The 66,755-nt window shown below is 43.9% G+C and overlaps 2 protein-coding genes across 3 annotated transcripts; both read right to left on the reverse strand.

The window, feature by feature from the left end:
• Positions 1-2,789: 2,789 nt before the first annotated feature.
• YEATS4 (YEATS domain containing 4) lies at positions 2,790-36,411 on the reverse strand. 2 transcript variants are annotated; one of them, XM_056130804.1, is made up of 7 exons: positions 36,181-36,411; positions 29,090-29,209; positions 20,780-20,846; positions 20,573-20,667; positions 16,111-16,203; positions 15,931-16,018; positions 2,790-3,440 (listed from the first exon to the last, which is right to left on the reverse strand). In XM_056130804.1, the coding sequence occupies exons 1-7, from the start codon at positions 36,229-36,231 to the stop codon at positions 3,271-3,273; spliced, it is 684 nt and encodes a 227-aa protein (XP_055986779.1). In that variant the 5' UTR covers positions 36,232-36,411; the 3' UTR covers positions 2,790-3,270. The 2 variants fall into 2 exon arrangements, with proteins under 2 accessions (XP_055986779.1, XP_055986780.1); XM_056130805.1 differs by lacking the exon at positions 29,090-29,209.
• Positions 36,412-50,355: 13,944 nt separating this feature from the next.
• LYZ (lysozyme) lies at positions 50,356-55,592 on the reverse strand. The gene is made up of 5 exons (XM_056130807.1): positions 55,181-55,592; positions 54,007-54,171; positions 52,306-52,384; positions 50,973-51,465; positions 50,356-50,771 (listed from the first exon to the last, which is right to left on the reverse strand). The coding sequence occupies exons 1-4, from the start codon at positions 55,314-55,316 to the stop codon at positions 51,399-51,401; spliced, it is 447 nt and encodes a 148-aa protein (XP_055986782.1). The 5' UTR covers positions 55,317-55,592; the 3' UTR covers positions 50,356-50,771; positions 50,973-51,398.
• Between the last annotated feature and the right edge of the window lie 11,163 nt (positions 55,593-66,755).

Here is a 66,755-nt window from a genome sequence, read left to right on the forward strand (position 1 = left end):
CCCCTGAACAGTGCCAGGAGTGATCCCAGAGCACAAAAACAGAAGTAGGTCCATGAGGTGGTTCCCCACCCCCCACCCCTCACCCCCATTTAAAAAATATATATATATATATCCTAATAAATGTGGAATGATATTTTGATGCTGACTGCATTTTCTTAATAACTCATGATACATAACATCTCACATTTTTATTGGTCATCTGGATATTTTTCCTTTGGAAAATGTCTATTTAATCCTTTGACTCTTCATTATTTATTTATTTGCTTTTTGGGTCACACCCAGCCAATGCTCAGGGGTTACTCCTGGCTCTGCACTCAGGAATCACTCCTAGCGATGCTTGGGGGACCATATGGGATGCTGGGAATCGAACTGGGTCAGCCACGTGCAAGGCAAATACCCTACCCACTAAGCATAGCATACCATTGCTCCAGCCCCTCCTTTGACTCTTTAAAAAATGGATTTTTTTTTAAAGTGTTAAGTATGAATGGGGTGATCTAACTAAAGTTAAAGATTAAAGACAGGGGCCAGGGAGACAGAACAGCAGGGAGAACGCTTGTCCTGAACACAGTCAGCATAGGTTTGATCCTCAGCGTCTGATGTCTCCCGAGCACTGCCAGGATTAATTCCTGAGCAAAGTCAGAAGCCCTGAGAACCACTGGGTGTGACCCCAACAACTACAAAATTAAAACTTAAAGACAACACAGAAATAACACCTGCCGGAGGACAACTGAGCCATTCAATATGTGAACCCTTGTGCTGATCCATGTACGATGTCCAACTTAATTCCATGAACTTGGATTCTGTGAAACAATACATTCGAGGGGACTCCTCTGAAGGACTACCTCCTACTCAGTACCCCTCCTGTGGAACGGGACTTTACTCCCATCAGCTGATCTATCCCTTAAGCCCTACTGTCAACTGTGGGCATTGGGATATGAGGGACAACTAGAAAGGCCATCCCCAACTCCAGAGAGCCCCAGTCAGAAATTTCAGACTACAGGGATATTACAACCCCCCCTCCCCAAACTATAAATGTCACAATGTAAAAAATAAAGCACTGTCCTCCTGTTGTTCATCGATTTGCTCCGATTTACCCAAGCAGGCCCAGTAACGTCACCATTGTGAGACTTGTTACTGTGTTTGGCATATCGAATACGCCATGGGTAGCTTGCCAGGCTTTGCCGTGTGGGCAAGATACTCTCGGTAGCTTGCTGGGCTCTCCGAGAGGGGCGGAGGAATCGAACCTGGGTCGGCCCAGTTGGCTGTGTGCAAGGCAAACGCCCTACCACTGTGCTATCTTCCAAAGCAACGAATTAAAAAGTAACCAATCTACTGGGACAGAGAGATAACAAGTATCTTTATGTGCCTAGTTATGACTCTGTTGAGAGTGAGATCCCTGTATTAGGCACAGGCATGGGTGCCAGTTTTAAGTGCTATGCAATTTATGTTAGTGCTACGTACTGTACAATTTATGTTAGTGCTACTAGAGTGCTATACATACGTCTCAAAATACTTTATTTTTTTGGTATTAGTCTTCCTAGGTGGAACGATAGCACAGCGGGTAGGGTGTATGCCTTGCACGTGTCTGACCCGGGTTCAATTCCTCCCCCTCTTGAAGAGCCCGGCAAGCTACCCAGAGTATCCTGCCCGCACAGCAGAGCCTGGCAAGCTCCCCGTGGCGTATTCGATATGCCAAAAAACAGCAACAACAAGTCTCACAATGGAGACGTTACTGGTGCCTGCTCAAGCAAATCAATAAACAACGGGAGGATAGTGCTATAGATTTCCAAGATAATTCAATAAACACTGCATTAAAGACTAAGAATTACAAGGGTCAGGGAGATGGCTCAAAAGATGTCGGAAATAGCCCCCAACAAATTTATCGGCTGGAGGGGGTTAAAGTACTTCCTTTACAGGTGTCCAGTCCTGGGTCAATCCTCAGTACTAGGAGTGAGTGATCCCTGAGCACACAGCCAGGAGTAGCCCCTGAGTACCACTAGGGTGGCCCCAAAACAACAAGCAAAACACTTTGAGGTAATCACCGTGTAAATTTGAACATGTGTAAATTTGAAAGGAGTAACTAAGGAGGAAACAGCAATCAGCAGTGGGCCATGAAGCCTATGTATATTTGCTTCCCCTGTGTCTTTTGAACATGCATGAATGATTAAAGAGTTTTCTATGTAAAAACTAATGATACTATGCTAGTTAAACAGAACAACAAGAGTTTCTGTGTGCGACCTAGAAGTACTGCACCCATTTGTAGAACATGAAATAACATAATATGAGACTGACAGCCTAGGACAGTAGATACAAGGGTCAAGAATACTGCCCCATAGTTGGAAGCCTGCCTCATGAGCTGCGGGAGAAGGCAGGTGGGTTAGAAAAGGGATCACTAAGTCAATGATGGTTGGAGGAATCGTTCGGGATGGGAGAGGTGTGTTGAAAGTAGATAAAAGACCAAACATGGTAACTTCTCAGTATGTGTATTGCAGACCATAATACCTGAAAGTAGAGAGTATTGGGAAAATTGTCTGCCATGGAGGCAGGGGGAGGGTTGGAAAGGGGGGTTATACAAGGAACATTGGTGGTGGAGAATGCGCACTGGTGTAGGGATGGGTGTTTGATCATTATATGATTGAAACTCAAACATGAAAGCTTTGTAACTGTATCTCATGGTGATTCAATAAAAAAGAGTTTCTGTATGCTAAAATGGCTGGGAGACATGGTCACAATACTATGACGATGATATATCCATTGTAATTCAGGTGTTTCCAAAAGGAAGAAATACATCAGGAACAGAATCCATAAAACACATTTATTGAGTACTAATTGAGTACCTCAGATACAAAACTGTTAGGACAGGGCAAGACAAGAACTTAAGAAATTAAATATACACATTAATTTTATCATTAATTCTAACTACAAGGGTAGTATACAAAAAAATCATCAAATCAGACTTTATAATGAATTCTGAGGCCTGTCAAAAAGATAAAAATACATACAAGGCATTATAAAATTTTACATTGTGCTTAGCATCAGGAAATTACCCAAAAATGGGTTGATAAATGCCTATACAACATTCATTATTATACACATACATTTCACATTAAAGAGTACTTAAAAATTACAGTTTACCGACTGCTGAGAAATCTACGGTCAACAACTATGTGCAGTTTTTTAAAGTAACATTATACCCCTGAATGTCCATTTCCCCTTTAAAATTCACCTTATTTTCCTTTCACCTTATAATCAACTTCTCTTCAGAACTGTTTATATCTCTTTTGTCTGATCATCTTCTTCAAGTTTTCTAATTTCATTTTTTAAGCAATTTATAGTTTCCCGACTTGCTTTTAATCTCTCCTTAAGTTCAGCAATTTCAAAGCTTGTCTTTTTTTTCGCAGCTTCTAATTTTTCTCTGGTTTTCACTTCCAATTCTGCAACTAAGGAAAATACGTTTAATGAATGATTTCACTTTTCTCACATGTCCAACTTATGTCACAGAGTAATAAGTATGCCATTCCTTTCGGCTACTTTTCCATGATGAAATGTGAGTAACTTAAGAAACATAACATTAACCACAGGCGGCATTTACTGTAAGAAAGACCCCAAGAGAGGATCAAAGGATCAAAACGGTAAGAAATAAACTCTAACCACCAATATTTTAAGATTTAACTAACATTCTCACTTTTATCCACATACTTAGTAAGTTAGAAATAAGGAGGTACACAACCCACAGACATTCAGCTATCTCTAACATTCTTAAATTTATGTACGGATAAAACTAACATAAACAAAAGCAAACTTTGAAAATAAAGTTTTCACTTATTTTGTGTGTTTGTTTGAGGGTCACACCTGGCAATGCTTAGGGCTTACGCCTTACTCTGTACTCTTCACTCTGGGATCTCCTTGTGGGCTGGGGGACCACATGTAGGACTGGACCCTGGGTGGCCACATACAAGGCAAAAGCCCTACCCACTCTACTATCTCTCTGGCCCATCGATCTTTAAAAAAGAAAAAAAAGCAATAACTGTCTAGATTTTAATTCCAGCTCTGCTATTTACTGGCAGTGACATTTAAGTTACTTATTATCTCTATGCTCATATATTTGTTTCTAAAATGGAAATGATTGTAGAAACATCTCATAATATTTATTATTTGTTGAGAAGATTTTTAAGTGACTTAACGTGCATTAAGTATACACTGCCTGGTACATCAAGAACCTATTAACTTATGATGATAGAACATCAAACAAAAATTAAAACACTGCTATAAAAACAACTGGCTATGTGGCAAACTGCTAAAGAAAATATCATTGTTGCAAAATAGAATACATCTGTAAAGATTCCATTTGGATAGAGCAGCACTGCATTTCACAAAGAAAAAAAGTGCCCTCTCTCTTCCAACAGTGCCATCTAGTGGACATTCAGTTAAGCATCATTTCCTTTTGTTAAGATGACCATCAATCGGAGCATACATATCATGTATCACTGTCCTCCAGTACATCGATTTGCTACAGCAAGCCTAGTAACGTCTCCATTGTGAGACTGTGTTTGGCATATCGAATACGTCACGGGTAGCTTGCCAGGCTTTGTCATGCGGGCAAGATACTCTCGGTAGTTTGCCAGGCTCTCCGAAAGGGGTGGAGGAATAGAACCGACCGCATGCAAAACGCTGTGCTATCGCTCCAGTCCCCCAAAAATATGGAACGCTTCATGAATTTGCGTGTCATACGTAGTTTGTTATAAAAACAAAAACTCCAAATCTTAAACATCAGAAAGACTTGACTAAATTAAAATACATTCTAGCACTTTTACTAGTTGAATGTTTATCTCTACATCTCCTTCAATCTCTTCTTCTGAATGATGTAATTAAAACTATTTCTCAGAATTTAGTAATACAAGTAGCACTGAGCACACCAAAAACATGCAGTAAGTTTAATGAGTACTTCCCTTAAGCTTTTCATTGCTGATAACTTTTTCTGATATATTTTGTAAAACAAGTAAATGTTTATATTGTCAAAACAATCCTATTTTTCTTTGTATTTTTTCATTGCTTTGATTAAAAAAAAATAGACATTACATACACGATACAAAATTTAAAGGCTGAAAAGCATATAGTGAAAAATTACACCTGAACTACCAACAAATCATTCTTCACAGGGACTACCACCAATAAGTTCCCTTGGCATCTTTTCAGACATATCTGTTCATAGAAAAATGTATACCTAAATCAGGTTTTCCTCCTCCTACCCCCAAAACAACTGATGTCATATTACACCTGTTGTTCTGAGCCTTACTATTAGACTTAATTTTAAAATTAACGTAATGATGTATCTGAGGGGCCAGATAGTACAGGAGGTAGGGCTCTTGCCTTTCTTGGGACTGATTCTTTTTGATCCCCTGAGCACTGAGCCAGGAATATCACCTGATCATTGCTAGGGTATGCCGCCACCTCTAATTATATCTGAAAACTCATTCCGTTTTGGAACCGTCTCCTGACAGCTGCAGAGGATCTCACTGAATTAATGTGCATCGTTCATTTCTCCCTTGATATAACGTTTGTACTATTTCCATTTTTTTCTATGATAAAACAATACTATAATGAGTATGCTGTATATACATCTCGGTATATTAGTAGGGTAAACTTCTCTAAGTGCAATTTGTTGTTTTTTGCTTTTGTTATGAGGTCACATCTGGCAGTGCTCAGGAGACCATATGGGATGCGGGGATTAAACCCACATTGGCTGTGTGCAAGACAAGCACCCTATCTGCTGTTCTATCATGCCGGACCCTATAAGGGGAAATGTTAAGGCAGAGGAAAGTAGCACTTTTAATTTTGGAAAAGCGTCATGTGACTCTGAAATTCTAATTTATAGTCCCACTAGTATTGTCTGTTCCCTACTGCATCAACTTTTTTGCTCTAGTCTGACATGTTAAAAATGATACTTAAGGGGCTGGAGCAATAGCACAGCAGGTAGGGCATTTGCCTTGCATGCGGCCAACCCAGGTTCGATTCCCAGCATCCCATATGGTCCCCTGAGCACTGCCAGGAGCAATTCCTGAGTGCATGAACCAGGAGAAACTCCTGTGCATCACCAGGTGTGACCCCCCCAAAAAAAAAAGATACTTAAAACTAGCTTTATGTACATTTTTCCTATAACTGCTGGAACTGGATATTCTTTTGATGTTTATGAGACATTTCTCTTTTTCCTTTCTTGTTTTCAGCAATATCCGGGGGCTGTCAGGGACTACTTCCTGTGCACTGCTCAGGGGTCACTCCCAGGTATGCTAAGGAACCACGCAATGCTTGGGGATTGAACCCAGGCTTCCTGAATGCAAAGCATGTGCTCCCACCCATTGGGTGATCTCTCGACCCAACAATTCTCTCTGCTCATTTTCTTATTGTGTTATTAGCTATTCTTACTTATATTTAACATATTAAAGAAGCCAGTCATTTGTGATAAAAGTTTTCATGGCTTACATTTTAGTTTTTATGGCATATGTGTAAAGTTACTTTGCAGAGGCAGGGGGAAAGGAACTCCCTCATGGTGCGGGGGACCACCAAGGCTATATCCAGCAGCCATACAGAGGACTTTTAATATGGTTTTGGTTGGGGGATGTTGGGAGGTATGTAGAAACTTTTACTCCTTTATTCCCTCACTTTCCATAACAATCCCAAAACATAGCTAATGATTGGCACTTCATCAGACACTGAGGAATGGAGGTAGGAAATAACAAGAAACAAGAAACACAAAGGTGCCACGAGATAATCAGAGGGAGCTCACACGGAGGGGAAGGAATGGCTGTGTTGGTCCTGAGCCTAGACCCTGTGCCTCAGTCTTCTTTTCTACCCCGACTATCTAAAAAAGTTCTTGAGAATTGAAATAAGTTCATGCAACTAGAGTTAAAAGAGTACAAACAGTAAGCACTCAACAAATTTCCTATTTTTTGTATTTTTGTTTTTGGGCCACCCCTGGCTCTGTACTCAGGAATTACTCCTGACAGTGCTCAGGGGGCCATATGGGATGCTGGTGAAGATCAAACCCAGGTGGGCCGCGTGAAAGGCAAGTGGCCTACCTGCTGTACTATTGCTCTAGCCCCCAAATTTCCTATTTTGTGAATACCAAATACTAAATACAATACTCAATTTAGTAAAAGCATACTATCTTTTTTAGGACTGGGATTAAAACCCCAAATTGCTTTACTTAAAGCAGTATATGTTCACACCAACAATGCACAAGGATGCAAGGTTCACCACATCCAGTGACACTTATGTACTCCTATAGCTGATTTGCTACAAACAGGGGTACTCACAACAATATAAACTTGGTTCATATTTTTTAAATTGCTGTTGGGAGATGTTACTCCCATTTTATTAGTCATGTCTTCTTCGGACTCTTTGACCTTACATTTAAGGTTTTCAAAGTACATTAATGCTTTCCCTTATTTTTTTTAATTTTTATTTTTTTACAGCTGAGGTTTTTTTTTTTAACCAGATGGTGATTTTACTCCAGAGACATTTCTGCAGTGTGTTTCTCTGTGTCTCTCTCTTCTGAGAGATTTATTTGTGAGTCTCTAGAACATGGCCATTAATGAGCTTACATGGTGCGAGAAGCAGTTTGTGATTGTGACTGCCAGGCTACCAGAAGCACAGGGAGACGGGGAAAGGTCTCCCATTCCCAACTCCATGCGAGCCTGACTTTACCTTTTTCTAGAAAATTTTTTTTGTCGTTTTGAAATGCAGAAATTGGCAGTTTTTCTAACATTTAAAGTAATTTCTCAGAAAAAAAAAAGTAATTTCTCGGGGGTATGATGCCACCAATAGATCAACCTGTACCTGCATCACCAGCCTGATGGTGCCTTCAGGCTACCTGACAACCCCAAATTGCCATTCTGCCTTTGGCTGGACCCCAACAACTTGGGACCAAGTTTACCAAGAAATTAAATGGCCAAGTTTACCAAGAAATTAAATGGCCAAAAGATAGGTATGTGGGAGCCACACCCACAAATCACCTCTGGCTCAGCTATACAAGCTCATTTATTGGCCTTATCTCAGAGACCCATAGGTAAATCTCCAAAAAGACCAAAAGTCACAGTTAATCTTGGACCCACACATGGTTGAACAGATTGGAGTAAATTGGAGGGGGGCAGGTTGGCCTGTGCCTGCCCAAGCAGAACCCCCAGCAGGCACTTGCTTCCACAATCCAAAATTGCTGCAGTACCCCTGGCCTGACTCCACCGCCCTGGGACAGACCTCACCAAGATATAATCTGCTGAAAATTCACGTATGCGGGTTTTGTGTCTGAAATCTCCAGGCTTTCACTGAGTTGGGGAAGGCTACCTCCCCCAATTCCCAATACACATGGAGGCACTGGCAGTCACCCCCATGAACTCCAGCACCACCCTGTAAACTCTATTACTGGCCTTGCTTCAGAGACCCATAAATAAATCTTGAAAGAGATCAAAAGCCAGAGACACAGCAGCGAGTCCCGGAAGACAACACAGAACTGGAGATTTCTCTGGGCCCCATACCAACCCAATTTCCCTGGGGCACCACAGATGGAGCAGGTGCAGTCTCCCCACCTACTCCAGATGGAATCCCGGCGACCAAGAGCTTCCACAAGCAAGGCCCAAGTATGCGGGTTCCAGGACTAAATCTTCATGCCACGTGGTGGCAGAGGTGCGGCTGTCCTTCCCCGGCTCCCTGCCCACTTGTCAGCCTGGCTGTCACCCTCACAAAGCACCTCTGGGTGCCATCTTAGCACACCAACAGCCCTGGTCCAGAGACACAGCAACAAGTCCTGGAAGACATCACAGAGCCAGAGATCTCTCTGGGCCCCATACCGAGCCAATTTCACTGGGGCACCCAGATGGAGCAGATGCAGTCTCCCCGCCTACTCCAGATGGAATCCCGGCAACCAAGAGCTTCCACAGCAGGCCCAAGTATGCAGGTTCGAGGATTAAATCTCCATGCTGTATGGCAGCAGAAGTGCTGGGCTGTCCCTCCCCAGCTCCCCACCCATGGCCTGGCTGTCACCAGCACAAAGTGCCTCTGGGTGCCGTCTTAGAGCACCAACAGCCCTGGTCCAGAGACACACAAGTGAATCCCAAAATGGATTAGTGCCCTACATTTAGATTAGTGCCGGAACCCAACCATTTACAATCTAGGATCCCAGAAGCACGGGGCCAAAGCACCCATGATATTCGAAATTAGCAATGGACAATAAATGATCTAGCATCTGCCCCTGGCAAACAGGCTTGAATGGTGGTGGGAAAATTCGAGAAAAACATAATGCTCAAAAGTAGAGAGAGAGTAATGGGGAAATTACCTGCCATGAAGGCAGGGTGAGAACTGGGATGGGGGGGCATACTGGGGACACTGGTGGTGGAAAGTGTGCACTGGTGGAGGGATGGGTGTTCAATCACTGTACGGCTGAATCGCGAACATGAAAGCTTTGTATCTATAGCTCATGGTGATTCAAAAAGAAAGAAAAAGTAATGTGGAGTTCATGCCCTATTCAATCAGCTTAATCAATGGCTGAATAAATAGCAGTACTCCTACATTTTAAAAAAAGTAATTTCTGCCAACATCTTAGATGTTATTCTCCAACAACAGCTTTTCTTAATATTCTCCCAGTGATTTTATTCATGCTTCCTACTGATCTGCCGTGTTATCGAGCCAACGTATTCTTCATCTCATTTCTTCAACTGGAGAAGGTTTCTTTTCTACAATTTCAATTTCTTTGATAAAGAATTCATTGCATTCACTGCTTTCATTATGAACTAAATTTTCTTAAAGGTCAATGAATTTCTTTATTAACAGCTATTTTAAATTCATGATCTGATAGCAGTATTTTGGCCTTTGAATTTGCTGCTAGATTATCGCCCGTTTTTGTGTTACCTTAATTTTTTGTAATATCAGACGCTGTGTGCCAATTTTTGCCTTTGGAGCAGCAAACATTCCTTTACTGGTTCGACAGGCTAGCACTTAGAAACTTTTCTTTCTTTTGTATCCAGAAGGTGGCACTAGCACCAAGTTGCTGTCAGAAATGAGAAAAAAGAGCTGGCAGCAGAATGGGGGAAGGTGTGTTCCTGGCACGTGGCATTCTGGAAAGTGCCCAGAGCCAGGATGAGAAGTCGGGAATGCCAAGAAGTCAGTGGGCAGCCCAGACCTCTGCTGAAACCTCTTTTAAAAAGACATGTGTTCCTTTGATGTTCCTGCTAGTCTTGCCACCCCCCTGGCCACATGGGGTCCTTCTTAGACACCCGAGAGCCTCTGAAGAGAAACTGGCTGCCTCCCGCTCAGCCTGGAGGGAGTGGGTACAGAGGGAGTGGGTGCCACCGAAGCAGCCCAGCAGGGCAAAGTCCTCCTGGGGGGTCTCCGGCCCCCCTCTCTGGCGCCCTGATGGGCGGGGGCTAGGCACAGCCTCTATGACAGGACGCTCACATCTGGACTCGCTAGAGTCCCCGTTCCTGGCACCTGATTTCACTGCAGGATGTCCATCCACTTAGCTCTAAATCAAAGAGAAGAGCAAAGGACCGACTCACACCCAGGATGCTGACATCACTCCTAACATCTTAAATTTGTTTTTTCTTTTTTTTGTTTTTTTTTTTGGGGGGGGGTCACACCTGGTGATGCACAGGAGTTACTACTGACTCTGCACTCAGGAATTACTCCTGGCAGTGCTCAGGGGACCACATGGATGCTGGGAATCAAACCCGGGTCAGCCGCGTGCAAGGAAAATGCCCTACCCTCTGTGCTATTGCTCCAGCTCCAACATCTTAAACTTGGAAAGGTGTCCCGAGTCGGGGCAGTTTTCATTTAAAAAGCAAATAACCCCCCCCTCCCCAAAAAATAACTAAAAAAAAAAAAAATGAAAGGTTGATTTAAAACTTAAAAAAAATACTTTTTTACGGTCATAAATTTTGGGGGGTGGGGGACTCCTTAGCAATGCTAAGGGGGGGGGAACCCCTCCCAGTGATTCTCAGGTCAGCAGGCTGGCAATTCAGGCCCAAGGACGTACAGCTGCCCAGGCCCTGTGGTGCCAGGGAGCCTCCAGGGCTACAGCTGGGCACCATGTGGGGCCAAGAGTCAGAAGGAACGAGGCTCTGCTGTATACCAGGCTCGAACGTTTGATTTCAAAGGTATGAATCGTAACTCCTGCACTCTGGCCCAGGCCCTCATCTATGCCTACTACCTTTAAACTGAAATTTATTGTGGTAAGTGCTAGGAGTACACTAAATTAACTTTTCTTCAAAAGCCTATCAATTGGGTTAGTAACACCATTTATGGAATTATCTTTTTTTTCCTTACTGATGTTAGAAAATAAAATGAATACAAACCAAGTGATTTATTGATAAGAACTTACTTAATACATAATTTAACACATCAAATAGATTTAAAAAGAAGTCCATTTTATGAAAACACATTGTTTGCATTTATTTATATCTTCCCCAGAAAATACTGGTGTTGGGGCTGGAGCAATAGCACAGCAGGTAGAGAGTTTGCCTTGCACGCGGCCAACCCGGGTTCGATTTTCAGCTCCCCACATGGTCCCCCAAGCACCACCAAGAGTAATTCTTGAGTGCATGAGCCAGGAGTAAGTAACCCCTGAGCATCGCCAGGTGTGACCCAAAAAGAAAAAAAAAAAAGAAAGAAAGAAAGACAAATACTGGTCTTGACCCCATATTCTGCCTTCTGGCAGGTACCACTTCAATGGCTACTTAGCAGGCAAGCTCCAAAAGACTTGTTCATAGCACTCATCTCTGATTCCTCTCCTCTCCCTCTTGATTCACTTAAACAATTTTCTGTCCTCACTGTTCTTTTCTATCTGCTACTGTTACTGTAGGTCACCTCTACCTTGCTATAGACGACTGTTCAACTTCTCACACTTGCAGATCAGCACCTCTCATGCACACTGTTCCACAGACTAGCAATTATAACCTAAGTGGTAGACCAAGAGTTCTCAACCTGTCCACACCTGCAGATCTGCACTGGTCTGGGGAACAGTGTTACAGACCATTGCCTTGCTTTCTCCTTACCTGAACTATCAAAGGTATCACACACACAGGTAATAACTATTTCTTGAGAAACTTTCTTGAGTTTGTTTTAGGACGTGGAACGTACCTAACTTTCTCTCTCTCCTCACTGTGCTTTCTTCATTTCTTCTGATCACAACTGAGACACACTGCAGCCCCCAGAGCCAGTCATTTCTACCTTCACATTTACTCTTTAGTAATTCCACGTAGTATCGTAATTTATAAATCCATCTCTATATTAACTTCCAAATATCTATCTTCATCCGAGACCTTTCCTGGTGCAACAAATTTCTGGTGCAACAAATTTTCTTCTCAATAACTTCATTGAGTTTTAGGGATATCCCACATCCAGTATGTTTAAAGTTGTACTCCTAATACTTTCCCCCAGACCCGTACCTCCCAATTTTCTTACCTCTATTAAAAGTAGTATTTTTTTTTCAGGCCTAAATCCTAAGAGCCAATCTCTGTTCATCTTCTTCTTTCACATAATTATTCTAGCAAACCCCATTAAATATGTCTCCAAAATATATTCAGAATCCAACTTCTCATTGTCCCCATGACTACAATTTTAGTCACCGTCTATTCTGTCATTATCTGAATTCCTGAAAGAGCTGCTTATTTGATCTGCTTCTACCTCTTCTGCTTTACAGTCTCTTCTCCACACAGAAGCCAGGACATGATCTTTTAAAAATGTTATTCTTACAGTATTACAAAATCTACAAGTGACTGCATATCTCCTTCAGTTTAATAAGCTGAAGTCTTCACTGTTACCCACAATTCCTCATATGATCTCTCCCTGGGACATGGCAATTGGACAGCGGTAAGGCAGGCATGGTCCCTGAGCATAGCTGGTGCTGCCCAAAAAAGAAAGATCTATCCCTCATTATCTTCTCTGTCCCTCACCTCCCAGTGCCCTGTTCACTCTACTTTAGTCTCTACTACCTATTCAGCACACCATGCCCCTCCTGGAGGACTCTTCCTCCAGGTACCCTTTCCCTCAGGTAGGCACTGAGTCACTTACTTCTTTAAGCATTTTAATGAAGGCACTACTTTTATGGGGGCAGTGCAGGGTTTGGGGCCACATCCTGTGGTACTCAGGAGGTATTGCTGGATTTGTGCTGAGTGAATCCTGGCTGTGCCTGAGAGGCCATAAGTGGTGCCATGGACTTGAACCAGTGTAACCGACATGCAAAACAAGTAGTATCACGATTTATAAATCTATCTTAACCTCTGTACTATTATCCCCGGCCCCGAAGTAGGACTGTCTGATTTGAACACTCAGAAACTATAACGACGCCTGGCACATAACTGGTGAATGAGATATGTGAATGAGTGATTAAAGAACTACTAAAGATGATTAGCTGGCTAGTGACCTAAACAGTAGTCAAATGCAGGTGGCTGGAGTAGCTGCATGGGTTGGTAAGAAGGGAATACTGAGATCATGTCAATTAGAGGGAACTATACCCTGATTATCAGTCTGTCACTTTGGTATCCATCACCTCTGCAATAATGTGAAATTATTTAAAATAACATTAGAGGGGCGGGAGCGATAGCACAGTGGGTAGGGCATTTGCCTTGCACGTGGCCAACCCTGGTTCGATTTCCAGCATCCCATATGGTCCCTTGAGCACCGCCAGGAGTAATTCCTGAGTGAAGAGCCAGGAGTAATCCCTGTGCATTGTCAGGTGTGACCCAAAAAGCAAAAATAATAATAACAATAATAACATTAGATTGGGGCAGGAGCAATAGCATAGCGGGTAAGATGCTTTCATGGGACAGGGCTGACCCAGGTCTGATCCCTATCATCCCATATGGTCACCTGAGTAATGCTAGGAGTGACTTCTGTGTGCAGAGTCACTAGAAATCCCTGACCATCACTGGATGTGGTTAGAAACTGAAATAATAAAATAACAGCAGTTAAAAGCAAAACAAAAAAGGATAACCTTGCTCACTATGGGCCAGAGTGATAGCACAGCAGGCAGGGCATTTGCCTTGCATGCGGCTGACCCGGGTTTGATTCCTCCATCCCTCTCGGAGAGCCCGGCAAGCTACTGAGAGTATCCCACCCGCAGGGCAAAGCCTAGCAAGCACCTGTGACCTGTATTCGACATGCCAAAAACAGTAATAAGTCTCACAATGAAGATGTTACTAGTGCTTGCTTGAGCAAATCGATGAACGAAAGGACAGTACAGTGCTACAGTGCTTGCTCACTATACAGAAATATTACCGTATTCTAAAAATTCTTCACCAAAGCTTTGTTAACAAAGACTAGTAAATAGAAAATGACTTAAAAAGATTAATAACTATGGGGGCTGGTGTGATAGCACAGCAGGTAGGACGTTTGCCTTGCACACAGCCGACCCAGGTTCGATTCCCAGCATCCCATATGGTCCCCCGAGCACCGTCAGGAGTAATTCCTGAGTGAAGAGCCAGGTGTAACCTCTGTGCATCGCCGGGTATGACCGTGTGATCCAAAAAGAAAAAAAAAAAGAAAAAAAGATCAATAACTATGATGAACAAAAGATTAATAACTATGATGAACAAAAATCATGTTTAAATATAATTAAGGAGGCGCCAGAGAGACAACAGAGTGGGCTAGGCACTTGCCTTGGAAGCATCCAACCTGGGTCAGGTCCCCAGCATCCCCTACAGTCCCCACACACTGACAGGAGTGACTCCTGAGTGCAAAGCCAGGAGTAACCCCTAAACATCACCAGGTGCGACCCCCTCAAAAAAAAAGTTAAAATAAACGTAATTATGGAATAAAATAAACAGTATCTTAGAGAATGTGAGAGGCTGGCTATCTTTCACCTTTTTGAAATTAGGCTGACTTTGAAAGCAATTTAAAATATCCTTCCTGCTTCACGCCTGACCAAGGCCACGAGTCCCCCCCCCCCCGCCCCCCCCACGAGTGGCTCTCCGACACAGCCATGGCAGTAGAAGCACAAGGACTTAATCCAGAGCCCAGCAGCTTGCGGCAGAAATGTGAATGGACTATGTGTTAAACTAAGGCGCCATGCCACCCCCCCCCCCCAAAGGGCATCTGTCTCTTCCTCCTTTTTCTCTCCAGGCAGCGTGGTGGCCGCCACCTCAGAGCTTATTAGAAAGCCAGGTATGAGCCGGTGGTGATGGGGCAACTGTAGCCACATGGGAAGGTGGGCAAAACCAACCGGCTCGTCCTTCACACCTGACCAAGGTCACGAGTTGCCCCACACGAGCAGCTCTCTGGCACAGCCATGGCACCAGACGCACAGAAACCAATCTCGTAATTATCTGGCTCTTGGCAAAAATCCCTCCAGATTTAATTATTAAAATATCAGAAATCCAAAATCTGATAAATCACGCGATAGCAGCTGCATGACTATGGCTTTCATAACCAGCAATAGAAAATAAATTATTTCACAATGCCTTTTCAGCAGTTCTGATTGTTGGGAGGAAATTCCAAACAATAATGGTGCACCTTTTGTCAAAATAATGAATGTAATCAAAGTAGAGAGAGAGTTAAGTAGAAATCATTTGTCTCACAGGCATCGGGAGGGGTGGGAGGGGGGTATATTGGGGTTCTTGGTGGTGAAAAATAATTACTGGTGAAGGGAAGGGTGTTTGATCATTGTATGACTGAGACTTAAACTTGAAAGCTATGCAACTTTTCTTACGGTGATTCAATAAATAAATTTAAAAAAAAAAGCACAACTATCAAAATAAATAAATAAATAAATAAAATATCCTTCTTGCATATTTTAAAATGCATGTACTGATTTTAAGCTCCAAAAAAAAAATTACCTAAATATATTATCAAAAAAAGTAATAATCACTAAACATATAATTCTCATGCATATTTTCACTACAGAATACGGTTTTTCAGGAGTAACTATCAACTCATGCGACTTACATTCTGTTTCATGTTTATAAGCACCTAATGTTAGCTGGCGAGATGTTGTTAATAACTGCTGCATCATTGCTGTTGGATCTTGAAATATCTAAAAGAACAGAATAAAAACAAAAATAATCCAGAAACTTCAGAGTTCCATAACAAAATATTTTCAAAATCTTTATTACAGTACCTACTTACCATTTCATCATAGAATTCTGAAACCACTGTCTTTTTCCCCAGCATTGCATTGGTATCTGATTGAAACAGCTTCAACAAATGATACAGGGTTACCTGTGAAGTGAAAACAGAAGTCACATTTGTGAAATGGCTTTCATTATCATTTCAAAACACCATATTTCTATAACTGAATTTAAAAAAAAATCAAAATCAGTATCTTATCTCAAAAATACAATTGTGACAAATCTCCCAAACTCAGTACTTTACTTTCTTATTAGATATCATCATCCATTCACATCTACTCAACATGTTTTGAAAATAGTAACTTCCAAACATTTCTAGAAGATAGCATAAGAATAACACATGATACAGCTATGGAACTCAAACTGGGAAATCATTAAGACATTAATTCTTTTACTTACACAGATAGAACTAGATTGTGATAATTATTCATTAAGATAAAGTTTAAAGACTGCAGAAAAAGATTTGATATTTACATTTAAAAAAGTTACTAAAATGTTCAATGAAACAACTCAACTTTTGTTTGTTTTTGGAACACATCCTGCTGTGCTCAGGGCTCACTCCTGGCTCTGCACTAAGGGATCACTACTGGCAGGGCTTATATGGGGTGCCAGGTATGGGATTAAGAACTAACTCCCATAAAAAGGATTTAAAAAGGATTAAATCCGAGGTTCAGGGATCGATCAAACTGGGTCTGCCACTGTGCAAGGTAAGTGCCCTACCCACTGTACTGTCCCTCTAGTTAGCATAACTTCTTTAATAATCTCACTATATTATTATAATAAACAGGAACAGAATTATAAGTTATATACGGTGGGAAAATAGCTTCAATATTTATGTAAGTCTGTTTTTATGCTTACATTTATTTATATCATAGTTTTAATTATTAATAACATTATCTTACAGATCACAAGCAACATGTATATCAGCAAAACCTTTGCAACAAAATAATTAAGTGATTGAAATAAAACTTAGCTGGTAGGCTAGAGCAATAACACAATGGGTAGGGTACTTGCTTTATACATAGTCAACTAGGGTTCAATCCCTGGCACTCCCTATGGTCACCGAGTCAGCTGGAAGTGATACCTGAACACAGACCCAAGAATAAGCCCTGAGCACCACCAGGTGCACCCCCCCCCCAAAAAAAAACCCAAACACATCAAAAAACAAAAACAAAATTTTGCTGGCAGAACAGAAGACTTTCTATGTTGAAGCTATAGAAACTAATACAGAGGCCTCACAATTCACAAAAATTAACTAAATTTATTGTAAGGAGAAGGCAGTATGTGTCATACTCAAAGCAGGTAATTTGACAAATTTCTGAAATAGAAGGCAAATGAGACTACACAGGTAAGCCAAAACAGGAACATCTACAACTGACTGTAAGAAAGAAAACTGCATGAGGGCTGGCTGCCAGCAGATCAGGCAGCGTCCAGAGAGGCTCGATGCTCAGAGTTGGCAAGTACAGAAATCAAGAATGCTGGGTAGCTGGACCCAGTGACTTCCTTTGATCTTCCTTCCTTTTTAGACAACAAAGTATACCCTCTGGTGGAACTGGGATTTCCTTTTCATTGTCTTTTCGGTACTATGAGTTATAATGCTATTGATAATACAGTTTCAGGCAGACAACGTTGACCCAAATCCCCACTGATGTCAGTGTCCCTCCACCGATGTCCTCAGGTTCCCTCCCACATACCCACACACTACCTTAGCAGTCTCACTGTTCAAATATTTACTATATTGTTGGCTCTAAAACGTTGGTTAGGGATTGGGGAGATAGTACAGAAGTTAAAGAGTTAAAACATATGTCTTACATGCAGCTAACCCTGGACTGATCCCTGGCACCCCCATGTGGTCCCCTAAGCCTTTCCAGGAGTGATCCCTGAAAAAAAGAGCCAGGAGTAAGCCCTGAGCATCACAGGGTGCGTAGCGTGGGCACAAAAACCAACACCAAAACAAACCAAAAAATTCAGACCTAAATAAATCTATTGGCAATCTACTCAATAAATCAAACAATGAAAAAGTGCTAAGGATCACATTCTCTTCACTTTTTTAAAAAGAGGGCTTTTGAGAATTGCCTTGAAGTGAGACTAAAACATTTCTTTTAGAAATGTGTTTTTTAAGTATGAGCAGGAGATCAGGCAATAGATGAGCTGATGGACATGAAGGCAGCACATTCTCAAAATAAAAACAAATCCAAAGTTATCTCACTTAAAAAGGAGCTTCTGCTTCAGGAACATCAGCAGCCTCCCTCCCATTGCTCATGTCTAATGAATTCCCTCCACCATTCGCTACAATTGACTCTTCTCATTTAGGCAAGAGCAAGCTTTTCAACTTTGTATCCTACCTCTTGAACAGTATCTTGCAAATAATGAATATATAGCAACTGCTTGCCAAATAAAACATACTGTCTGCTAGAGTATTCCAGGACAATAAAAGGGCAAAAGATCCTTACCATCCTGAAAATACACAGATCATCTCCAATTTATTCGGTGGAAAACTCACGTGCAAATAGCTATCAGTAAGTCCAAGGAGCCTTACCATAAAATAAAGATGTCTTAAAACCAGAACTACCCAAATCTGAACAGGATGCTTCACGTAATGATGTAAGTCAGTACTCTACATGCTTAGAAATATGCAAGTCCAAGTTCTCATCTGAAACACTGAAGGAATCGCTCCGTACATAGAACAAGGCTTTCATGAGTGCAGGTGTGTGCACCCAATCCCCCAGAATGCTGACATCTCTTCACACCTTACTGAATCATTCTTTGGGCTATGGGGCCAAGGCGTTTAGATTTTTAAAAATACCTCAGATACTGCTGATATTGGGCTGAAGCGATAGCACAGCGGGTAGGGCATTTGCCTTGCATGCGGTCAACCCGGCTGACCCGGGTTCGATTCCTCCGCCCCTCTTGGAGAGCCTGGCAAACTACCGAGAGTATCTCGCTGGCACGGCAAAGCCTGGCAAGCTACCAGTGACATGTTTGGTATGCCAAACACAGTAACAACAAATCTCACAATGGAGACATTACTGGGCCCACTCAAGCTAATCGATGAACAATGGGAGGACAGTGCTCCAGTGCAGTGCTACTGCTGATACTACCAGTGCAAAGCTCGTTATCAGAACTACCAGACCACATAATAATCAGTGCCTTTGAAAAATACGGAATGAGAGGGCCATCACTAAGTGGTGACCCTATAATAAGGCATAGCAGTTTTAGTCAAAAAAAAAAAAAGCAAGAGAAAGAGTATAAATTCTGAACACAAATATTTCAATTAAAAAATTAGTTCAGAGTTGAGAGCGCCGGGGATTGAATCCAAGGCCTCACCCACGAAGACAAGTATTCTACTACTGAGCTACAGCCTTAGTCCACTACAGTGAGTGGTTCTGAGCGCATGATTGATCTCTGAGCACTAGAAATCTCTTAAAAGAGAGTTACACCAGCAGTACAAAATTTGTAAAGGATCAAAGTGAGAGCTCTGAGGAACTTTTTGTATTAAAAAAAAAAAAGTTCTGACAAAAAAAAAAAAAGACCGAAAGATGAAAAATCAGTGGTTCTAAATAAGGTTTCATGAATAAGAAAACAAAATAAAGCAGTTAGTAACAATGGCAGTTTGAAAAAGTCAAAGGCTTTTTTTTTTTAAACTAGAAAAGGCTTTTATAACTTTTAAAATTTTGGTGCCAGGATTAAACCCATGGTGTCATACATGATGAGAGACTGCTCTACCACTGAGCTCCATACCAAGTCCCTAGAAAATGTTTTTAACTACAAAAAACTGGATCCTTTCAGGGCTACAGCAATAGTACAGGAGGTACAGCACTTCCCTTACACATGCCAACCCAGGCCCCATCACTGGCTCCACATGTAGCCCTCTGACTCCGCCAGAAGTGATCCCTGAGAGCAGATCAGGAATAGGCCTGAGCACTGCCAAGTATTTCCCACAACCCAAGAAAATAAAAATAAAATTGGATACTCTGGGCTAGCCTGATAGCTCAAAGGGCTGGAGGACATGCTTTACACAGGAAGGTTTGGGTCATTCCCCTGCACTACATGAATCCCGAGCACCAGTCAGGAGCAGCCCCTGAGCACTGCTAGGTACGACACAAAAAGCAACCAAGCACAACTGCACACTGTCACAGAAGAGAGCATGCAGGTGCAACTCATCAGAAGAAACCAAACGGTACTAATGAATTTTTAACATTCTTCGCTGTCATAAATTTCTATGTCTTCCTTGCAATAAGTATCTCTACTGTATCTCTTTTTTCTGTACATGAAGTTATGAAAAGCACTTCACCTAATAATGAACAATCTTACTCATTCATGGCAAGACACATTATGCCATTACTTTACATAAAATATATCTGAGTAAAAATGTCAACATGTACCAGGCTATGAATTACTGTTACATTTTCCTAAGAACTAAAAAATTATCGATTTTTTAAAGTATTAACATTACTCACAGGTCTTTCATTAGGATCAATGAAAAATATTTTGATGATTATTTCAAATTCACCCCATCCTGTTTCAGTAATTTCATATGGAGGTTTAGTAACGACTGGAGAGAGAGTTGAGAAATAAAGCAAGTGTAAATGTTCACTTTAGTTTCCAAGATCTTTTAAAAATATTATTAAAAAAAACACACACACACACAAAACACTGTACTTTACCTCTTAAAGGATTGCCATAACTTTCATGCAATTTAAATTGGATTTTCTTCACATAAGCTGACATATCCTAATAGAGAGAGAAATTAGTTCTGTCATCTACATATAAAAACTTGAAAAAAGAAAATATACTGAACATAGTTATTTAATTTTACATAATATACTTCTCTTCAATTTTGTAGCATTTCTAAAAAAGAAATACAGGAAGCCTTAAAATGATTTGATAATTCATAATGAATTAATATATACATATTCAAAATTCCCTTATTTTTGCATTATCTTTTATTCTATACATAATACTCTATCTGAATTTTGTCTTTCCCATAGACAGTAGATCTCCAATAATTTTTAAACCAAAAAAAAAAAATTCACGGTCAACTTTATTTATTTATTTTGAAGTAAAACAGATTTTATATGGAAGTTTTGAAGGGAAGGAGGGAAAAAGTGGGAGAGAGTGGAGAGTAACGTGCTCACGAGAGAGCCCCTACACACGTGTCAGCATTAGGCATGAAAGTATGAAAGTCCACATCTCAAGACGGGAGATGCAGGCACCACATATTCTTGGGCATCACATGTGCTCGGCCACGTGGGCACAAGCAGCACATGGGCTCAGGGAGCTTATGCATCCACAGTCAACTTTAAAGAACAAACGATATAAAATTAAGTCAATTAAACTAAGCAACCTAGAATGTTGGGAATAACATTCTTTTTATTTATTGAAGCACAGGAAGATACTTGTTCTGTGACATAAAAAGGCTTTCTTGTGTTAACATAGTTTAAAAATATATAGAAAAATAAAACATGCAAAACTGTAAATTACATTAAATTACATAAAACAGTAATGTTTATTAATATATACTATTTGCTTATAGGAATGTTCATGTGCTAATTAAATCCATTTTTAACTGGGATCATACTATAGTATCTTAATAACTGCTTCTATATCTAAACATTATATTATGAAAATTTTTTATGAAACAAAATTTCACAAGCATCTTTAAAGATTCTTTTGGGAATACTTTCATTTTTCCCCCACAATAAGTTACTACCAACATTGAGGAACCATATCATATGCTAAGCTGTCAAATAATAGGATCTTCCTGTGGAGTGGGAAGTAGAAAGAAAATGAGCATTTAAATGTAATCTGTATTATGAATACATTAGGTAAAATGCTAAAAGAGGCGCCCAACATAGTCTTTGGAGGTTAAAAAAAATAGTAGTAGAGAAACTGACCTCTGAACTAAGACCAAAGGGAACATTAGGAATAGGGAAGGAATGAATGAAAAAGTTTATGAGTATTCCTCTGGAAAAATGAGAGTTATTAATTAGTAGTAAAATGCAGATTATGTTGAAATGAAACAAATGCATAGATAAGGCTGCAGAAATAGGTAGGGAAAAGGTCATGGCAAGAGCATCAAAAATGACTTTAACTTCTCTCATGAAGATACTAAATAGTCATTGAAGGTGTCTTTAAAAAGAAAATAAAGAGCTGCTTCTTTGAAAAAATAAACAAGATTGATACACTACTAGCAAGACTCACAAAGACAGAGAGAGAACCCTAATAAACTGAATCAAAAACAGGACATCACAACAGAAACCACAGAAATTCAAAGGACCATCAGAGGTTACTTTGAGAATCTTTATGCCATGAAACAGGTGAACCTAGAAGAAAGAGGTAATTCCTGGATTCCTATAATCCCCCAAAACTGACCCAAGAAGATTTGGAATACTGAACAGACCTATCAATATCAAGAAAAATGAAATGGTAATCAAAAGTCTTCCCCAAAACAAAAGCTCTTTAAAGGTTTGAAAGAATTCACTAGTGAAGGGGACCTACTACCAGTCCTTTTCAAGCTTTCCTTATTGCTTAAATAAGGAAACTGAAGAAACAGAAACACAAAGAGTTTTTATGAGGCAGGGCTGAAGTGATAGTACAGTGGGTAGGGCCTTCTGCCTTGCACACGGCTGACCTAGGTTCGATCCCCAGCATCCATGTGGTCCCCCAAAGAAGCGCCAGGAGTAATTCCTGAGTGCAAAGCCAGGAGGAACCCTTGAGCATTGCTGGTATAACCCCAAAAAAGAAAAAAAAAGTTTCTATGAGGCAAATATCACCCTGATACCAATAGCAGACAGAGACACCACGTGCACACGCGCGCGCGCACACACACACACACAAATTACAGGTCAATATCCCTGATGAACACAGATGCAAAAATTGTCAACAAAATTCTAGCAAACAGAATCCAGTAACTCGTCAAAAATATCATACACCAAGATGGAGTTGGATTCATCCTAGGGATGCAAGGGTGGTTAAACATTCACAATTCAATCAACATACTACACCATATCAACAAAAGAAAAATAAGAACCATATGATCATAACAATAGATGCAGAGAAAACAATTGACACGATACAGCACTGATTTATAATAAAAGCTCCCAACAAAGTGGGAATTTAAGAACATCCCTGAGAGTAGCCAAAGCCATCTACCAAAAGCCCACAGCAAATTTATTTTCAATAAGGAAAAAACTAAAAGCTTTCCCTCTAGGATCAGGCACAACAAGGTTGCCCACTCTCACCATTCCAATTAAATACAGTACTGGAAGTACTTGCCATAGCAGTTATGCAAGAAAATTATTATCAAGGGCATCCAGGCAGGAAAGGAAGAAGTCAAGCTTTCATTATTTGCAGGTGACATGATACAATACTTAGAAAATCCTAAAAACTACAAGAAAACTCCTAGAAAACAATAGATTTGCATAGTAAAGTGACAGGTTAGAAATCAATACCCAAAAGTCCATGGCTTTCCTATACACAAGTAATGAAAGAGAAGAAAGAGACATTAAAAAAAAAAAACCCATTCACAATTGTGCCTCAGAAAATCAAGTATCTTGGAATCAGCTTAACTAAAGAGGTCAAAGAAAACTACAAAATGCTAATTCAAGAAATAAAAGAGTTCATGAAAAAATTGAGACACATCCCCTGTTCATGAATTGGGAGAATGTGGTCAAAATGGCAATACTCCCCAAAGTACTATACAGATTCAATGCAGTCCCTATAGGGATCCCCATGACATTTTTCAAAGAAATAGAACCAAACATTCCTGAAATTCATCGATTCGCTAGAGCGGGCCCAGTAACATCTCCATTTTGAGACTTGTTGTTACTTTGTTTGGCATATCGAATACATCACGGTAAGCTTGCCAGGCTTTGCCATGCGGGCGAGATACTCTCAGTAGCTTGCTGGGCTCTCCAAGAGGGGCGGAGGAATCAAATCCGGCTCTGCCAGGTTGGCTGCATGCAAGGCAAATACCCTACCACTGTGCTATCGCTCCAGCCCTGAAATTCATATTGAACAATAACCCTCCAAGTACAGCAAGAGTAATCCTTGAGAAAAAGACGATGGGAGGCACCACCTTCCACAACTTCAAACTGTATTATAAAGCAGTAGCACTGTAACACTGTCCTCCAGTTGTTCATCGATTTGCTTGAGCAGGCACCAGTAACGTCTCCATTGTGAGACTTGTTACTGTTTTTGGCATACTGAATATTCACGCCACAGGAAGCTTGCCAGGATCTACCATGCTGGCGGGATACTCTCGGTAGCTTGCCAGGCTCTCCGAGACGGGCGGTGGAATCGAACCTGGGTCAGCCGTGTGCAAGGCAAATGCTCTACCCGCTGTGCTACCGCTCCAGCCCACTACAAAGCAGTAGTAATTAAAACATCATGATACTGAAATAAAGACAGACCCGCAGATCAATGGCATAGAGTTGAATATCTTGACACAGTTCCTGAAATAGATGATCATTTAATTGTTGATAAGGGAGCAAGAAATATGAAGTTGAGCAAGGAAGGCCTCTTCAACAAGTGATGCTGGGAAAACTGGGCAGCTACATTAAAAAAAGAGAAAAAGAAAGAAAGAACTCAGATCTCTATCTAAGCCACATCAAAGGTCAGATCAAAATGGATTAAAGACGTAAACATCAGACCTGAATCCATAATGCACATGGAGGAAAATGTAGGTAAAACCCTCCATGACACTGAAGCTAAAGGCATCTTCACAGATGACCAAGCAAGAGGAAGCAAAGATAAACAAATGGGATTACATGAAACATCTGCACCTCAAAAGAAATGGTGACCAAGATACAAAGACAGCCCAGGAATGGGGAGAAAAATTATTAACCCAATACCCATCTGACAAAGGGTTAATATTAAAGATATATAAGGCATTGGTAGAATTTTACAAGGAAAAAAATTCAACCTTGGGGCTGGAGTGATAGCACAGTGGGTAGGGTGTTTGCCTTGCATGCGGTCAACCCGGGTTCGATTCCCAACATCCCATGTGGTCCCCCGAGCACCGCCAGGAGTGATTCCTGAGTGCAGAACCAGGAGTAACCCCTAAGCATCGCCGGCTGTGACCCAAAAAGAAAAAAAAAAGAAATTTAACCTCATCAAAAAATGGGGAGAGGGGACTGGAGCAATAACACACTAGGTAAGGCATTTGCTTTGCACGCAGCCGACCTGGGTTTGATTCCCAGCATCCCATATGGTCCCCTGAGCACCGCCAGGAGTGATTCCTGAGTGCAGAGCCAGAAGTTTCCCCTGTGCATTGCCTGGTGTGACCCAAAAAGAAAAAAAAAAGGGGAGGGGGAGAAGAAATGAACAGAAACTTTCTCAAAGAAGAAATACAAATGGACAAAAGGCACATGAAAAAGTGTTCTACATCATTAATCAACAGGGACATGCAAACCAAAACAACAATGAGACATCACCTCACACCATAGAGACTGGGACACATCTTAAAGAAGAACAAGCAATGCTGGCACGGATGTGGGGAGAAAGGGACTTTCATTCATTGTTTGGGGAATGTCAACTGGTTCAGCTTTCTTGGAAAATAATATGGACAATCCTCAAAAAACTAGAAATTGAGCTCCCACTTGACTCAGCAATACCACTTCTGGGTATATACCCTGGGGGCCCAAAAACACAGCAGAAATATCACCTGCATTCCGTGTTCACTACAGCACTATTCAGAATAGACAAAATCTGGAAACAACCTATTGAGTGTCCCAGAACAAACGACTGGATAAATAAACTATATTGCACTCAACAGGAATGGAATACTATGCAGCTGTAAGGGAAAATTAAATCATGAAATTTGCTTATAAGTGGATAGATATGGAGAGTATCATGCTGAGTAAAATGAGTCAGAAGGAAAGGAATAGACACAGAATGATTGCACTCACCTGTAGGAGATTTAAAAAAAACAGTATGAGACGAATACCCAAGGCCAGGAAAAACAGGGGCCAGGAGGACTGGTCACTGGTTGGAAGCTTGCCATAAGTGTGTGGTGGGAAAAGGACAGCTAAGATAGAGAAGGGACCAGTATGATAATAATAGTTAGAAATGATCACTCTGAACAAGAACTGAATGTGGAAAGTAGACAAAGAGATACACAGTATAACCTTTCAGTATCTGTATTGCAAACCATGATGCCCAAAGGGGGGAGGGGGAGAGGGAGGAAGATGGAGAGGGAGAAGGGAGGAAAGAGAGAGAAAGAGGGAGAGTGAGGGAGAGAGAAAGAGAGAGAAGAGAAGTGCTTGCTAGAGACAGACATGGGGTGTGGGAGCGGGAGGGAAACTGCACTGGTGGTGAGAAATGTACACAGATGAAGGGATGAATGTTGGAACATATGACTGAAACCCAATCATAAACAACCTTGAAACGGTTATTACAGTGATTAAAGATATTACAGTGATTCAGTTAAAAAACAAATAAAAAAATAAAAGCAAAGGGCCTACACAGACAGAACGGGGGTTAAGGCACGTAGCTTCGCCAGTTCACGTAGCCTATCCCAATCGAATCCCTGGCATAATATGGTCCTCCTGGCACCACAAAGTACCCCAAGTATAATTGGGAGTAGCCCCGAACACCACTAGGTATGACCCCCCAAAAATAAAATTTTAAATTAAAAATAAAAAGTTTAAGATAATTTATTTATCATACAATTTACCCAGAATGTAACATTCAATGACTTTCACTATATCTGGAATTGTGAAACAATGACCAATCACTATCAATTTTTATTACACACAAAGAAAATCCATTAGTGAAGTTTCTCCCAAATCTTTCTCCTACTCACTGGCAAATACAATCTATTTCAGTATAATCATATTATATGTGGTCTTTTGTATCTGTCTTTCACTTACCATGTTTCTAATTATCTTTCATCAGTGCAGCAGGTATTATTTTCTTTTATAATATCCTATTACATAGATATACCATATTTTATACATTCATCCATAAGTAGTCATTTGGGTTTCCCCTCCACTTTTTTGGGGGGGGGCTACTCTGCAATAATAAAGTGTAAACACTCTGGGCTGGAGTGACAGCACAGTGGGAAAGGCATTTGCCTTGCACGCAGCCGACCCGGGTTCTATTCCCAGGATCCCATATGGTCCCCTGAGCACCGCCAGGGGTGATTCCTGAGTGCAGAGTCAGGAGAAACCCCTGAGCATCACCCAAAAATAAAAAATAAATAACATAAATAAAATAAAGTGTAAACACTCAAATACAAGTTTTTGTGTGGTTTTTATAAAGTTTTACGTATAGTATAGTTTACTCATTCAATAAGTACCTATTAAATATGTACTATGTATCAGTTGTACTTCAGGTACCAGAATTCAGCAGCAGAATAAAATTAACAGCAGAATTATTATAAAATTATTTATAATTATAGTTCAGGGGTCAGTTTCTCTACTATTTATAAAATTATAATCTAATATTTATAAAATTACCTATAATTTTATAATCAACTGTATCATTGTATCACTGTCATCCTGTTGGTCATCGATTAGCTCAAGCAGGCTCCAGTAACATCTCCTTCATCCTAGCCCTGGGATTTTAAAAGTGCCATGTTCAAGGCTCTTTCAGGGTCAGGAGAATGAGACTCATCATTGTTACTGATTTTTGGCATATTGAATACGCTTGGGGTAAAAACAGATAATAGCTCAGAAAATCTGAGTAGTGGTCAGGGGTGTAAAATCACACTTTATGGGAACTCCTATGGGATTCTATGGGTGTTCAGGGACATCACTAATGAGCTTGTGTTGGGCCAAAGAGGAAAGTGATAGTAACACTCTTGCTAGTACTACCTACCCACTCTGTTGCACTTTATATTTCTCTTGCATTTGTGTATATATAGGAAGAGGTGTAAGCATAACATGCAGAAACCATAATGTTGTTTAACATGGGCAACAAGAGACCTATTGAACCCTAAGATTGTGAATTGTTTTATTTTTGTTAAGGTTTATAAAGAATTTAACTTTTTAAAAATAAACTTATTTTTCCAGTGGGTAAGGCGTTTGCCTTGCATGCGGTCAACCTGGTAGACCCAGGTTCAATTCCTCTGCCCCTCTCAGAGAGCCTGGCAAACTACCAAGAGTATCTCGCCCGCATGGCAGAGCCTGGCAAGCTACTCGTGGCATATTCGATATGCCAAATACAGTAACAAGTGTCACAATGGAGACGTTACTGGGCTGCTTGAGCAAATCGATGACCAACGGGAGGACAGTGACAGTTCACCAAAATTCAGTAATTTTTGATATGTAAGTTTTAACATATTGATATATTTTATATCACCTCTCTGTTCTCCTAGCATATTCTAAAATCATCTCTGTTTAATCAATGTTATTTACTCTCCCTTCTGTGGGAATTATTAACAGGCAGATATTCTGTGGGTTCCAAATATGTTATGACTACTTCTGTTCATGCAAGTAGGTTTCAAGTCTATAACATTTTCTACATATTATTTCAGCACTCTAAATTTTTTTTAAAAAGAAGAAAAAGAGGAGGAGAGGTAGGTTTTTAACAATTTTTAAGATATACACCCACAGTCAAATTTCTGAATTTTGACACTTAAGTTTTACTTGAGGAACCCAGGTGTGCGGGATCGGGGCTGAGATCTCCAAGCCTGCTCAGATTGGGACTGGGCCTCCTCCACCCAGATCCCCCATCTTCCATAATGTAGGCATTACACCCACCAACTGCCCCCAGCGCCATGTAATCCCATCAACGGCCAAGACCCATTGACTATAAAACCCTGCTCCCGGACATCTTATTATCTAGGTCTTACTCTGGAGAACCTGGCAGGCTACTGAAAGTATCCTGCCCACATGGCAGGGTCTGGCAAACTCCCCGTGGCATATTCAATATGCCAAAAAATTTTTATAATACTATTATAAAATACTGTAACTTATCTTCATGCAAACCAACTGCAGATAAAAACAATTATAGAAGAAACAAGTGCTTACCTCATTTCTATATGGTTTCACATATACTGTCCACTGATGGGTATGCCCGTCCTCTTCTCTTTTCTTTCCAAAATAGCGAGCAACATTACCATAAACTATTGGTTTAACAATAGTAACCCCCTAAAAGAAAATTTAAGTACCAATAAATAGTATGTCATTATCCAAACTAGCAAAAAAAAAAAAAAAAACCTCTGAAAAGTTTAATGGTCAGACAACTTAAATTTTGCATATTGACTTGGATTTCTGTCATCAAACCAATTTTAATCATCTTCATTTCATATTAGCACAAATAAACACCAAATTATAATGTTCCCACTTTGAAAATGTCTATTTAAATCATTATGTAAAGTACTTTGTGAGCTATTTACTTTTCATACTTCTGTTCATTGTGGGGTTGACACCTAGTGGTACTCAGAGGTAACGCACACAGGGTCTCACTTGGACTACGTCCTTGGCCCTTTGTGAGATTTTTTTAAAAGTAACCACAAATGAGGCCAGCAAGATAGTACATCAGATAAGGGCATCTGCCTTACACATGGTCAATCCGCATTCCATCTCCAGCACCCCAGATCCCCCAAACCCTCCGGGAGTGGTCCCTGAGCAATGAGCCAGTAGTAAACCCTGCTGACAGCTGGGTGTGGTCGAAAAACAAAACAACATACACACAAATGGCTCTAAATTCTCAAACTTTAAAAGTAGGCTTCAGAAAAATAGCATCAGCTATGACTACTATCACCTGTGATAATGACCTTAATTTGTTTATGGCAGTGATTTTCCAAATGTACTACAAATAATAAGGCAGTTTGGGAGAGAATTTCAGGGAGAATAAAGGGCAACCATTTCTTACTGTCACTGTCACTGTCCTCCCGTTGTTCATCCAGTGGGCCCAGTAACATTGCAAGACTTGTTACTGTGTTTGGCATATCCCAGGCTTTGCCGTGAGGGCGAGATATTCTAGGTAGTGTGCCAGGCTCTCCAAGAGGGGCGGAGGAATCGAACTCGGGTCAGCCGTATGCAAGGCAAACGCCCTACCCACTGTGCTATCGCTCCACCCTATTTCTTACTACATATGTTATTTGTTTGGGGGCATCAAATGATGCTCCTGGCTGTGCTCAGGGGTTACTCCTAGTATGTCCCTATATCCTGTGCTATAAATTGAATTGGGTTCGATGCATGCTAGGCAAGTATCTTAATTCCTGTACAACCTCTTCAGCCCCTACATTTACTTCCTTTTTTTTTTTTTTGCTTTTTGGGTCACACCTGGCTATGCTCAGGGGTCATTCCTGGTTCTGCACTCAGAAATTACTCCTGGCGGTACTCAGGGAACCATATGGGATGCCACGGAAACCCAGGATGGCCGCAAGCAAGGCAAACACCCTCCCCACTGTACTATCATTCTGGCCCCCACCCCACATTTATATTCATCAGTACAAAAAACTGTAACTAGTCATTCTAATTACAATTTAAAGATATTTACACAGAGAAAGGAGCTTTAAAAAATGATTTTAAGGGCTGGATAGAATAGTGGGTAAGGCACTTGCTTTGCACGTAGCAGACCTGAGTTTGAATGACAGTTCTCACCAGGCATATCCCTGAGCTAAAAGCCCTAAATGCAACTCTATGTGATCCCCAAACTCAAAATAAATAAAGTTAAAAAATTACAGTTAGGTTCAAATAATGTTAAATGGGTGGGCCAGATCCGTCCTTCACGCCCTACCGAGGCCACCAGTTGCCCCCCACGAGCGGCTCTCCAGCACGGCCACAGCCCCAGAAGCACAAGGGCTTAATGCAGGGCCCAGCAGCTTGGAGCAGAGAAGTGAAGGGACTATGCGTTAATCCAGGCAGTCATTTCCGCCCAGAGGGGAAAGGGTGTTGCTCCCTTCCGCCCTCCTCCCTCTGGAAAGAAAGATGGCGGCCACATGGGAGCCTTGTGGACAGCAGGTATGAGCCAGGGGTGTGGGGGCGACTAAAACCTCATGGGAAGGGGGGCGTTCCGGTCCGTCCTTCACGCCCTACCGAGGTCACCAGTCACCCCCCACGAGCGGCTCTCCAGCACAGCCACGGCCCCAGAAGCACAAGGACTTAATGCAGAACCCAGCAGCTTGGAGCAGAAAAGTGAACGGACTATGCATTGACCCAGGCCATCAAGTCTGCCGGAGGGGAAAGGGTGTTGCCCCATTCGCCCTCTCCTCTCTGGAAAGAAAGATGGCGGCCACATGGGAGCCTTGTGGACAGCAGGTATGAGCCGGGGGTGTGGGGGCGACTAAAACCTCATGGGAAGGGGGGCGTTCCGGTCCGTCCTTCACGCCCTACCGAGGTCACCAGTTGCCCCCCACGAGCGGCTCTCCAGCACGGCCACAGCCCCAGAAGCACAAGGGCTTAATGCAGAACCTAGCAGCTTGGAGCAGAAAAGTGAAAGGACTATGCGTTAATCCAGGCAATCATTTCCGCCCAGAGGGGAAAGGGTGTTGCTCCCTTCCGCCCTCCTCCCTCTGGAAAGAAAGATGGCGGCCACATGGGAGCCTTGTGGACAGCAGGTATGAGCCGGGGGTGTGGGGGCGACTGAAACTTCATGGGAAGGGGGGCGTTCCGGTCCGTCCTTCGCGCCCTACCGAGGTCACCAGTTGCCCCCCACGAGCGGCTCTCCAGCACAGCCACGGCCCCAGAAGCACAAGGACTTAATGCAGAACCCAGCAGCTTGGAGCAGAAAAGTGAACGGACTATGCATTGATCCAGGCCATCAAGTCTGCCGGAGGGGAAAGGGTGTTGCCCCATTCGCCCTCTCCTCTCTGGAAAGAAAGATGGCGGCCACATGGGAGCCTTGTGGACAGCAGGTATGAGACGGGGGAGTGGGGGCGACTAAAACCTCATGGGTCGGGGGGCGTTCCGGTCCGTCCTTCATGCCCTACCGAGGTCACCAGTTGCCCCCCACGGGCGGCTCTCCAGCACGGCCATGGCCCCAGAAGCACAAGGACTTAATGCAGAACCCAGCAGCTTGGAGCAGAAAAGTGAATGGACTATGCGTTGATCCAGCCCATCAAGTCTGCCGGAGGGGAAAGGGTGTTGCCCCATTCGCCCTCTCCTCTCTGGAAAGAAAGATGGCGGCCACATGGGAGCCTTGTGGACAGCAGGTATGAGCCGGGAGTGTGGGGGCGACTAAAACCTCATGGGAAGGGGGGCGTTTCGCTCCGCCCTTCACGCCCTACCGAGGCCACCAGTTGCCCCCCACGAGCGGCTCTCCAGCACGGCCACGACTCCAGAACACAGAAACCAATTTCTTAACTATCTGACTTTCAGTAGAAATACTTCCAGGGTCAATAAGTAAAATAGCAGAAATCCAAAACCAACATTTAATTCTTGAACCCAGCTGGAGAAAGCAAATCACTTCACAATGCTTTTTCAGCATGTCTGATTTGGGGGGGGGGGGGGGGGTAAACTCTAAATAATAGTGGTGAATCTTTTATTGAAACAATCTAATCAAAGCGGATAGAGTGTTAACTAGAATTCATCTGCCTCACAGGGACGGGGAGGGGTGGGGGGTGGGGTTTTATTGGGGTTCTTCATGGGAAAGGATAAGTATTGGTAAAGGGAAATGTGTTTGATATTTGCATGACTGAGACATAAACCTGAAAGCTTTGTGACCTTTCCCACAGTGATTCAATAAATAAATAAAAAAAAAAAAAAAAAATGGGTGGGCCAGAGAGTATAGGGATTAAGGTGCTAGCTTTGCATGCACTCAACACCAGTTTAATCCCTCGCACTACATATGGTCTCCTGAGTACGTACCTTCAGGAGCCAGGAGAAAACCCTGAGCAACAACTGGATGTGACCCACAAAACAAAAACAAGATATTGTTAAAATGGCTCTTGGAAGAATGAAGCTTACTAAGTACTGGTGGGTGACATTTTGCTGCATACTCTGTTCTAAGTTGGCTTGCACATTTCTGATTGCATCTGGCAAATGTAAAGGCCTGTGAGTTCAGGATAGAAAGGAGTAAGAAATTTAAGTGAAGAGAAAATACTGAATGTTACAGCTGAGTTCAATAATGGTGTATCAAGGCTGGGGGTATAGTTCAGCAGTGTAGCACTTACTTACCCAGCAAGTATATAGCCTTGCATTCATACCAGCCAAAGAGAACAAAACACAGTGTACACATCCAGAGAGCAAGATAAAGTCATATGTATCAAGGGGGGCGGGCCCCAAGAGATAATAAGGGGCTTGCCTTGCACAGGGCCAACCACATCCCATAATGTCCCCTGTAAAACTTGGGATGGTTCCTGAGCATAATAATGAGTACCCTGAATAACAATGAGCACTGATGAGCATGGCCCAAAAACCAAAAAAAGAAAAGAATTTCAGCTTATTTGGGGCCAGTGAGATAGTAGTGGGTAGGGCACTTGCCCTGCACACGGCTCACCCAGGTTCACTCCTTGGCACCCTTTATAGTTCCCCAGCACCTCCAGGAGTGACTCCTGAGTGCAGGGCCAGGAGTAAGCCGTCAGCATCACCAGCTGTGCCACCTCCCTTCCCCCCAAAACACATATGTGTAAAGGGCTGAGTTATATAATCAACGACAGCAAGGAAAAGTCGTGAACATGAGAAACTTTAAATCTTGCCGGGATAATTAACAGTTAAATAAAATACCTAATACCTAATGCTAGTTCAGAAGAAACAATAATTGTAATTATTGCAATAATTTGCCTTGCATTAATTATATATGTGTTACATATATTAATTATATAGCCAGGTTTGATTCCTCTGCCCCTCTCAGAGAGCCCGGCAAGCTACTGAAAGTATTCCACCCACATGGTAAAGCCTGGCAAGCTACCCATGATATAGTCGATATGCCAAACACAGTAACAACAAGTCTCACAATGGAAACGTTACTGGGCCCGCTTGAGCAAATCAATGAACAACGGGAGGACAGTGCAGTGCTACTGACACTACTGTGGCAAGGACAGGTGGAGCATTAGGTTCAAAGCCTGAGGGAATGAACAGGAAACACTGACAAAGCCAACTTATCCAAGAGCTCCTATGCTGCTACATATTTGCAAAGAGTGAGTAAAAGGAGTGTCTAGTACAAAAGTTTAGAACTGGGTGTAATTTATCTAAATTGAAAAGACAGACTGCACAACCATCATCAGAGAGGCAATATAGCATCTGATTTTATGGGCAGACTAATTTATCCCACTTTTAGTAGAAGGGCACTTAAGAACTGTACGTCTAATCCCAAATCAATGAACATAAATTTATAAATCCAACATGATAACAAGTAGAGGGTCTTTACTGTCTTGTCTTTACTCCAGAATCTTTTGTTTGTTTGTTTCTGGGCCACACCAGGTGGTACTCAGGGCTTACTCCTTGCGAGCTGGAGAGACCATCTGGGATGCCGAGGCTCAAACCCTGGTCACGCTGTACTATTGTTCCAACAGACAAAAATCTCATTTTTAATCTTTATTTGGTAGTCATTTCCTCAATTCAAAAAGCTCAGGGAAAATGTCTTTGGTACTATTATTTTTCTTGGTTCGGTGGGATGGCTGTAGCCGCACATATGCAAGGAAACTGCTTCATCACTGAGCTAGCTAAGGGTGCTAGAAATTTTTACCTATCTTTCCTTCCTTTCACTTTCAGCAGCTTTTGAAATTTTCAGAGGTCTTCCACTGTGCATGCTGCATTAAAGAAATGTCTGCTATTTGTATAATTAAATTTATTTTAGAAACAATATGGCACAGACAGAAACTAAAAGCAAAGGCCAGGGAGAGGGAGAGAGAGTTCAGTAATCAGGGCATTTACCTTACACAAAGCAAACCGAGATTTGATCCTGGACACTGAATAAGGTCCCCTATGCACCGGTAAGAGTAATCCCTACACATAGAGCCAGGAGTTAGGCCTAAACACTGCCAGGTGTGCCCCCGCAAAATTAAAAAATAAAAATAATGAGGCTGGAGCGATAGCACAGGGAGTAGGGCGTTTGCCTTGCACGCGGCCGATTGGGGTTCGATTCCCAGCACCCCATATGGTCCCCCGAGCACTGCCAGGGCTAATTCCTGAGTGCAGAGTCAGAAGTAACCTCTGTGCATCGCGGGGTGTGACCCCAAAAGGAAATAGCACCGTAGCACTGTCCTCCCGTTTTTCATCGATTTGCTCGAGCGGGCCCAGTAACTCTCCATTGTGAGACTTGTTACTGTGTTTGGCATCTCGAATATGTCAAGGGTAGCTTCCCAGGCTCTGCCCGGTGGGAGAGATACTCTTGGTAGCTTGCCGGGCTCTCCGAGAGGGGCAGAAAAATCCAATGCGGGTCGGCCCAGGCGGCCGCGTGCAAGGCAAACGCCCTACCGCTGTGCCAACCCTCCTAAGCAAATAAATAAATAAATAAATATAAATTAAATAAAACAAAATGCCTACATGAGATTGGTGCCAAAACAAAACAAAACAAAAAAAAAAAACCCTGCGAAATTCATAACGGAACAGTTGACCTGCCTGAGTCAACTGGGTCGACAGCTGACTCCGTTACCGCGCCTGGCGCTAGGACAGCAGGCGTTGGCCAACCTGGGTTCGATCCCCAGCATCCCCTCTGATCCCGAGCATCACTGATGCGGCCCACTGGATCGGAGCTCGGGGTCTTGGCGCACCCCATGCGCCTGCACTTGTAGGTCTGTCCTGTTTTCCGTTTGGGGGCCACCACCAGCAGGTGCTTGGGCAGGGGAGCGGGGGGCGAGGGGAACACCCCTAAGAGTGTCCCTCGTGCGAGGCGAGCGCGCTACCCGCTATCAGCCTCCAGCCTCATCCCGCTCCGGGAACACGGTCCGGTCCGGTGCTGCAGCGCCGGGGGAAGGGGCGCCGGCAAGCAAGTAGCGACTGTCCGCGACTGTGGTTTGTTTTGGGTGGGGGGTGGGGGGAGGGTGACTCTCGGGGCTTTGAGCTCGGGGGACCGTGCGGGGTGTCGGGGAATCCAACGCGGCCGTCCGGGGAGGGGGAAAAGATGAGCGCTCAGGCCCCACCGACTCCGGAAATCCCCTCGCCCGGGGGCGGTCGGCGGCGGCGGACTGGGGGGGGGGCGTGGGCCGAGACGCCCCGGGCCGGGCACTGACCTTCACTCTCCCGCCGGAGTCAGGCCCAAATTCGGCCATTCTCTTGAACATATTGTCCTACGGAAGAAGCCGCCGCCGCCGCCAGGGAAAGAGACCGCGGCCGGCGCGGTGGCCGCTGCCCTCCGGGGCCCTCGCGGCGGGGTTTGGCCGGGCGGGCGCGGGGCGCGGGGCGCGGGAGCACCGCTGGCTCCTCCCGGCGGCCGCGGACCCGGAAGCCCATTCAGGCCAGCGCGCCCAAGCGAGCGCGGCGGAAACGGCGGCGGCGGCGGCGGCGGCGGCGCAATGCGCAGGCGTAGCGGGGCGCGCACGCGCACTGCGCACAGCCCGGCCCGCGCCACCGTTTGCTGCTCGGGGCGGGACGGGGACGCCTACGCGTCCGCGGAGCCCCAGGCGTCTCCCGTGAGCCTCCCTCCCTGGCAAGGGCGCCTAGTGGCTCACGGCTGAGAGGATGCTGACTTTTAGAAGCGATGCCCAGTCTTCGCTGACGGGTTCCGTTTCTCAAGTCCATGAAATCGACTGGCTTTTTTTTTTTTTTTTGCTTTTTAGGTCACACCTGGCGATGCACAGGGGTTACTCCTGGCTCTGAACTCAGGAGTTACTCCTCCTGACGGTGCTCAGGGGACCATATGGGATGCTGGGAATCGAACCCTCCGGTCGGCCGCGTGCAAGGGAAACGCCCTACCCGCTGCGCTGTCTTCTCCAGCCCCTGGGACCCTTTCTTAACGTCCCTTCTCTCCTTGTAGTCTCAGCTGTGATTCCAGACTTCTCTCATTGACACTGCCGTCCCTCCGGTGCCTTTCTGGGGCGCTAAACGGCTGCGCAAGTGGGTGCAGCCTTGAGTGAATGGTCTCCCTTTTAATTGCTTCAGTTGTCCACAAGGGGTCGTCGTCCTCCTCACCCCTTTGTGCTTAGGGATCACACCTGGCAGGGCTTTGGGGACCAGATGTGTGGTGGATCAAACCCAGGTGCGTCTTGTGCAAGGCCAGCACCCTACCCGCTATACTTTCTTACACACACACACACACACACACACACACACACACACACACACACACACACACACACACACCTGGCAGGGCTTTGGGGACCACATGTGTGGTGGATCAAGCCCAGGTGCGTCTTGTGCAAGGCCAGCACCATACCCGCTATACTTTCTCTCCAGCGACCCCTACACACACACACACACACACACACACACACACACACACACACACACACACATAAAGCAAAGCAAAGCAAAGCAAAACGTTTTTTATCGTTTAGCATGTGGAGCCCACACCTGGCGGTGCTCAGGGTTGCTGGTAGTGATACTTAGGGGACTATGCGCGGGTGTCTGGGACAGAAAGTGGGAATCAGGCATAATTTGCCTTAACCTTTATTTTGTGTTCCAGCCTCTCTCTTTCTCCACTTTTCTCCGGCTTCAACTTTTGGGGTGAGGGTGGGGGTGAGGGCGACATAAACCCTTTGAGCTTCCTCTTTGCTCACTTCTTTCTTATCATCGAGGGAGCTGGAGCGATAGCATAGCGGGGAGGGCGGTTGCCTTGCACGCAGATTCAATTCCCAGCATCCCATATGGTTCCCGGAGGACCGCCAGGAGTAATTCCTGAGTGCAGAGCCAGAAGTAACCCTTGTGCATGGCTGGGTGTAACCCAAGAAGCCAAAAAATAAAATAAAATAAAAACAGATTTCATTGAATTTCACAGGGAAAACCTTCAGACCTAAGCACAAGCTTTGCTGACTTTTCTCTTATTTGCTTTTCTTCTGTTCAAGAGAACAATCTTCCTTTAAAACCAACCCTTCTGTCTGCATTCTTGATTTCTTTATTAATTCCTGAGGATTTTGTCTCTGTGGTAGTTCCCATTCTACTCTATCTCTGCAAGTGTTCTGCTTTGTCTGATTTCACATGAAAAAGGTGTTAAACAAGTTTAAAACTATTGAAAACCCAACACATACATCTTTAATCTGCATCTCAATCTCTATTGTGGCTTTCAAAATCAAACTTGACAGTTTGACATTTTATATCTCTTTGCATATGCCAAATAAATTCTTTATCTGAATTTCCCAGTCACTAACTTCTGTCTGTCAAGTTGGTGTCCTCTTACCCTGAACTCAGCTTTCTGAGGAAATTGGACACTGCTATCTCCTGCCTCTGCTGTGAGCTCTCCAGGCTTTTCCCTCATTCTCTGGCAGTTGGTTTCTAAGTCTTGTCTTTGCTCTCCTCTGTGTCCCGGTAGTGCCTAGAAGGTTTTAACACTTATGTACTATGTATGAATAGAGTGTGATGGAGTCACCAGGGTAATATGAGTATCTCAGTCACCTTAGTGTTCTTATTCCGCTAGAGAACATTTGTGATTAGCAATCCTTGTTTGTTCGTTGCTCAGTGAACAAAGGGATGAGGAGATTCAAGAAGACAAAGCTATTTTTCATGGGGTCACTGAAGCCAGTGAACTCATTAATGTTAGTTCATGCTCACTGTCACCATCCTTCATAACACAGTATAGAATTCATGTCCCTTATCCCCTTACCCACCCCGTGGGGGGTGAGGGTGCAGGGCTCCCAAGAGTGCTCAGTGCTCAGAAGACCTAGGGGCCCCATCTAGCAGTTCTCAGTCAGCCAGGCTGGTGGTTCAGTACAAGGGCGCAAGGATGCGATATTCCTTGGACTCTGCAGTGCTGGGAGTACCCAGGCCAACCTTGGCAGTGCTGAGAACCAAGAGAGCTGTGCCCGGTAATGCTGACAGACCAAGTGGGGCCACAGTTGAATCCAGCTTCCCCCCTATATTCAGAGAATTTTTATTCTTTGCTGTTGGGATATAGCTCTAAACATTTCAGGATAACATTGGTATGTCCTGTTTCCCTTGCCGCAGGGAGCTTAAGTTTATCACAGTGCTCCTGAGGCACTTCCATTCCTCTGTGTTATCTGTAAACTCTTCTTTGTGCTCTCTTCCCCAACCTGTTTATCACCTTTTTCCCCTAATCTGTTAACTTGTAAGGTCAGATTCCTCAGTAATCTTAATGATTTTATATTTGTGAATGAAATATTGCTTTTCTCCTTCTCTTATGTCCTTTTGCATAGTTTAAAGCATAGACACAGGAAGACAGTTAATATTATGCTTGTGTAACATGGGAGTTAATTGCCTCCGAATAATATTCACTCCGGGGAATCTGCTTCCTCGACTTAAGTCACAGTTGCCCTCAGTTCCTAGCACCCCAAAAGCAGGGTCCCAACGAGGGACTGAATGAACCCAGGGCAAGCTGTGAGCTACCCTGGCATCGAAATGGGCCAGGACAAAGCACCACAATACTTAATTATAAGTTAAGAGCATGGTCATGGACAAATGCTGTCATGATCCAAAACGAGATTATGACACTGCTAGGGTTAGGAAAGACTTATTTGGCCTGAGCACTGTAGTCTGAGATCTATAGCGAGATGGCCCCAGGAGAGCAATCCTATAAGCTTAATGTATCTCTTACTATGTCCATACAAAATGACTAATATTTTGAATGTATGTTTGTTGGACTATAGGGAGGGGAAACACACCCATATTTTGCCCTTAGGCCAGTAGTCTTACTGGATGAGAATTTGTCCTAGAAGAAGTTCCCCCTGAGGGAAGAACGTTAAATCCGCTGATTGTATGACGCCACCTATGTGTGTCACCACAACCCCTCATGCTTTGAGATTTAACTAGGCTGTAAGAGTGGGCTGGGGAAGCCAGAAGGAGAATGAAGTAGAAGCAGGAAGAAGAAGCAGGAGGAGAATCAGAGGAGAATGGAGAGGAGATTGGAATAAATGGCAGTTGAGACCAACCAGCCTGGCCCTCATTCCTTCCTTCATCCACCTGTTCCCATCGGCCTCCCGGGGGTGGGGGGAGTGACAGAGACCACCAGGGAGGTGGGGAGAGAGAGCCGCAACGCGGCCCCCTCGTAATTTGTTTTTTGAATACACGCTTTGCTTAAAATATACTCTATCTTTACAGTGAAATAATGCTTAGTCAAATGAAATTAAGAAAATATATAAAAATGCATGCAGAAATTTTAGAGAAAAAAATGAACACAGGGGCTGGAGCCATAGTACATTAGGTAGGGAGTTTGCCTTGCACACGGCTGACCAGGGTTTGGTTCCCAGCATCCCATTTGGTCCCCCGAGCACTGCCAGGAGTAATTCCTGAGTGCAAAACCAGGAGTAACCCTTGTGCATCGCCAGGTGTGACCCAAAAAGAAAAAAAAATCACAGCTTACTCCCCAAATTTCTTTAAAATAAGTTAATAACTTTCCAAGAAGGAATCCATCTAAGATGAATGGGGATAATGGCAGAATGAGCCTTGAAATCTGGACTGCAAGTGGCATGTAGAGTAGGATAATTCTGAGATCTGAGCAGTCAGAGCTATAAACTTCCCAATTTACATTCAGAAATCTTTCAAGAATTTATTGTTGGAGTCAAAGAGATAGTACAGGGGTAAGGCTTTTGCCTTGCACAAGGCCAACCCTGTTTTGATCCCCTGTACTATATATATGTTCCCTGAGCACTGCCAGAATAGGTTCTGAGCATTCCTGGCTGTGTCTTCGCTCCTTAAATAATTTTTTGTTTGTGGGGAATCTTTGGAAATAAGAGGAGGGAGGAAGAAGAGAGGAGCTACTAAAAGATAGTTTGAGAATCTGTTCGGGAAATATTAAGATTTGTCCAACCAAGCAAATGACCTTTGTATACCACGAGGGATAAAACAAGGCTAAAACAGGGGCCTGAGCTTGAAAACCACCAGATAAAAGTTGAGGGAGGAATAACAAAGGGAAAAACGAACTGGTTAGCCAAGCACAAGGCCTCCCACGTGCTGAAAGCTGTATCCCTCATCTCCTAAACTTGGCTACCAGGCTTTTGTTTTCCATCAAAGAATAGGGAGAAACTTCACTGACATCTCAGAGGAGAGACTGAAGGATCTTTGACTAAATGCACTTGATCCAAGGCTGGAGCAATAGCACAGAGGGTAGGGTGTTTGCCTTGCACGCGGCCGACTCAAGTTCGATTCCCAGCATCCCATATGGTCCCCAAAGCACCGCTAGGAGTAATTCCTAAGTGCATGAGCGAGGAGTAACCCTGTGCATCACCGAATGTGACCCAAAAAGCAACAACAACAAAAACATGCACTAGACCCAGTCTGATTATCCTTCGGTGCATGGGAGTCAAATCCACACTGGTCCTGGAAACCTCATTTAAATTGATAAACAAGAATGACAAAATAATTATGAGTACCTCTATTATTATGAATGATACAATTCAAAATGAACAAGTAGAAAAAATGGCAGAATAGAGGAAACTAATTTCTGTTCCAAATTATTACCGTTATTAGCATATTTCATTAAATAAAATAATAAAATACAAAACAAGGCAAAGAACATCTAGAGGCCAAACAAGAGTTCTTGGAAATTGAAACATTTTTACAGTAGAATTGAGGAGGCAGGGTGTGGATCCCCCCCCAAAAAATTGGCAGAAAATAACAAAGAAGCACATACCCATCCAAGTAGAGTAAAAGTCAAAGAGACAAAAATAGAACAGAAAAGATAACATCTTTTTGTTTTTTCAGCTGCCAAAACAAAATGCCACAGACCGGGTAGTTTAAACTCGTGTTTCTCAATCTTTTTCTGATGTGGCCCCCTTTGACTTTGTTTCCTTCCTGTGTTCCCTGTTCTGCCAGTTGAGCCCCTTCACCTCATGCTAATTATGTGGACCCCAATTATGTGATTTCACCTATGGCTCCCTTAAGAATATATCAGGTCCACATACCCCCTGGTTGAGAAACTCTGGTTTGAACATTTTGTTTTCCTCTGATTTGGGGTAACTTGAAGCCCGAGACAAGATATTACCAGGTTGGCTTTCTCCCAAGCCTTTCCCCTGGCTGGCAGGCCCCGTTTCTGGGGTTGCGCAAAGGCATTCCTGGTGCTCTCCTGGTACGCCACTTCTTCTTCCCCTTTTCTTCCTGACGCAGGGCATCCAAGCCAGCATCTCACACATGTGCAGCAGTTACAGGTACCACATGCACTACTGAGCTTCATCCCCAGTCTAGCTCTTTCTCTTCTTAAAGGACATGGTTCTGCCCGACAAGGCCCCACCAATGAGCCTCATTTAATCACCCTCCTTCTTTGAAGGCCCTGCTAGGGATTAGGACTTCAACATCAGAATTTGGGGGAGAGGTAGCAGAATGGATGGGAGACTTTCCATGCAAGAGGCCCGAGTTCAAGCTCTGGCCCCACAAGGTTCCCCATCATGGCCAGGAACAGCCCTGAGTACCAAACCAGGAGCAGCTCCTAAGCACTAATGGACTTGGTGCGTGCGCGCGCGCGCGCGCGCGCACACACACACACACACACACACACACACACAGAATTTTAGAAAGATACAATTCAATCTAGGAATTTCAGAAAGAAAAAAAACAAAGAAAATTTAAAGACAAAAGTAATAAATGATGAGGGGCTGGAGAGATAGCACAGCGGGTAGGGCATTTGCCTTGCACGTGGCCAACCCGGGTTCGATTCCCAGCATCCCATATGGTCCCCTGAGCACCACCAGGAGTGACTTCTGAGTGCAGAGTCAGGAGTAACCCTGTGCATCACCAGGTGTGACCCAAAAAGCAAAAAAAAAAAAAAAAAAAGTAAATAAATGATGAAGTGACAAATGACTCAAGAAAGTTTTCCTTTTTTGGGGGGGGGGGGACATCCAGTAGTGCTCAGGATACTTGGTGGGGAGCCATGCAGAGCCTGAGGTGCAGGGGATCACGCCCCCGGTGCTACAAGTAAAGCGCATGCTACAGCCCTTTGACTTAGAGCGTCTCTCCAGCTCCGGTTTGCCACTTTTCCTGTCAGAGCTGTCTTGGAATCTTGAAACTGAAGTTCATGCTCGTGTTGCCGTTCTCTGCTGCCCCCCGACGGCTGTCCTCTGCATTACACCCTCAGAGACCTGGAAGCCAACCCTTGGAATGAATCCCACGCCTGGTGTGTCGGAATCATGTGTTTTTGAAGAGTAATGGAAAGATCTTAGAATGCTCAACACTCAGAATAGGCTAAGTAATGAGAAAGGAGATTTTCTCAGTCACTGATTACCATCCATTCGGTGCTTGGGATAGAAGCATTAGCCCTCCATTATCAGGGCAGTGGTCCAGCCCAGTATACCACTGGGAGGTGACATTGGGAGGATGACCGCCTAGACTCGGGGAAAGTGGCAGCAGGGATCAGGCTAGGTGGAGAGCATCTCTTCCATGGCATGGTATGTTGGGAGATTGGTTATATGCAGGGAAATGGAGCATATAATTTATGTATTAACATATCACTGTCACTGACCTCCCATTGTTCATCCATTTGCTCGAGCAGGCCTAGTAACATTGTGAGACTTGTTGTTACTGTGTTTGGCATATCAAATATGTCACGGGTAGCTTGCTAGGCTTTGCTGTGCGGGCGAGATACTCTCAGTAGCTTGCCGGGCTATTAATATATAATATTATTAATTAATATATAGCACTGTAGCACTGTCCTCCCATTGCTCATCAATTTGCTTGAGTAGGCACCAGTAACATCTCCATTATGAGACTTCTTGTTACTATTTTTGTCATATCAAATGGGTAGCTTGGCATCACGGGGAGCTTGCCAGGCTTTGTCGTGCGGGCGGGATACTTTCTGCTCTCTGAGAGGGACAGAAGAATCGATCCCGGGTGGGCTGCATGCAAGGCAAACGCCCTACCCACTGTGTTATTGCTCCAGTCCATATAATAATATAAACACTTAAACTTTATTTCCTCCTGTTGTTCATTGATTTGCTCGAGTGAACCCAGTAACTCCATTTTGAAACTTGTTGTTACTGTGTTTGGCATACTGAATACATCACGGGTAGCTTGCCAGGCTTTGCCGTGCGGGCAAGATACTCTAGGTAGCTTGCCGGGCTCTCCGAGAGAGGTGGAGGAATTGAACCCAGGTTGGCCGTGTTGGCAGTGTGTAAGGCAAATGCCTTACCTGCTGTGCTATCGCTCCAGCCCATATAATATATGTATATAAAATATATGTATTAAGACTGCTCTGGAGGGGTGGCGGTCAGGGAAGGAGGTTTGGCCATATCTGGAGGAGCTCAGGAACCATGTGTGTAGTGCCAGATTGAACAGGGTCAGCTACACGTAAGGCAAGCACCCTACCTGTAATACCATTCTGGCCCTACATATAAGACTATTAAAGAAACACAAACCAGGGTTCTCACACTCAAAGAAAAGAATCACAAGTCTGAGATGGGAGAAAGCTAGCAAGAACTCTGTGGTAAGGAATTGAACTCTGCAATTTTTGCGGGCTGGGGGGACACACCCAGCATACTCAGGGATTATTCCAGATTCTGCACTCAGAGATCACTCCTAGCAGGCTTGGGAGACTATACAGGGTGCCAGGGATCGAACCTGGGTCTGTCCTGTGCAATGCAAGTGCCACTGTACTAATTTTATATGAACAGGTAGATACAGAGATAAACACTACGGGAATGTGCATATTCTCTAGCTCTGTCTACTGATGGGGATTTAGGAATGTGCCCAAAACTTGCTTTTAAAATACAGTGGTGGGGCTGAAGAGATAGCACAGCGGATAGGGCGTTTGCCTTGCATGCAGCCGACCCGGGTTCGATTCCTGGCATCCCATATGGTCCCCTGAGCACTGCCAGAAGTAACTCCTGAGTGCAGAGCCAGGAGTAACCCCTGTGCATTGCCAGGCGTGACCCAGAAAGCAAAAAAAAAAAAAAAATACAGTGGAGCTTCCGACCTCACCAAGACCACAAGTTGCCCCTCACAAGCGGCTCTCTGGCATGGCCATGGCCCCAGAGGCACTCAGACCTAATTCGGAACCCAGCAGCTTTTGGCAGAAACGTGAATGGACTATGCAGCTCCCCCCCCCCCCCCCACCGCCTCAGGAGGGAAAGGGTGTCTGTCTCTTCCGCCTTTCCTTCCCCCTTCCCCTCACCCCCAGGCGGCATGGTGGCCACTGCCTCAGAGCTTATTGGACAGCCAGGTATGAGCTGGTGTGGGGCGGGGGGCAACTGCGGCCTCATGGGATGGGGGTCAGAACCGGCACGTCCTTCTCGCCCCGCCAAGACCACAAGTTACACCCTGGGAGCGGCTCTCCAACACGGCCATGGCCCCAGAGGCACACAAACCAATCTCGGAACTATGCAGCTTTTGGCATAAATCCCTCCAGACTTAATTAGAGTAAAATATCACAAATCCAAAATCACGTGACCGCGAAATGGTCTTCATAACCAGCAATAGAAAACAAATTATTTCACGATACCTTTTCAGCAGGTCTGATTGTTGGGGGGAAATTCCAAATAATAATGGTGCATCTTTTGTTGAAATAATGAATGTAATCAAAATAGAGAGAGATAAGTGGAAATGATCTGTCTCACAGGCATGGGAAGTATATTGGGGTTGTTGGTGGTGGAAAAAATGCACTGGTGAAGGGATGGGTGTTTGATCACTGTATGACCGAGACTTAAACCTGAAAGCTTTGTAACTCTTCTCACAGTGATTCAATAAATAAGTAAAAATAAAAGACAAAATATAGTGGATGGAGCCAGAGTGATAGTATAGCAGTGAGGGTGTTTGCCTTTCCCACAACTGACCCGGGTTCAATCCCCAGCATCCCATATGGTCCCCTGAGCAACATCAGGAGTAATTCCTGAGTGCAGAACCATGAGTAACCCCTGAGCATCAATGGGTGTGACCCAAAAAGCCAAAAAAATAAAAATAAAAACATAAAATAGTGGTCAGGGCCAGGAATGTGCTCAGTGGTAGAGCACTTGCCTTGAGTGTGTGAGACTCTGGATTTAATTTCCATACTGAACACAAGAAAATTATCTGCTATGCACTCTTTACAATAGCCAGAAACTGGAAGAAACCTGAATGCCCAAGAACAGATGACTGGTTAAAGAAACTTTGGTACATCTACATAATGGAGTACTATGTAGCTGTTAGAAAAGATGAAGTCATGAAATTTATATACAAGTGGTACAACATGGAAAGTATCATGCTAAGCGAAATGAGTCAGAAAGAAAGGGATAGACATAGAAAGATTGCATTCATCTGGGGAATATAAAGTAACAAAATATGAGATTAATACCCAAGAATAGCTGAGATCAGCACCAGGAGGATTACTCCATAGTTTAGAGGCCAGCCGGGCATTCTAGGGGAAAGGGCAGCTCAGATAGAGAAGGGAGCACCAAATAAAGGATGTTTGGAGGATCCTCCCAGGAGGGGAGATGCATGTTGAAAGTAGACTATGGACTGAACATGTTTGCCACTCAAAGCCTCTTTTGCAGACCACAACACCCAAAAGGAGAGAGAGAACACAAGGGATTGCCCTGCCACAGAGGCAGGGTGGGATGGGGGGGATGGGGGTGGGAGGGATATTATCCATGGTGGTGGAAAATGGGCACTGGTGGAGGGATGGGTGTTTGATCATTGTATAATCGAAACTCAAGCACAAAAAATTGTAAATCTACAACTGTACCTCATGGTGTTTCACTAATAATAATAAAAAATAAATAAATAAATAAATCTGGGGGGAAAAAAGAAAATTATCTGCTATGATGAATCAGGGCTCTTTGGGGACATGACTGATTTCACAGTCAGAACAAAAAGAGTAGGTGAGTCCAAGAACATCATGTATCAAAAGACAAGAGCTCTAATCAAGATGAGAAATGTCAAAAAGACCCAGAAGCTAGTTTGCAGGGGAGCTGCTTTCCAAATCACAGGCATTGTGTTTGTCAAAAGAGATAATAGTACAAAATCACTGTATTTTGAATGAAATAGGAAGCTATCTACTGGAGTGATATAATACATGCACAAATTATGCACGCTCCTCTCCCAAATGCTTTATACCTGGGCAGATGTTACTGTAAGATTTGGTCAAACAAAAAATCATTAGCAGTAGAACTGTCAAAAACTGCTTGTCTCCTGAGAGGTGACAGCAAGAAGGCAGAGCCTCACTTCTGTGCATTCTGAGTCAAAGAAGCACCAGCCCCCAGAGGTCAGGAAAACATTGGATAATCCTTAGGAATGTGATGCATTTACTCATCTCTGGCCTTCAAAGTGTGTAAGTCGTAAAAGCCAAGAACGACCCTGAAGAAATTATCCAGACGGAAGGACACTAAACAGGGCAGCCAAATGTAATGCCGGAGTCTGAATTCATTTTTTTAAATTATTTTTTATTCAGGTACCATGATTTTTAAAAGTAAATTAGGTTTTCTATCCTGAAAAACTAATGGGACAGTTGATAAAATTGAGTGGCATCTGATGATGAGGTAGTAATGTGTCTATGCAACTTCCTGATTTGTATAATATTTTGAGGTTATGTAGAAATTACTCGTGGAAGGATTCTGTTTTTCCCCAGATTGGCAATTTACTTTCAAACTGCTGGGGGGGAGGGGGGAGGGTGTGGATAACCGTTGCACTCTATTTACAAATACTGAAAAATTTGAAATTATTTCACCATCTCTAAGATGTGAAAAGGAGGCCCAAAGTCACTGCAAAGATACTTGTTTTGCAAACATCAAGCCCTGAGTTTGATCCCCAACGCTGCCCACATGTGCAAATGCCATACTGTCAGCCCTACTCTCCGGGACTCCTAGCACCATAAGACACTGTGTGGTCTCTGGGGCAGTCAGGTGTGTGCAGACACTGCAACTCTACTGCACCACCACCAGCAAGTACCAGGGCTGAAAAATATTCCAATCCTACAATGACTCATGGTGAACACTACAGAAAGTGCCCGAGCACCACCACTAAAGAAGTTCAAACCCTAAAGTGCTTGTGTGCAAGCATGATCACGATCATCCTGTTCGTCGATTTCCTTGAGCAGGCACCAGTAACGTCTCCTTCTTCCTAGCCCTGAGATTTTAAAAGAGCCATTTCAATGCTCTTTCAGGATTAGGAGAATGAGACCCATCATTGTTATTGGTATTTGGCATATTGAGTATGACACGGGAAGTTTGCTAGACTGCCGTGCGGGCAAGATACTTTTGGTAGTCCGCCAGGTTCTCCAAAGGAAAAATAAGATAAGATGTCCAGGAGCTGGGTTTTATAGTCTCTGTGTCTTGGCCGTCGATGGGACCAACCTGGTGCTGGCGGCAGTTGGTGGGTGTGATGCCTACCTACTGGAAGATGGGGATCTGGTTGGAGAAGGCCCAGTCCCAATCCGGGTAGGTTTAGAGACCTCAGCCCCGGGACCCGCATGCCTGGGTTCCTCTGCCAGTTCTTTCATGCATGAGGCCCGTCCGGACATGTGGAGAGTGGTCCCAGCATGGCCGTGGCTGGCTCCGGAGGTCCTCAGCTGCTTGGGCTCTGCTCGGGGTGGGGGGGGGAGAGAAACTCAACTCTCCCCCCTCCAAGGGCCCCTGTGGGGACAGCCAGGCGCGGGGGCAAGAGACTCTGCAGGCATCATAACTAAATTGGCAACTCACTCTCCCCCCCCCCCACACACTCTCTATGAGGACCAACACCAATTGTTGGGCTCCCAAGCAACTGCCACAACCAAATGCGGGGGCATCATTGCCAAACATGTGTGACCCCCTATCTTTGTTACAAGATCAACAGGAGGGAAGGAGAAAAGAAGTGGGGAAATGAAGTTTCCTTTGAAAGTTATATTTCATTCAGCAAGAGACCATAAGCAAGAAAAATACAGTCAATCTGTAGCCCTAGACTCTCCCCAGTGTGAAATGAAAAAGCAGAGAAAGAACGTACCAGGAACAATAAGGGAGGCAGGTTATAGAAGCGGAGAAGCCAAGGCAGAGAAAAAAGGATCGCTTCGTCAAAAGTGCTGAGAGATCCCTGGAGTGGGCTCCAGGGAGGGATGGGAGAAGTTTCAGCGGTGGCAGAGAGGATAAGCAGGCAGGGACAAAGGGGCAGAAAGAGAATCAAGGTGGGTTGGAACAATAGCACAGCAGGTAGAGCGTTCGCCTTGCACGTGGCCAACCCGGGTTTGATTCCCAGCATCCCACATGGTCCCCCCGAGCACTGCTATGAGTAATTCCTGAGTGCAGAGCCAGGAGTAACCCATGTGCATCACCGGGTGTGACCCAAAAAGAAAAGAAAAAAGGAGAGAAGGAAGGTGAGGCTGGGCACAGACTAAGTCGGAGATCTTAGCCTCACGCTTTGCTGTAAAAGGGAGCAGGGAAGGATGTCAGGTGGGAAGCTTCTGTAGGGTGAGTAGACAGCTCTTTGAAAGGGAGAGTGACAGGGCATCTTTTACAGTGGTGCGGGTGACCCAGCACATAGGCCACACCCAGGAGAGTGCACAAGGAGACGCTGCATTGGCAGGGAGAGGCAGGGGCAGGAGGGCTGGGTGGGCATGGGGTGGGGAGGGGAGAATTTCTTGCTAGGTTGCGCTACTTTCTGGATGCAATGGATCCCCATGGGTCAGGCACTGGAATCCCAAAGGGGTGGAGGTGGTGTGGGCACTGAGCTTTGAAGGGAGAGAAGTGCAACAGTCACTGTCACCTTGGAGCGTGGGGACACCAGCACATGGGGTTCAGAGGTGTGATAAAGATGGCTGTGCAGACTCAGGGCCCACTCAGTCCTTTCTGGTTTGAAGCATATGTTTGGGGACTTTTCTCCAGCAATCCAGCTGTTTGGGTCACTGTCACTGTTACTGTCCTCCTGTTGTTCATCGATTTGCTCAAGCGGGCCCAGTAACGTCTCCATTGTAAGACTTGTTGTTACTGTGTTTGGCATATAGAAGACGTCACGGGGAGCTTTCCAGGTTTTGCTGCGCAGGCGAGATACTCTCGGTAGCTTGCTGGGCTCTCCGAGAGGGGCGGAGAAATCCAACCTGGCTGGCTGTGCACAAGGCAAATGCCCTACCGCTGGGCTATTGTTCCAGCCCTGGCTGTTTGGGTACCAGGTAAAAATATAGGAAATATAAAAAATATATGTTTTGTGAGATTGGAGGAGGCTCGAACCACACCTGGAAGTGCTCAGAGATCGCTCCTGGCAGAGCTCAGGGGACCCTATGTGATGCTGGGAATTGAACCCAGGTTTGACTATACGCAAAGCAAGTGCCTTCATTAACCCCTGTACTGTCTCTGGCCCCCAAATCTCTTTCTCCCACATCCCCCCCCCCCAGGTTTTCTATGGTTCTGAACAAAGAAAGACAAAAGTATGAGTTGCAGAAAGCCTTTAATGATAATTGTATTGTTTACAACATGCATAATTTCACACCTGATGTTAATACACTATAATTTCAGAGTAAATGCTTGCAAATTCATTTGCTTCTACAGTTATTCCTATTGCTTGAGTTAAAATGAATGAAACTGAAACAGCAACAGCTCTTCTAATCCTTCTTTATATTTCTTCATGATCAGCACGATGCATAAGAGCTTTTAAAGGCCCACAATATATGTCCATTGTGAATTTATTTTTAAAACTGCACAAAAGCAACTTTTAAAAAAAATCCTTCCATTATAATGAAGCCCTAATGATTTCCTCAAAACAAATTTTCCTGCACAGCAGCTATAGAAAATGCTCATGAAATACCTGGAGGCAGAAGAGATTTGGCCTGACTCGCTTATTTCTAAGGCAACACCTTAGATCTTTTTATTTTATTTATTTACTTATTTGCTTTTAGGGTCACAGCCAGAGATGCTCAGGGGTCACTCCTGGCTCTGCACTCAGGAATCACTCCTGGCGGTGCTCAGGGGACCATATGGGATGCTGGGAATCGAAGCCGGGTAGGCCGTGTGCAAGGCAAACACTCTACCTGCTGTGCTATCACTCCAGTTCCCACCTTAGATATTTTTAAAGAAACAGTTTTAATCACAGCTCACACTTCATGAAAACAAAATTCTTAATTAATTAAGGTTGTCTCCATTTTTAGCCATTTGACATTGTGGCTCCTTTAACATTTGTTTTGTTTTGTTTGTGTTATTTCATGAAGAACTCAATGCACACTGGAGATGTATTAGACAGCCAAGGTATGGGGAAAATTCATGAGCATTTGTTCCACTAGCAAATGGAAAATTTGGTAAGTTTAATATAAAACAATAAACACATTTGTAAACATTCACCTCCTAGATGAAAACTCACATTTTGCTCCTGCTTTTATAAAACCACTATGTGTTAGAAAAAACTGGCAGTGTGATCTTTCACTGAATGACTACCCTCTCAAGATATAAAAAAAGACAAAATGAGCTGAAGCTAGAACATTCCAGAGCTAGACGCGACAACCCCGCACATACTCAGACAGATTTTTGTTCTGACAGCGGTTTCTCCATGCCACCCTGGAAAGAAAGGGAAGAGAGTGAAAAGCTTAAAGCAACTTCCTTGTCAGATATCTGCTTCACATCATTTGCAAGAATGAAATACTTCATCAGTAAATACAGCACAGGCTACAGCTAGGTTCTGGGATGGATAATCCTAAATGGAGCTAGCAACACTAAATATTTTGTTTGTCCCCCAAACCGTCCCTTGAGCATATAGAACACCGATCAGAAACTCTGAGTGCTGAAGCAGCACAACAGGACAGGGGTTAAGGTGCTTGCCTGGCATGTGATCACTCATTTTGATCCCCAGCACTCTATATGGTCCCCCAAGTGGTACCAGGAGTCATCACTAATCCAAGAGTAGCCTCTGAGCACTCCTGAGTATGAACCTCCAAAACACACTGAGTGTTTTGTTAGCCTTGGGGGCCATACCTGAAAGTGCTCAGAGCTTACTCCTGGCTCTGCACTCAGGAATAACCCCTGGTAGGACTCAGAGAACCATATGGGGTGCGACAGTTCAAACCTGGGTGCAAGACAAATGCCCTACCCACTGCACTATTGCTCCAGCCTAAAACACATTGTTAGAGTCTTTCCACAACCACGACAAAGTACATTCCACCCTTCAAGGCATGACTGGTAGAGTACGGAAAATATTAAACACTCTAGAAATCCCCTCAACAAATTGAGTAGTAAAAGGAGGAAGATTCTTAATGTAGGAAACACTTGGGTTATTTCTAGGTATTTTTTTGCAGAGGACTAACACTGCACTTTTCAGTTCTCAGTCGATTACTTTGGTCTCTGAAAATCTCTCACAATAGGTGGGTAAAATAACTTTCCCTGTTCAGGCTTAGCACGTACCAGGCTCGAATGCCTTGTGGGTCCCTGACGACTCTCTTTGCACATTGTACAGCTTGAGTGATGTCGTCTTTCAGCAAATCTGAAAAAGAAGTGGTGAAAAATGAAAACAGCTTCCACAGAAACTTCACTCAGGTTTAGGCAGCATTGTTCTTTTCATCTATGGGAAGAACAGTCCAAGGATTTTCCAAGAGTTTTCATGAATGTGGATCTTGGGGAAGATTTTTTCCCCCTTCATTTCATCCCATTTCGCATGAAATGAAGCATTTTATTTCATTTACCGGAGTTAATGGAATTCTTAACTAATATGATGGAAGGCTCTATCCAAAATAAACAGTGTTAAAAAAGAAAAGAAAAAAAGATCCCAAGCAATCTTCTTTTATCCAGTGATGCGTCAGAAATTATTCATGGCTCTTTTGTTTTGAGGCCACACCTGGCGATGCTCAGGGCTTATTCTGGATCTGAGCTCAGGGATCACTCCTGCTGGTGCTCAAGGAACCATATGTAGAGCTGCAGATCAAATTAGAGTCAGCATATGCAAGAGAAGCAGCTTAACTGCAGTACTATTTCTCTGGCCCCCTATGCCCCAATTTTTTAAACCAGTAATTCCACTACTAGAACTTTATCCTAATGAAATAATAATAAAGTTACCCCAAAATATTTGTCACATATGAATAAAAGGATTTCATGGCAGTTGACAAAAGGAAAAAGAAATAGAATAACCTAAGCGCTGGAAAAGTGGAATTTTACTTGTCCTTTAAAAACAATCCAGGGCCTAGAGGGCTGGCTCTCCATGAGCACATCTCTGCATGTGAGAGGTCTGGGTTTAACACCAGCATATATGGTGCCCTAAGCATGACTGGGAGTGACCTCTGAGCACAGAGCAGGGAGTAGTCCACAAGCTGGGTGTAGCCTAGACTCAAAAAAATTTTTTTAAACATTAGTAATTCTGAAATGCTTCTTCAATACTTTTGTATTGAATATTCCATATACCATTTTTACTTTACATAAATTCAATGGAGTATTTGTCCCTGTTAGACAAATCAATAATTAATTTATTGAGTATAGCTGTGACTATATAAAAATTAAACTTTTCAGAGATAGAAACCAAAGAACTTGGAGGTGAAGTGTCATGCTCTTAATTCACTTTAAAGCTACTACAGAAAAAAAAAAAGTAAATATGATAAAATGTTGACAACTGTTAAAGTGTGTAATGGGACATAAGACTGCTTATTATACAAATGTTACCAATTTTCTAAGCTACCCGTGATGTATTCGATATGCCAAACACAATAACAACAAGTCTCACAATGGAGAGGTTACTGGGCCCGCTCAAGCAAAGGACAGTGCTACAGTGCTATCAATTTTCTATTATATATTTAGAACATTTCATAATAAAAATAAAATTGAATTATCCCTAAACCTCTCCAAAATAAGCAGAGAAAGGCAGTGTTGTGGACAAACATCCAGAAGTCCATTTACCACTCATGAGAGGAGCATTCTAGAAACTTGCATACTATCAGTGGCCACCTTTTATCATGCTAGCTCTTTGATTTCTTAATTAGGTGATTGGGGAGAGGATGAAGAGTTTCTAAAGGTGCTGCTGGAGTTTTTCTAGGTCAAGGCCTTTTCATTTCTGTGAATCTTAATTCTTGAGAGTGGTACCGAATGGAGCCCACCACCCACACACGGGCCAGGTCTCACCGCTGCAGGAGATGCCACAGGCGTTCTTGGCCCCAGGGGTCTTGCCATCGTTACACCAATAGCGACTGTTGATCTGAAATATCCCATAGTCAGTGCTCCTGCTTCCAGGGTTGAAGTTTGTGGCTCGGGTGTTGTAACCACTTTCCCATCTGGCCAAACACATCCCTGAAAAAGAATTTGCTTTCAGTCAGAAACGGCAACACCTTATGGCCTCTACAGAGTACCGTATAGCCAGTTTGACCTAGGTCATTATGACTTATGGCAAGGCTGCCTCCTCCGGCTCTAACACCCAACCATCCACCCAGCTAGCTGAAAATCCCTGGGAGCGCCTGCCCGTCCTCCTCTTTCTCAAATCTCAGGTCAGAAAAGGGGACTGAATAAAGAAAAATATTCTATCACTCTAGGCACATGGAACCCAAAGTCCCAAAAAGGAAAAGTCTGGATTCAAGCACCAAGGACTCGATAGAGAGAGATCTCAGGTCCTCAAACGCACCTTTTAATCATCCTACAGTTGCCAGAGTCTCAGGTATCTGGCAGACTTCATGACACTAGAAGAGTACAAAGGCTCCAGTTTACCTTGAAATGGAATAGCATTTTGCCCTCTCACACTCTCATTTCTTTATGTGCATATCTGATGCTAAGTAAAAGAAGTTGGTTTTGTTCATGGATGTTCTTTGTTTTAGGGCGACATCCAGCAATGCCATGAGCTACTTCCGGCTCAGAGCTTAGGGGTCACTCCTCAGTGCTCAGAAGTTCATGTGATACCAAAACTGAATCCATGCCTCTTGCATACAAAGCTTACACCAGTCCTAGAGGTTGTTGTTTGTAACCATTATAAGTAAACAAACTCTTATTAAAGAAAATCCCTCTAGGGGCTGGAGAGATAGCATACCAAGTAAGGCGCTTGCTTTGCACACAGCAGATCAGGTAACCCATATAGTTCCCTGAGCACTGGCAGGAGTGACTCATGAGTGCAGAGCTGGGAATACGCCTTGAGCATCTAAAGATGTGCCCCCCCCTCCGCACTCCTCCAACCCCCATCACCCATAAAAAATGGCAAAACTAAAGAAATCCCTTTCAAAGTACATTTCTCCAAACCCCTTCCTCATTGTCCACTCTTTATTCCACACTTGGCCAACTCGTTGGACATCTGAATGAAGCAGAGTTGACTTACAATTTGCCAGGCTGACTCCCCGGTAGCCATCCATTCCAAGTCTTTTCAGAGTCCTGGCCAGCTCACACCGCTCAAAGACCTTGCCCTGGACAGTGACAGACAGGAGAACAAGCCCCAGAATGAGGAGAGCCTTCATCTTGGCAAGAAGTTAGACCTCTGGGCTGAGCTGGGTGAGTTGATCCCAGTATTTAACCTCTGTTTACTTCCTTTTTCTTTTAGCGGTTTCTGGACTCAACCCTTTGAGGTATGGAGAAAGCAGGAAGTGGCTGTTTGCCAGTCTACTTACTCAAAACGTTTTCTTTTTGTGTTAGAAGGGTTTTGGTTTTCGGGGGGAGTTGGTTTGTTTTGGGGTTACACCTGGCAGAGTGCATGGACTACTCCCAGCTCTGTGCTCAAAGATCATACCTGGCAGTGCTGACATTGAACCCCGGCCTCCTTTGTGCAAAGCATGTACCTTGCCTGTTGAACCATCTCTTCTAGTGAGGTCCTAAGGATAAAGTTATATATATATAAAAAATGATGGCATGACATTATTTGGCTAAGGGAGAACTGGGAAGTAGCACCATATCCCAAACAGGAGCGTTTCCCTCCTTTATTATGAATTTGAGCAACTGTTTAAAAAAAAAGATGAAATTTAACATATGCTAGTGAAAATGAGTTCACTTTTTTATGGGGGGGGTTGGGCTTGATGGGTTTGGTCTCCCTCTATCCAAAAGAAAATTTTTAAATTGTAAAACATAAGCTCTGAACCAGGGATGTGGCTCACTGACCTTCATGTTGTAAGGCCTAGGTTCAAATTCTGGCACCTCATGATCTCCAAGCACCAGCAGAAGCAACCCCCATGTATTGCTGGATTTGGCCCCAAACCAAAAACCATGACATGTAACTTCTGATTAACATTCATTTTGGGGTTTTTTTTTGGGAATGGGGGGGCACACCGAGCAGTGCTCAGGAGTATTGCTGGTGGTGCTCAGGACACCATATGGGATGCTGGGATCAAACCCGGAGCAACCACATGTAAGGCAAGGACCCTGCCCACTGTACTATCTCCCCAGTCCCTTAACATGCATTTTGATTAAAACTGGTTTGGATGCATTTGCTATGTTGTATTCCTATTCTCATTTTAAATTATTTTACCTCAACTTCCCACAGAAGATGCTACATTGCCTGTGGTTTTAATAGAGACAAAGAATGAAGCCCTGTTGCTCAATCAGATCCCTGCTATACCATTTTTGTTACATAATATGTGTTTTCTTTATACACCGATGCTTTCCTGCTATAAATAAGCCTCATGGAAGCAAAGTTCCTGACACCTTCCCAAAGGCTTCAGCTCACATTGCATGTGTTAGGCAGAGCATGTTGGTAACAGAATGTTTTAACGCCATGATAGTAAGAGAGTATGCCACCTCACAATCTGCCTCTTTGGTGCAGGATTAGTCTTAAACGGCGATGGAAAGGAACCAGAGAGAAAACTGGTACACAAAGAGCCTTGCACATGCTTGGCTCTGGGTTCGCTCTCCTGTACCACATGCTCCCCAGTACAGCTTTCTGTGGTCCTGGTGGCTGCCAGCATCGGCTTGCTGGACCATCACCCACATGAGCTGAGTACTGCTGGGAGGGAACCAGTCTTCCTGTAACACTGCTGGGGAATCCCCATCATAAGGAAGCTGATAGAAGGGAAAGTCCACATTTTGTCCCCTACTTGTCTGAAATCAAAATAGAAATTTGTGCAGAAGTTTGCCATTGAAGACCTAGATGCATATCAGTCCCAAGAGGGCTCCAGAACACTTTACATAGCTTCACTCTTTTATTAATCTCTGTTCCCACACCTTCTCACTGTGGGCTGCCCTTGGGAGCGCCACACGAATATGCCTGTCAGTGCTTATTCTGATGGATTACAATGGAGTTATTATTCCTATTTGTTTCTCCTGATAGAGAAAAGATCATTATTTATGGCATGTGGGTGGGGGGGGGGAGGGCACCTGCAGGCTCTGAAAAGAGAAGTTCATTAAAGCTCTAAGACTTTTGATTGTTTCCCAAAACTAAAACCATCCCTCAACCACCAGGAGTGATCCCTGAGAGCAAAGCCAGGTGTATTCCTTGAGCACCTCCAGATGTTACCCAAAAAACAAAACCAGAGCAAAACAGGGGATGGAGAGAGAGACAGCAGGATAGATGCCTGTCTTGCACGTGGCCATCACCACAGGTTTCATTCCCATCACCACATACAGTCCCCTGAGCACCAGGACTCGTCACTGAAATAAGCTGAGTACAGCCAACTGTGGCCCCCCCACCCCCAGAGCAAATCAAAGCAAAACAACAAAAAGCCAAATGGGGTTTTGCCCTGGAACCTGGAAAATACTAGGTAAAAATTGTGGGGCCAGGGAGATAGAACAAAGGGTAGGATGCAGCTTTGCACTCAGACAACCTGGGTTCCATCCCTAGCACCCAGGTGGTCTCCAAAGTCTGCCACAGGGATCTGTGAGCGAATCACCAGGAGAGAGCTCTGAGCACAGCGGGGCAAGCCCCAAATGGAGGTGTGTGATTACTCAAACCTCCCTCCCCCCGCCCGCCACACACACACACACACACACACACACACACACACACACACACACACACACACACAGTAACTCTGAAGACAGGCTGCTGTGAAGCTACCCTAGAAGCAGAGAGGCTGGTGTGAAGTCTGTAAGGAGTGCAATTGAAACTTCAGATTTTCTCTCCCAAACTGTAAACCTGATCTCGGCCTCTTTGTCAACTCAGTGGAATGGGAGAACTGTCTTCGGGGAGGAAGAGCCAGAGAAACTGGATTTGGGACTAAAGGTGGGGAACAATGTTACAATGAAAATCGAAATATTAGCAAAAGTTCGAAGCAGTCGGCCAGTCTGCTTTAGCTGCCAGCTTGTTCCTCTTGAGATCCTTGGTTTCTGGCCACCAAAAGTCCTTCACAGGTGGGAGCTGGTGAGATTTCTCTTTCATGAGCACCGACCGACCCACCGTCTTGAGATCCTTGCCCAATTGTCTGTGGCAAGTCCCCCTTAACGTCACAGATTTGCCATCAAAATATTACATATCCCTGCAATCAGCAAAGATTGCCAGATGGCTGGTGAAAACCACTTATGTGAAATATTCAAAATGAACCCTTAGAGAAGAGGAAGATAGAAAAAAAAAAACAAATAAAGCATCAATTATAATGAACTGTTCAGATTATCTGGGGGAAATACCATGTCCCGGAATAAGTACGGGTGCTATAATTAGTAATCCAGGATGCAAATGTCCATGCGATTTAAAACCAAGATCCTATTTGGGACAGAGAGAGCTCAACAGGCTGAGCACGTGCTTTGCATATGGGAGTCCTGTGTTCAGTTCTCGAAACCTCAGAACCCCCGAGTGCCACTGCCAAGCACAGAGCAGGGAATCACTCCATGCACTGCTGGGTGTGGCCCAAAAACAAAAGCATGTTTCATTTTAAAACCAATTGTGAGGCCAGAATGACAGTATAGCAAATATGGTGCTTGCCTTGCATGAGGCAGACCTGGTTTCGATCTCAGCATCCCAAATGGTTCCCTCAGCACCATTAGGAATAATTCCTGAGTGCAGAGCCAGGAGTAACCTCTGAGCTCTGCTGGGTTACTCCTGCAAATGAGTAAAAAAAAAAAAAAAAAAAAAAAAAAAAAAAAAAAAAATCAAAACTAATTGTAAAAAAAAAAAAAACCATTTGCAAAATGTACCCAGAAATAAAATCAGAAGATAGATGGAAACACAAGAAAAGATAAAAAATTTATAAAGAGATCAAATATCAAATTTACAGAGATTCTTGAAACAAAGTACAGATGTAAAGGAACCATAAAATCAAACAAAAATGAAAGGACATAGTTTTCCATATCAAAAGTACCTGGCAAATGGTACAGAATAAAATCCAGACAGATATACCTCATGACATTTTAAAGGCCAGAGATAAAGAAAAAGAATCATTTTTCAGATAATAATGTACAACCTAAACTCTAGTCAAACAATGAAGTGTGAGAAGAGAAAAGGATAAATTATATAAGTAATAAACAATTTTTCTCTGTGTGTTTTATTTTAGACAGAGTTGCACGGGGGGCTCCCCTGGGGAAAACTAAAGTAGAGCTGATCTGGCATGTGTGTCCTGTTGAACAGGGTTGACAATTCTGGGTGAGACTCTGAGTAAAAAAATACACGAGTACAGCCAGAGTGATTGCACAGGGGTTAAGGCACTTGTCTTCCATGCAGCCAAGCCTCGTTCAATTTCCAGCCTGGAATATGGTCCCCTGAGCAATGACAGGAGTGGCCCCCGAGCAAAGCATCAGAAGTAAGCCCTGAGCACTGCTGAGTGTGGTCCAACCCTCCATCTAACACCCTCCCCACACACACACACCAGCGCCCTTCCCTCAAAAGTTCATGAGTAAGTATATGGAAAACTGAGAACAGAAACAAAATCTGGTTTTCCTATCCTGTTGTGATCATCTCTGTCTGCTTATAGAGAAGATCCACAAGTGCAGAGTGGTGGTGGGGGCGGGGGGTAGAGAAAAGGAGTTTAATATGAATTTTCACTGACCTTCATGAGTTTCACTAAAATAGCATCAAACTACATTTAAAAAAAAAAGATCATGCCGGAGAGCCGCTCGTGGGGGGCAGCCGGTGACCCCGGAGGCACAAGGACTTAGCACAGAGAACCAGCCGCTTGGAGCAGAAAAGCAAATGGACTATGTGTTAAACTGCGCCACCAAGCCTGCCCGGAGGGGAAAGGGTGTTGTCCCGCTCGCCTGCTCCTCTCTGGAAAGAAAGATGGCGGCCGCTCGGGAGCCTTGTGGACAGCAGGTCTGAGCCGGGGGCGGGGGGCAGCGGGGGCCTCATGGGAAGGGGGGCGTTCTGGGCCGTCCTTCACACCCGACCGAGGTCACTGGCTGCCCCCCACGAGCGGCTCTCCGGCACAGCCATGGCCCCGGAGGCACAAGGACTTAGCACAGAGAACCAGCCGCTTGGAGCAACAAAGCAAATGGACTATGTGTTAAACCACGCCACCAAGCCTGCCCGGAGGGGAAAGGGTGTTGTCCCGCTCGCCTGCTCCTCTCTGGAAAGAAAGATGGTGGCCACACGGGAGCCTTGTGGACAGCAGGTCTGAGCCGGGGGCGGGGGGGCAGCGGGGGCCTCATGGGAAGGGGGGCGTTCTGGGCCGTCCTTCACGCCCGACCGAGGTCACCGGCTACCCCCCACGAGCGGCTCTCCGGCACGGCCACGGCTCCAGAGCACTGAAACCAATCTCTTAACTATCTAACTTTTAATAGAAATACTTCCAGGGTTAATAAGTGAAACAGCAGAAATCCAAAACCAACATCATTTTATTATTAAACCAAGCTGTAGAAAGCAAATCTTTTCACAACGCTGTTTCAGCATATCTGATTGGGGGGGGGTCGTAAACTCTAAACAATAATTGTGTATCTTCTATCGAAACAATGTATCTAGTCAAAGTAGATAGAGTATTAACTAAAACTAATCTGCCTCACAGGAATTTGGAGGGGTGGGAGGTGTGGTACTATTGGGGTTCACGGTTAAAAATAAGTATTGGTAAAGGGAAATGTGTTTGATACTTACATGACTGAGATCTAAACCCGAAAGCTCTGTAACTTTTCCCACAGTGATTCAATAAAGAAATAAACTATTTAAAAAAAAAAAAAGATCAGAAAGCATCTTTGTCATGCTGTTTAGAAAGGATCATTTTAATCCATGTATTAGCATTTTAATCCATGTATTAGCATTTTAAAGCTAAAAAGTATTCTGTCAGCAACAGCATTTGTTTCTTAGACTGCATGAGTTTCCCTTTCCCTGGAACACTACTCCCGCCTAAGGGAGAAGATGAGTTCAAAAGGGAAAGGTAAACTTATGAAAAGGACCTTCAGGGACAATGTGCGAGGACATGAAGCTGGAGCCCTGGAAGCCAAGCTTCTGGTCACCGGGAGGTCGTAGATGCCACTTGGTGAAGGACAGCTGAATTTCCACCATGCTGAAGGAGATGGGTGGACCTCAGAGTATATGCGGCAGTTCGGGCATGAAAGGCTGAACAGGACTTAAACACCACTTGCCTTGACTTCTGCCAATCAGGCCCTTCTGGGTGCACTAACGCCCTCCTCACTCCCCCTCCTCCCCTTGCCCTGCCAAAACAAACAAATGTGAATGTGCAGTTTCAAGAACACCTTCCCTCTTTTTTTTTAATTTTTAATTTTTATTAGTGAAACACCATGAGGTACAGTTGTAGATTTACAAATTTTTGTGCTCGGGTTTCGATTATACAATGATCAAATACCCATCCCTCCACCAGTGCCCACCACCATGGATCCCAGTATCCCTCCAACCCCCATCCCCCCCCCATCCCACCCTGCCTCTGTGGCAGGGCATTCCCTTTTGTTCTCTACCTCCTTTTGGGTGTTGTGGTCTGCAAAATAGGCATTGAGTGGCAATCATGTTAGGTCCATAGTCTACTTTCAACATGCATCTCCCATCCTGGGAGGATCCTCCAAACACCCTTTACTTGGTGCTCCCTTCTCTATTTGAGCTGCCCTCTCCCCTAAAATGCCCGGCTGGCCTCTAAGCCATGGAGTAATCCTCCTGGTACTGATCTCGGCTATTCTTGACCTTCCCTCTTTTTAACCTGCATACATAGAGCTGGGTTTCTGTTGTTGCTATTTTCATAGGTAACTGTATTTACTCAAAGTTTGTAGATGCCATATGCTTTAATATGCTTTACATTTTAATAAAAATACTTAAAGTTTTATTTATTTTAATTCTCCTATATTAAAAAAGTTTTATTTATTTTTGCCATGTGGAACATTTGTGTGAGAAAAAGTATCAGCCCACACACTGGCAGTTTCTAGTCTTGTGGGGAAACAGGACGAAGAGAAGGGCCATTAGGGCACACCTGCTGTGCTTAGATGCTCCAAGGTTACCCCAGCTCTGTGCTCAGGGATCACTCTTGGGAATGTTTAAGGAACTACAAATGATGCCAGGGATCAAACCCAGGACAGCTATGTGCAAGGCAAGCATTTACTAATTGTACTATCTCTATCATCCTTCTGGTCTGTGTGTGTGTGTGTGTGTGTGTGTATGTGTGTGTGTGTGTGTGTGTGTTATAGCTTAGGTAGCATGGTTAACAGAGTATTCAGGTTTATACTAATGAGGTCATAGAGATAGTGCAGCAGGTAAGGCACATGCCTTGCATGCAGCTGACCTGGGTTCAATCACCACATATGGTCCCCTGAGCTTCCAGAAGTAAGCCTGAGCACAGCCAGGAGTGGCCCCAAAACGAAAAACAACCAACCAACCAAACAAACAAAAAAACACTACATAGCATCAATGTGTGCGACGTCCAGAAATTGGACCAGGAGCTGGAGCAATAGCACAGTGGGTAGGGTGTTTGCTTTGCATGTGGCTGACTCGGGTTTGATTCCCAGCATCCCATATGGTCCCCCGAGCACCACCATGAGTAAGTCCTGAGTGCATGAGCCAGGGGTAACCCCTGTGCATCGCCAGGTGTGACCCAAAAAGCAAAAAAAAAAAAAATCAGATCACCAGTATTCACCACACCTTTGTCAACTGGGCAATGCAATAGTGAAGCACGTCTCCCTGTTGCCCATCACTAAATGCAGTGGTAGTAACTTTGAAGTTAGCACTACACTGTCCTCTTGTTGTTCATCGATTTGCTTGAGTGGGCCCAGTAACGTCTCCATTGTGAGACTTGTTGTTACTGTTTTTGGCATATAGAATACATCATGGGTAGCTTGCCAGAATTTGCTGTGCAGGTGAGGCACTCTTGGTAGCTTGCTGAGCTCTCCGAGAGGGGTGGAGGAATCAAATTTGGGTCAGCCATGTCGGTCGCGTACAAGGCAAATGTCCTACCCACTGTGCTATTGCTCCAGCTTAAAAGAAAAAAAAAAAGAAAAAAGGAGCTATAACCCCTTTTATTTTCTCTGAGTTTAAACCTCAAAGAGAAAGCAAACATAAATTCTGTTAGACACTCACATTTCCAAAGCACATCACGCATACAAGAGAACTACAAGAACTGAGTGGCAGGGATCCCCCCCACACCAGCAAGTGCTGTGCCTCACCTCACTTCCCAGAGGTCCTCGTGAGAGGCCCTTTGTCGTCACTGGCACTTAACAGAGTGACAGGGACGAGAGAGATATTCAAGAGGTCTAGGCACTTGATTTGCATGTGCCTGTGGCCATAACATATTTCAGTCCCAGGTCACTGCTTAGGGTCCCCTGAACATTGTCAGGAATAAGCCCTGAGCACTTCCAGGTAGGGACTCAGAACCAAAATCAACCAAAGACAGACAATTGCAGAATTCTTGGCCAGGTACTTTTGAAAATCATAATTCTGTGATGAGGATAATTTACTACTAAAGCAAGGCTCTTCTCCTTCACAGAGTTGATAAACACTGAGAAGAGCCTGGTGTGTGCTTCCCCAAACACACACACACACACACACACACACACACACACACCCCAAAGGAGGCTTTTTTTGGGTCACACCCAACAGTGCTCAGGAATTACTCCTAGCTCTGTGCTCAGGAATCACTCCTGAAGGGGCTCAGTGAACCATATGAAGTGTCAAGGATTGAACCCAAACCAGCCTTGTGCAAGGCAAGCACCCAATTTGCTGTACTATTATTTCCAGCCCACGTCAACATCTTTTAAAAGTTTTCCCTCTGGGTAAAGGAGCTAGCTTAAGTGGTAAAGCACATACCAAGCATATACCAACCACCGCAATGAATTTCCACCACCACATACCCATCTTCATTCCCAACATCACTCAGAGTGACCCCTATAAAAATTAAATTAATACAATTTCTCTCTAGATTAGACACAAGGACTAGAGAATTGAGTAATCCCCATAGAAGATAATGGGTGGGTACGGAGAAAGGGAGAGATTCTGTCCAGAGCAAGTCTTGCCTTTTGATATGCCGGAACTGCAATGCCTGTCCCCTTCTCTGACTTCAGTTCCTATAAGATTTGGATCCATTTTATATGTATATTTTAAAAGTATGAGTTTTCTGGGGCTGGAGAGATAGTACAACAGGTAGAGTGCTTGCCTTGTACACAGCCAACCTGGCATCCTGTATGATTCCCACCCCCGCCCCCCGCCCCGTACCACCAGGGATAATGCTTGGGCACAGAGCCAGGAATAACCTGAGCATCATCAGGTGTGACCCAACACAAAACAATAAACAAAGTAAAAGCACAAGTTTTCTCCAAGAGATTGGTTTAGCACCAGGCAATGCCATCAAACAATTTGAAATGACATTAAAAATTAGGGCCAGAGAGGTGTTTCCACAGACTGCGCACATGCTTTGCATGCAGGAAAGCATGCAAGGGTTCCATCCTTGGCTTTACATTGGCCCCTGAATACCACTGAGAGCAATTCCCAAGCACTGAATCCTGAGTAGCCCCTAAGCAATCCTGGGTGTTCCTCTCACAAATAAATACGCTTTTTAGTTTTTTTCTTTTTGGGTTGCACCTGATGATGCTCAGGGGTTATTCCTGGCTCTGCCCTCAGAAACTACTCCTGGTGATGCTTGAGGGACCACATGGGATGCCAGATATGGAACCCAGGTGGGCCCTGTAATAGGGAAATGCCCTACCTCCTGTACTATCACCCTGGTCCCTCAATATGCTTGTTACATGAACTGATAAACTAATTCATAATAGCATTTGAATTTTTTGAACACTTCATTTGAATGCTTTATTTCCATGATCATTGGATTTTTTGAACCCACAGAGTTGGAACTTTGGCTGGAACTCACATCTTTTTTTTTTAATTTTAATGAATCATTTGAGATACAGTTACAGACTTACAAATTTTCATGATTACATTTCAATGTTCGAAATGTAATCCCTCCACCAGTGCCCATTCTCCACCACCAATGTTCCCAGTATCCCTCCCACCACCTCTACCCCTTTCCACCCCCTGCCTCTGTGGCAGACACATTCCCTTTTACTCTCTCTCATTTTGGGTGTTATGGTTTGCAACACAGGCACTAAGAAGCCATCATGTCTGAAAGTCTACTTTCAGCATGCATCTACCATCCCAAGTGTGGATTTCACTTCTTCTTTTCACAGGATAAACACAGGCATTGCCTCCCACTTTGGTCAAGTTACAAAAATCACTTCTCAATTTACATAACTGAATATTGAACATTGAGAAATTGTAATGAAATAGCTAGCTGATTTTACAAGCAAGTGATGAAATGTACTCCTGTTTCCAAAGAGACAGAAGTGTTCCCATTTTAATTTCCTCTTTACAGAAGAGCATTCTACTTTCAGTTCTTTATTAAACGTGATCTTTAGGTTTAAGTTTCCATATGACCCTTCATTGTGCCCATGGAGTTCCCTATCAATGAACTAGAAACCAATGACTTAAATTTGGTGGCGGAGGTTGAGTTTGGGTTTTGGGTAACCATACCAAGAAGTGCTTGGGAACTAACAGCTCTGGGGTCACAGTAGACCATGCTTGGGGGACCATATGTGGTACTGGGAATCAATCTGGGGTTATTCATATGCAAACAAAGCACCTCAGCCCTTGTACTCTCTCTCTAGCCCCAGAAACTAGTAATTTCAGGCCGAAGCAATTGTTCAGCAAGTAGGGCATTTGCCTTGCATGTGGCTGACTCAGGTTCGATCCTTGGCATCCCATATGGTTCCCCAAGCACTGCCAGGAGAAAACCTTTTAGCATAGCGAGGTGTGGCCCAAAAACAAACAACAAAACAAACAAAAAAATTAGTCATTTCATGCTATATGTAAACTCTGGTCTCACAAAATATTAGGGGAGAAGAAATTGTTGCAAATAGTGGAGTAGTTCCAGACACAGGGCTATCACCTCCCAGCCCCCTTGACAAACATTTATTGCTCTTCTTAGTAAATAAATAAATCAGATAGTATGCTCACCTTCTTATTAAATAGTATCTATGTCCCATTTGGTGGAAGATGATGCTCTTCTGACCACTGGCATCACCCTCCATTGTTCTGGAGGTAGTCACACCTTCCCTGTCCCTTCCCTACTCCCCGTGTCAGGCAAGCAGTACACTCCGGTGAGATGGGTGGTTGTTGGCAGAATAGTCCTTTCCAACTTAGTTGAATGGGAATCAAATCATCAACAGAACATCATGTTAACATGCAGGACTCACAATGAAGTCGGCCTGACCCCAAGGATGATGAGGGCTGGGCTCAGATCCAGAGAATCATTTTAGAAAATGTTTCATGTGTATGATTAAAGGGGGCCATGGTAAACTGGAAATGTTATAAAGGTATAGACTGTAAACATGAACCTGGAAATAAAGAAACTTTTAAGTGTCTCCATGTGTATTTTATCTTCTAAAATAGAGATAACTAAATACACACACACAAGTGATGTGTGTGTGAACCACTGTGTGACTGGGGTGTTGGGAATCAAACCCCAAAATGTACTTACACATGTGAGGCATATGCTTTATCACTGAGCTATATCCTCAGCCATAATGACGATTTTTTGTGAAAGATAGTAGGAACAGAATCAATC

The sequence above is a fragment of the Sorex fumeus genome, unplaced genomic scaffold, assembly GCF_029834395.1.
Source record: "Sorex fumeus unplaced genomic scaffold, SorFum_2.1 ptg000081l, whole genome shotgun sequence".
Lineage (NCBI taxonomy): Eukaryota > Metazoa > Chordata > Mammalia > Eulipotyphla > Soricidae > Sorex > Sorex fumeus.

Bases quoted from the DNA above. Each gene is read 5' to 3' on its own strand.
- YEATS4 (XM_056130804.1), bottom strand. From the start codon at position 36,231: ATGTTCAAGAGAATGGCCGAATTTGGGCCTGACTCCGGCGGGAGAGTG. The intron at 16,204-20,572 runs GTGAGTAATGTT...TTCACTTCACAG, and splicing joins TTGATCCTAATGAAAGACCT to GTAACCCTGTATCATTTGTT. The intron at 3,441-15,930 runs GTAAGTCGCATG...TATTTTCCTTAG, and splicing joins TTATAAACATGAAACAGAAT to TTGCAGAATTGGAAGTGAAA.
- LYZ (XM_056130807.1), bottom strand. From the start codon at position 55,316: ATGAAGGCTCTCCTCATTCTGGGGCTTGTTCTCCTGTCTGTCACTGTC. The intron at 54,172-55,180 runs GTAAGTCAACTC...ATTCTTTTTCAG, and splicing joins GGGAGTCAGCCTGGCAAATT to GGATGTGTTTGGCCAGATGG. The intron at 52,385-54,006 runs GTGAGACCTGGC...CTTCTTTTTCAG, and splicing joins CTGTGGCATCTCCTGCAGCG to ATTTGCTGAAAGACGACATC.